Source organism: Ursus arctos, unplaced genomic scaffold (assembly GCF_023065955.2).
Source record: "Ursus arctos isolate Adak ecotype North America unplaced genomic scaffold, UrsArc2.0 scaffold_21, whole genome shotgun sequence".
Classification (NCBI taxonomy): domain Eukaryota; kingdom Metazoa; phylum Chordata; class Mammalia; order Carnivora; family Ursidae; genus Ursus; species Ursus arctos.
Window position 1 is genome coordinate 37580620 of NW_026622886.1, and position 67806 is coordinate 37648425.

General features: G+C 36.5%; 1 protein-coding gene across 1 annotated transcript; it reads right to left on the minus strand.

The window, feature by feature from the left end:
* Positions 1 to 20386: 20386 nt before the first annotated feature.
* RAB21 (RAB21, member RAS oncogene family) lies at positions 20387 to 57151 on the minus strand. Its single transcript, XM_026500018.4, has 7 exons — positions 56725 to 57151; positions 45328 to 45387; positions 44457 to 44564; positions 41211 to 41274; positions 35064 to 35118; positions 34489 to 34577; positions 20387 to 23612 (listed from the first exon to the last, which is right to left on the minus strand). Exons 1-7 carry the CDS (start codon positions 56869 to 56871, stop codon positions 23470 to 23472), a joined length of 666 nt encoding a protein of 221 aa, XP_026355803.1. The 5' UTR covers positions 56872 to 57151; the 3' UTR covers positions 20387 to 23469.
* Between the last annotated feature and the right edge of the window lie 10655 nt (positions 57152 to 67806).

Below are 67806 nucleotides of genomic sequence, written 5' to 3' on the forward strand. Positions count from 1 at the left end.
AAAAGTACATTGATAGATAAAGGGATAAAGAATATGTGGCATATACATACAAGAATGCTATTCAGCCTTAAAAAGGAGGGAAATCTGAAATATGTGACAACATGGGTGACCCTTGAAGAAGAGAGAAATAAGTGAAGTGAAGCTAAGTGAAATAAGCCAGTCACAGAAAAGCAAATACTACATGATTCTACTTACATAAGCTATCTAAAATAGTCAAACTCATAGAATCAAAGAATAAAACAATGGTTACCAGGGAATGGGAGGAGGGGTAAACGGGGAGTTGCTAATCAACATACATAAAGTTTCAGCCAAACAAGATGAATGAACTCTAGAGATCTGGTTGTACAATATTGTACTTCTAATCAACAATTATGTGTACTTAAAAATTTGTCTTTGTCAAGGAGCAACTGGGTGGCACAGTCAGTTAAGCATCTGACTCTTGGCTTGGCTCAGGTAGTGATCTCAGGGTTGTGAGATCAAGCCTAAAGTCAGGCTCTGCGCTCAGTGCAGAGTGTGCTTAAGATTCTCTCTCCCTCTACTATGCAACTGATCAATCACTAAATTCTACCCCTGAAACTGATAATACACTACATATTAAGTAAATTGAATTTAAATTTTAAAAATTTTTAAAGAGAGAAGGAAAAAAAAAAAAGATTCTCTCTCCCTCTCCCCCAAATGCTCTCTCTCAAATAAATAAATCTTTAAAAACAATTGTCGGGGCGCCTGGGTGGCACAGCAGTTAAGCGTCTGCTTTCGGCTCAGGGCGTGATCCCGGTGTTAGGGGATCGAGCCCCACATCAGGCTCCTCTGCTATGAGCCTGCTTCTTCCTCTCCCACTCCCCCTGCTTGTGTTCCCTCTCTCGCTGGCTGTCTCTGTCTCTGTCGAATAAATAAATAAAATCTTTAAAAAAAAATAAAAATAAAAATAAATAAAAACAATTTTCAAGAGGGTATATCTCATGTTAAGTGTTCTTATCAGAATTTTTTAAAGATTTTATGTATGTATGTATGTTAGAGAGAGAGAGAGCATGACTGGGGGAAGGGGCAGAGGGAGAGGGAGAGAGAGAATCTCAAACAGACTCCCCACTGAGCATGGAGTCTGACAAGGGGCTTAATCTCATGACCCTGAGATTATGACATTTGCTGAAATCAAGAGTTGAACGCTTAACCAACTGAACTACCCAGGCACCCCTTACCAGATTTTTTAAAAAGTGAAATAGAAGATAGGCATACTCTGCAACCCAGAGATCCCACTACTAAACATATTCCCTAGTGAATCTTCCCCATGTTATGAAGAGTCATATGTAAGAATGTTCACTGCAGCATTATTTGTAATAGTAAAAACAATGTGAATGATCACCAAGGAAAGAATGTTGTATAAGCTATGGAATACTATACACAAATTCAAATCAATAAATGAGAGCAATTTATATTAGTATGGGTAGATTTCTAAAATTTTTTAAAATATTTTTGTAATATTTTGTTTAAAAATGTTTTTCAAAAAATCTATGGCTCACTTATTTTTATGCACTGCTAGAAAATTGAAGTCTTTTTGTGTCTTTTTCATCCTTAAATGAATTCTCTTTACTGTCTTACCATCTCCTCTTTTCATTTGTTAAGAAATAATTTTCTAGCTGTTATAATAGGAAGAACAATACTTGTTTCCTAGCTTGTTATAAGATTGTGTTTCCATTTGCAAATTCGTCATGGTATATTAAAACACAAATGAGGTAGCTATAATCAATGGCAGTGGAACTCTAAAATACAATTACAGTGCTTCAGAATTTGACTGGAAATGACAGACTGTAATTTGGATTACAGCGTATTAAAATTAATGCTAAATTGCCAATAGCGAATACATTTAACCCCCCTTCACACTTGTAATCAGTCAAGCATGAGATAAAGCATATGAGAGAACACAAATCACTACAGAATAAAAAGTACTGGCACTTGCGGAAGAAATAATGCAATATCCATTTCTGTTAAAGTCAACTTTTGCTTAATGCTTTTGTTTTGGAATTTAAAAGGCAATTCTCGTGGTAAACCATTCCATCAGATTTACTCACAAGAACCTGTTAATGGGAAAGGAAAAAAAGTCCAATGTATTTCATGAAAATATTCTTTACAAAGAACTGGATTATAACACGTCTTTCTTTACATGGAGAGTTCTTCTATTGTTGAAATGTATTTTCATAAAGAGGATAATAACAAAAACAAGGCACCTGTGACCAACATTATGTAACCTTTGATTAATAATACTTATCTGCTAATAAATCAAAATGTGGTTATTGGAAAGCCTCAGGTATTGTCAGTAGCATATGTTTATCCTGAGTCTACACTGAATCACAGAATATTGGAAATTTCCCTTGGGAATAATACTACTACACCATTAAACTCATATACCCTCTTTCTAAGATGCTAAATTTCACTTTATGAATTTGAAATTGCATTCCAAGAATGAATTTTTCTCTGTATTGGATTGTGCCTGTTATAATGTTATCATTCTACATGCAATTATCCAGAATTGTTCAATATGCAAGCTCAAACCAAGGACTGAGTTAGCCTCTTCATGGTGACAAATGAACAACAGAGTACCATTTAATAAGAAGAATTAATCTATGGTAGTACCACAATCTCCTAATAGAATTCATGCTCCTCTTTCTAATTCACTCTCAGAAAGTAATTTAAGGGTTGAAAGAACTGGTTGATAATTAACCTTTTAGAAAGCTTCAAGGAAGAAGGATGGCTTTTTTGATTTTTTTTAGTTATTAGTGTCCCATAAAGTAACCATTAAGTACTTACTTGGTTTTGCTCTTATGTCTCTTCGAGTGTCTGGATCCAATTACTAGTCATGCCTATAAAATACCAGTAACGGGACTGTCGATGGCCCAGTATTACTAAAGAGGACTTCAAGTAACCACTAGGGACATTTTGCCTCTCTCAACAGACTAGCCTTCATCTTCCCTTGTAGCCTTGCCCCATTTCTAAAGGATGACCTATTCCAGTGGTTCTCAATGCTGGCTGTTAATTAGAATCACCTGAAGAGGGGCGCCTGGGTGGCACAGCGGTTGGGCGTCTGCCTTCGGCTCAGGGCATGATCCCAGCGTTATGGGATCGAGCCCCACATCGGGCTCCTCCACTATGGGCCTGCTTCTTCCTCTCCCACTCCCCCTGCTTGTGTTCCCTCTCTCGCTGGCTGTCTCTATCTCTGTCAAATAAATAAATAAAATATTAAAAAAAAAAAAAAAAAAGAATCACCTGAAGAATTTTAAAACTGTCTATGCGTAATTCTCAGCCCTGACTAACATTTGTGGAAATGGGGCCCAGGTATCAGTATGGAAATGCCCCAAGTGATCCGAATGTGCACGCAGTGTTCTATGTCCTCTGTTCTTTGTACTGCTTTCCCTCTTCTGTCTTTTTTTTTTTTTAGAGAGAGGGAGAGAGAGAGTGCATGGGGGTAGGGGCAGAGGGAGAGGTAGAGAGGTAGAGAGAATCCAACTTATCCATCTTATGACCCTGAGATCGTGACCCAAGCGGAAATGAGGAGTCAAACGCCCAATCAACTGAGCCACCCAGGTGCCCCTCCTTCCTCTCTCTTTGGCTTAAACTTATCGTTTTCAAACTTATTTTAGCAGGAGAACTATTTTTTATTAAGCTTTTAATTCCAGTATAGTTAATACACAATGTTATATTAGTTTCAGATATACAGTGTAGTGATTCAACAGTTCCATATAATACTTGGTACTTATCATAGTTAGTGCACTCTTAATCCCTTCATCTATTTCACCCATTCCTCCCACCAACCTCTCCTCTGGTAACCATCTGTTTGTTCTCTATAGCATCTGGTTTTTGGTTTGTCTCCTCCAGATTGTGAGACTTCTCAGCTTCTATAATCACATGAGGCAATTCCTCTTGATAAATCTCCAGATAGATGATAGATAGAGATAGAGATAGATGATTGATTGATTGATAGATAGATAGATAGATAGATAGATAATCTCCTATTGGTCCTGTTTTTCTAGAGACCACTAACTAATACAGTTTCTTTAGGCAACTTAAATCTCCATTGTTTGCAAAATCTTCATACTAGCTCACTGGAGCTCTAGGATTGCAGAATAGAATTTAAAAACCACTTTCTCAGACTTTGGAGTATCCTCCAGAAGCATTTACCGAAAATACTGCAACCACAGTGTCTCCCCATGAACCTGTCATATTCACACTCCCATTTGGGCCAGGCTCTGAGCTAATAGGGCTAGTAAAGAGTAAACAGTTCCAGTCTTCAAAGTAGCTCCTGGTCTAAAGCAGAAGACAGAAAAACAAATAATTACAATTCAGTGTTCATTCATTCAATGAATATTTAGTGAGTGCCTATGATGTTTCAACATTATTTTAGGTAATGGGAATGTAGCAATAAACAAAGGAGACAAAATTCCTGTTCTCTCTGATTTTACATTCTAACCAGGGAAAACAGATAAAAACAAAATAAATAAGTAAAAATTATACTACGTTAGAGGGGATATGAAGTGTTGAAAAAGTTGTAATTTTAAGGTAGTCAGGAGGCCTTGGGATACAACAGAAAAACATAGGAGAGGCATCTTGAAAATAGTTGTACTTGAACTTGGTAAAAGTATTTTGTGACATGATGGGGTCAAGTAGAAGACTGCAGTAGTTTGAGGAAGGAAGGGAAAATAGAAGAACATGGAGGTTCCAGTGTGGACTTTTAATAAATTTGATTATAAAATAAGAAAGAAAAAGAGGGGCACCTGGGTGGCTCAGTCGGTTAAGCATCTGCCTTCAGCTCAGGTCATGATCCCAGCGTCCTGGGATCGAGTCCTGCATGGGACGCTCTGCTCAGCGGGGAGACTGCTTCTCCCTCTTCTGCTGCTGCTCCCTCTGCTTGTGTGGGCTCACTCTCTCTGTCAAATAAATCAATAAATCTTAAAAAAAAAAAAGATTGCTTCATCAGAATAACGTGGCTGATGGACCCCGAAAACGTGGTATTTCAGGGCGCCTGGGTGGCACAGCAGTTAAGCATCTGCCTTCGGCTCAGGGCGTGATCCCGGCGTTCTGGGTTCGAGCCCCACATCAGGCTCCTCCGCTATGAGCCTGCTTCTTCCTCTCCCACTCCCCGTGCTTGTGTTCCCTCTCTCGCTGGCTGTCTCTATCTCTGTCGAATAAATAAATAAAATCTTAAAAAAAAAAAGAAAGAAAAACAGATGGTCACAATAAGGATAGACTTTAAGTGTGAGGTTCTTGATCATGTTTATAATTCTAGAAGAGAGAATATTGTTCAATATGTTGTGAGAAAAATGAGATCATCTATTCAAAGATCACCAGGTGGGAGGAAGTGGGATAGAGTTGGTGGGAAGTATTAGCCTTGGGTGAAATGACACAAGCAAAATCTTCTCCTAATAGTAACAACTGCTAATATTTATTAAGAATTTGCCATCGTGGGGGTGTTCTAAGCACTTTCTATGTGATGACTCATTTCATATTCTCAGCAACCTTACGAGGTACATACTATTATTATCTCTATTTTATAAATGAAGAAGCTGGGCAAAGAAAGTTAAGCAAATTGCCCAAGTCTCACTGGGACATGCAACATAAAATTTCAAACCCAGGCATCCGGCCTCAGTCTTCAGTTTCAATCCTTATCCTCTACTGGTGAGTATGAAAAGAAAGGAGAAGGGAGGGTCAAGCAGTTTGAGTAATGACTTGAATTTTTACAGAGATGGAAATATCTGAGGATGGACAAAGGGTTAGGGGTGTTCAGGGAGTGTCAGACTAAATACATAGCCAGAATTTTGAAACAAAGGGGACCAAGGAGGTTGCTCGCTCTGTTGAGGCCCAGAGGCGCCCACTAGACTAAGAGCTCTATCAGAACAGGGATCATGTCCATGCAACACCTAGCACTGGACCCAGTGAATAGCAGGCACTTACTAAAAATATGTTTGCTGAATTGAAGTTAAATATGTGCTTTGGTTAGGTTGGTATTGGGTTGAATGTTATAAAATTACCATTTATATTAGTCTTAATTCTTCTGCAAAGTGCTTACCTTTTCCTTCTTATTTCTTCTACCAGGCCCAGGGCCCCACCACCACCCCAGTCAAGTCAATTTGCTTGCTAAAATTTGCCACTTCCCATTTTCATGCCATTGCATATATCTTCCTCTTAAAGTGTCTACTTCGCCCTCCATTCATGTCTCTCTTTCAAAGTCTACTGTAAATATTATCTACTCTCAAGTATTCTTAAATGATTAAATCCACCTTTGTTAATTTTTAACTTTGTGATCTCTTGTGTCACATTCTTAAGATGTTTCTTTGCAAAAATATTCAGTTTCTTAGCAAATTCTGTTTATACACCTAATTTTTCTTTCTTAAGCTTTATTTATTTTCTGGAAGAGGCAACATTTTTGCATGGCTCCTACTTAAAAAAACACACAAAAAGTATCCAGTGAGAAGTATGCTTCTCAGGGGTGCCTAGGTGGCTCAGTCAGTTAAGTGTCTACCTTCAACTCAGGTCATGATCCCAGGTTCTTGAGGAGGGAGCCCCGCATCAGGCTCCCTGCTCACTGCTCTTAACAAAAAAAAAAAGGGGGAAGTATGCTTCTCATCCCTTTTCCAATCCAACCCAATTTCTCTCTTCAGAGGCAACCAACGTTATCAGTTTCTTATGTATCTTTTTGGAGCTATTCAAGGTCTATGGAGACAAAAGTGTTTATGGTTACTCTTTTTTTCTTTATCTTTTTTTTTTTTTTTTTACAGATTTTTTAAAAAGATTCATTTATTTGACAGAGAGAGAGAGAGCACAAGCAGGGGGAGCAGAAGAAGCAAACTCCCTGCTGAGCAGGAAGCCTGATGCAGGGCTCAATCCCAGGACCTCAGGATCATGACCTGAGCCGAAGGCAGACGCTTAACCGACTGAGCCACCCATTTGCCCCTCTTTTTTTCTTTTTCAACAACAAAAAAGATCAGGAATAAGGCAAGGATGTCAATTCTAACCACTATTATTCGACATTGTACTGGGGGTTATAGCCAGTGCAAGAAGGCAAAAAAATAAGTAAAAACACATCCAAATTAGAAAGAAAGAAATCTCTTTGACTTCACTGACTGATGACATAATATGTAAAAAAAAAAAATGTAATCTACAAAGAAGTTATTAGAACTGATAAGCGAGTTCAGCAGAGTTATAGAATGCAAGATAAGAGACAGAAACAATTTGTTTCTATATGCTAGCAATAAAAAATTAGGAATTGAAATTTAAGATACCATTTACAATAATATCAAAACATGAAATACTTAGAAAAATATCTGGCAAAAGACCTGTACACTAAACATTGTAAAACACTGCTGAAAGAAATAAAGAAGACCTAAGTAAACGGACAGTTATACTATCTTTATTGGTTGAAAGATTCAGTAGTTTGGTCAACTCTTCCCAAACTGATCTGTAGATTCAATGCAATTGCAATCAACATTCTAGCAAGGTTTTTAAAAATTATTTTTATAGACATTAACAAGCTTATTCTAAAATTCATATACAAATGAGCCTCAAATAGCCAAAAACAATTTTGGGGAAAAAACAGAGGTAAAAGACCAACACACATCAAGACCAACTACGAAATTGCACTAGTCATTACAGTGTGGTATTGGCATCAAGATAGATAAATCAATGGAATAGAATGGTGTTCAGAAATAGAACCACTCATCTGTGTTCAAATGATTTTCAACAAAGAAGCAAACACTAAGCAATAAAGAAAGGATAGTCTTTTCAACAAATGGTGCTGCAGCAAAAAACAAAACAAAACAAAAACAAAAAACCCACTTCAATATTTACCTTCTATCATATTTTAAAAAAACACTCCAAATTAGTCATGGACCTAAAACTATAAAATTTTAGTAGAATACATAGGAGAAAATTGTTGTGACCATGAACTAAGCAAAGAGTTCTTAGAAACAACATCAAAACACAATCCATGAAGGAAAAGTCAGATTTCAGAGGAAATACTTCCAAATTGTGTATCTGATAAAGAACCTGTATCCAAAATATATAAAGAAGTCTCAAAACTAAATAATAAGGGGCACCTGGGTGGTTCAGTCATTAAGCGTCTGCCTTTGGCTCACGGCGTGATCCCAAAGTCATGGGGATCGAGGCCCGCATCGGGCTCCTCCGCTAGAAGCCTGCTTCTTCCTCTCCCACTCCCCCTGCTTGTGTTCCCTCTCTTGCTGGCTCTCTCTATCTCTGTCAAATAAATAAATAAAATCTTAAAAAAAAAGCCTAAACAATAAAAAAATCAACAAATATGGGCAAATGATTTGAACAGGTATGTCACTAAGAAGATATACAGAAATCAAATAAGCACATGAAAAAATGTTCAACATCATTTGTCAGTAGGAAAATACAAATTAAAACCACAATGATATATACATCTATTAGAATGGTTATAACTTTAAAAAATGCCCATATCAAGTGTTGGCCAGAACGTGGAGGAACTGAAACTCTCATACTACTGATGGGAATATAAAATGGCACAACTAGTTTGGAAAACACCTTGGCAGTTTCTTGAAAAGTTAAACATACACCTACCAAATAATCCAACCATTTTACTCCTAGGTAGTTACCCAATGGAAGAGAAATAAAAGCATCTGTCTTTACAAAGACTTGTATATAAATGTTTACAAAAGCTTTATTTCTTTCTTGTTTTTAAAGATTCTATTTTTAAGTAATCTCCGCACCCAACACGAGGCTCAAACTCACAAGCCCAAGATCAAGAGTCTCACTCTCCACCTACTGAGTCAGCCAGCCACCCTCACCTAAGCTTTATTTGTAATAGCCACAAATGGAAAACAACCCAAATGTCTGCCAACAAGTAAATGAATAAACAAAAAGAAGTATATCCATACAAAGGGATAGCAATAAAAAGGAACGAACTATAAATAAATACAACAACATGGATGAATCTTAACATAATTACATAAAGTAAAAGAAGTCAGACTCAAAAGTATACACACTGTCTGATTCCATTTATATAAAATTCTAGAAAATTCAAACTATTGTAAAAGAAAGGGGATGGGAGGAAGGGATTATAAAGAAGCATAAGAAGACTTTTTGGGGTGATAGATATATTCATTATTTTGACTGTGATGATGGTTTCATGCATCACGTTTGTCAAACGGCACACTTTAAATATGTGTGCTTTATTTTATGTCTATTATACTTCAACAAAGTTAATTAATTTCTTTTAAAGCAGTATACACAGTTCTGCTCCCTGGACTTTTTTTTTTTTAAACTTGATATGCCTTGTTAATTTTTTCTTTTCTCATTCTTTTTTACCTACCTAGGATTCTATTATATACATGCAGTATAATTATTTTATGATTCCCCTACAGATGTCAGTTTACAAACAATGCATTGAAAAACCTTGGACAAACTCATTACTTTCAGATAGAGAATATCTATAGAATATATTCCTAGAAGTAAAACTGCGAGGTCAAAAGGAAATACATTTACAGTTGTGATTGCTATTGCCAAATGGATCAGTCAGTTTTCAATGCAGGAAACAGAAGCCATTCTAGAAATTTTAAACAGGAAGGCACTTGTTATAGGGACTTTGGTACTTAAAAGGTTATTGGAAGGGCTGAAAGAGCAGGGCTTAGGAATACAGGTTGAGCTTCCCAGAATGAATCCCACCATGATACAGAATTTACTGGGGTCTACTACCTCTGCAGTCGTCTACTACCTCAGGCTGGAAGCCAGAGACCACCACCATCTGCTCTCACTCCTGGGAACCTGGAGAAAGAAGATCTAATACCACAGTCTAGAGATTAAAATGTAATTTTAAAAAGCTGCTACCACCATCACTACTTCTCCATATCTAGGAAGTTGGAGGATAGACCTTTGATCACTGCTGCATGGAAACATGTTTCCCACAATCTTGCAACATTCAGGAACCTCAAAAAAATGGCCTCTGCCTCACTTCTCTTTTCAAATCATGCGGGAAACAAACAATTGGACAGTAGCTGCACAGACAAATCTGGGAAATGTATGTATTTTCCAACCTCTCTGACTAGGAAGGAAAATTGGTGGTTGAATGAATAAATCTAGAATAGATAGCACACCATTTTTAGTGGTTGTTCTAATTTACACCTCTACAAGCAAAAATACTTGCTCCCCAATTCTTATCAGTAATATCTAAGATGTAACACAATGTTTTATAAAATTAAAAAAAATTCTTGATCAAATAGGTTAAAAACTTGTATTCAGTATAGTTTTTATTTTGTACTTCTCTTAACAGTGAAGTTGAACTTTTATTTTCAATTTGTGTCATTGATATCCTTTTCTGTGAAAACGGTTTATAGTTTTGGATCTTTTCCCTTTTGGATTGTTGAATTTTTTCTTATTAAATTCTAGGACTTCTTTATATATTAAGCAATGCATGATATGATTTGCAAATATTTTTTCCAAACCTATAATATGTGGTTTGGTGGTTTTTGAGATGAAGATTTTATTTATATCTATCTATCTATCTATCTATCTATCTATACATATATATATACACACACACATATATATACACATACATAATATTACATTATCATTATTATATATTATACAAATTATATATTATACATTATTATAAATTAATACTCAATACCTTTGTTTATTTTTTCTGGACTTTATACCAAATTTAGAAAAGACTTCACCACACTAAAATCTTTTAAGATTCTCCTATGATTTCTTCAAGTACTTTAAACATTTCAGTTTTCACATTTAAACTGGATTTTATTTTGGTATGAGGTATGAATCCAACTTTTATTTTTTCCTGCAAATTGCTACCCAGGTGTCTTAGCACCTTTTAATGAACAAGCCATATTTTCCTCACTGAATTAAATGTCATCTTTATCTTGTGCTAAATTCCCACATCTGACTCTGTTTTAGACCTATTTTATTCTAATGATCTGTCTAGTCATATGCCAGTACCAAACTGTTTTAATTACTGCAGTTTTCTGTTTTTAATATTTTGTAAGACTAGTCTGTCCTCACTGCTTTTTTCAGAGCTTTCCTAGCTAGTCTTATTTCTTTTTCAAAGGAACTTTGGAATCAGCTTTCTAGTTTTAGAAAATTCTGATATTTTTATTGAGATTGCATTAAATTTATACATTAACTTACAACGAACTGGTAAGTTTTCCTATCCAAGAATGATATGTCTCTCCATGTGTTTGTGCTTTCTTTTCAGGAGAAACGAAGTTTTCCTTTTGTGGTCTTGCACACTGTTTATTCCTAGGTATTCTTTTCTCCTTTGTTCTTTATTTTTTTAAAAGGTCTTTTTATTTATTTGAGAGAGAGAAAGGAGAGAGAGTAACCAGGTGGAGGGGCAGAGGGAGAGAGAATCTCAAAAGGACACTGCACGGAGCACGGAGCCCCATCCTGGGCTTGATCTCATGACCCTGAGATCACCACCTGAGCCGAAACCAAGAGTGGGACTCTTAACCACCTGAGCCACTCAGGTGCCCCTCCTTTATTCTTAATTTATTATTTTTCTAAAAGATTTTATTTAGTTAGTTGTTAGAGAGAGTGAGTGAGCACAAGCAGGGGGAATGGCAGAGGGAGAAGCAGGCTCCCTGTGGAACTTGATCCCAGAACCCTGGGATCATGACCTGAGCCGAAAGCAGACTCTTAACTGACAGCTACCCAGGCATCCCCTTTGTTCTTACTTCAAAAGGAGCTTTTTCTTCCTTATATCTTCTAATTGGATGTTGTTTGTATAAATAAAAGCTTTTAATTTCTATGACTAACTTTATACCCAGTGACTTTATTAATTTTAAGATACTTTCAGTTGACTCTTAAGCTTTGCACTATCTTTTGCAAGTACTAATTTTACTTCCTCCATCTTTAATGTCTCTACAGTCTCTCGCATGTTAGATAATTCTTCCCTAGGTTTTTAAGTTCCTTGAGAACATGAATTATAGTAGTACATTTTGTTTATCTTTCAGAGCACCAGTAAAATGTTCTACATAGAATATTAGGAAAACAGAAACACAAAGTGCCTGCTAAATTCTCTATCTGCTTATTTATTCATATCCTTTCATCAGGTCCCCACTCACAAATGAATCCAAAACTGAAAAACTTTTGAAGTGTCACATATATATTTTGCAACAAAGTAGGCCTTTTAGCAACAAGTTTTTTTCTTGGATTTACATATGAAATTGCAGGCAAAATCTAAAATTTTTAGTCTCAGTTTTACTTAAACATTATTGGTGAAATTCATACATTGTCTATAGCAGGTTTCCTAAAGCCGTGTATAATTTCATTTAAAAACTACATATATTAGGGGCACTTGGGTGGCTCAGTTGGTTTAGCACCCCACTCTTTGTTTCGACTCAGATCATCATCTCAGGGTGGTGGGATGCTCAGTGGGAGTCTGAGCTTTTATCCCTCTTCCTCTCCCTCCTTCCTGCCCTACCCCCTGGTTCCACTCTCTCTCTCTCAAATTAATAAATAAATAGAATCCTTTTTTTAAAAAAAAAAACTACATATATTAGGTGAATTGTGAGGGGGGTGTAGAATGGCCATTAAGGCTTAAAATCAAATGCATGAAACAGAAGACTGAGTTCTATTCACCACACAAGAAAATCAGTCTTCGGGTGGCTCAGTCGGTAAAACAGCTGACTCTTGGCTCAGGGTCAGGTCATGATCTCGGATTCCTGGGATTGAGCACTGCGTTGGGCTCCGCACTCAGTACAGAGCCTGCTTGTCCATCTTCCTCTGTCCTCCCCGCGGTCTCTCTCTCTCTTGAATAAATAATCTAAAAAAAAAAAAAAAAGAAAGAAAATCAGTCTTCTTACTTCATAGGTAGGAATCTCATGTTAAAATATTTCCAAACTATACCAGGTACATACATAGAAAGGATAATTCAGTCATATGTGCATCTTAAAAATATTACATCAGAAGTTCCTGAGGCTCCTGGGTGGCTCAGTTGGTTAGGCATCTGACTCTTGATTTTGGCTCAGGTTGTGATCTCAGGGTCGTGAGATGGAGCCCTGCAATGGACTCTGACCTCAGCGTGGAGTCTGCTCGTCCCTCTCCCTTTGCTCCTCACTCTTTCTCTCAAATAAATAAATAAATAAAATCTTAAGGAAAAAAAAAAAAGGAACAGAAATTCCACTTGATAAAGCAAATGTTTATTCCCCAGGCCATTTCCAAGTGTGGTAAAAATTCTAAGTTCTAAATTAAACTTTTATAAGGTGCAGAAAACAACTGTGTGATACAGTGAAATAAGATGAAAATTCAGGAAAGTACAGATAAATAGCAGCTCTTAAAACTGCCCAGCAAAATGGATGAATATTTGCAGATTTCCCTCACAGGGCCATCAGACACTCTCCCCCAGCCTAACTCCAAGGCTTTTCTTAAACATGATGAAGTTCTTTCTCTAATAACTAAATCGTCCTTGTGCCATATATTGGATCTTATGTCCCTTGGATCTTACATTGACTGTATATGCCACACCCCAGTTTTCAAAAACTGAGGCATAAATTTTCAAATGTGCTAGTTTTTAAAACATTACCATCAAAGACCATCAAAAGCAGATACAGAGATTAAAGATCTAACCACTGACTTTGTAACACCAGCACGTGAATCCTGACCACAATACTTAAGTAAGTGCAATCAGTTTCAATTATTTATTATTCAGATAAATAAATGTCTACCTACAAGGCTAATCAGTGTAAGTAACCACCTGAGATCATGACTCAAGGTTGTTTCACTGTCTCTTCTCCTGTCCATTCACTGTTTAGTTCTCAGCTCGAGTGCCCCATTAAGCACATGCAGAGGCTCCTTTCAGCGTTTCTTGGTGAGTATGTACCTAAAGATGGCATAAAAATTCATGTGATTTAATAAGGTAAGTGTAATGATTTGCTTTGAATAGCCCATCAGATGTATTGAATTAATAAGTAACTGGCACATGCAATTTTTAATTGCAAAGGAGCCAGAAAACAAAAACAGCAAAAATCATCTTGAAAAACTGAAGCTAAAAACTTAATACAAATTTTTAAAAAGTTTCTCTTAGAGATTAAAAATTTGGGGACACTGATATTGTTTTCAACACTAAGGCAAAAAGGGTGGTGAATAGCTCAAGTTTTCTAGTTCAAGTTTTTCCAAAAGAGAACAGGCAGCCCCCAAGTCAGTTTCAAAAAAACAGAGCAAGATGGTAAGGGAATTTAAGACCAGCTTTAGCAAAAATTGTGGCATCTGAAAAATTTAGAATTCATCATGCAAATGCCAAGTATCTGGAAGATTCTGTGTAATTTACTGATCACATAGAAAGGCAGAATTTAGGGTGAGGGCTACTGACTAAAAAAGGTATTAGTTAACCTTAGTGAATAAAGGTTTTAGAACCTATCTCAATCTTCCCTCGTGATTTAAAACTGACCTTAAATACTAATATTGTATGTCAAGTACACTGAATTAAAAATAAATGAATTTTTAAAACCCTGATTTAAAATAATGTCAGCATAAGTCATTATTAGGCCAGGGATATCCCCAAATTTCTCTATAATCATTAAATACAGCATTTTTTTAAAGCAGTACTTAGCTTAAAACTTCTCTTTTTCTTTTTCCTTCCTTTCCTCCTTCCTCCCTTCCTTCCTTCTTCTTTTTAAGCACCACTACAAATACTGTGATCCTTTGACAATATATATTTTCTAGAGTGTCTTTTTAAAAGATTTATTTATTTGAGAGATGGGAGCAGGCAGAGGGATAGGGAAAGAGAGAGTCTCATGCAGACTCCATGCTGAGTGAGGAGCCCAACACATCCTTGGTCCCGTTCTCTAAGATCATGACCTGAGCCAAAATCAAGAGTCAGATACTCAACTGACTGAGCCACCCAGGCACCCCGACAATATGTATATATATATGTATATATATATACACACACACATATATATATATATTTTTTTTTAAGATTTTATCCATTCACTTGTGAGAGAGAGAGAGAGTGTGTACAAGCAGGGGGAGCAGCAGGCAGAGGGAGAAGCAGGCTCCCTACTAAGCAAGGAGCCCAATGGGGAACTTGAACCCAGGACCCTGGGATCATGACCTGACCGAAGGCAAATGCTTAACCGACTGAGCCACCCAGACGTCCCCCGACAATATATTTTTAAAAGGCTGTTTTTGGATTCTTGGCTTTTAATATTCTGATTCACAAATCTTGCCCATTTTTCTTTCTCTAATTAAAGCCACCCATATTCCTATGATTCACTGTCAATAAAAAGAAACGAATAAGTCACTTACCAGATTGAATGAAGAAGCTCTCAATCAACACCACTCTTAAGCTTTAGCTCTTCATTCTGCCATTTAAGGAAATTCCTAATTTTTTAGAATCATATTCTTGTCAAACATTGCACAGATGAGAATTTCTTATACATGGTGATTATTTTGCAAATCCAGTTAATATATATAATATATTAATATTAATATATAATATATATTAAAATATATAATAATATATCCAGTTAATAATCTTTTAAATGTTTGATTGGAAGAGGCAGCAGCACAGCTTTAGTTCTGGCAAAGCAGTGGACTAATTGTTGGGGAATTAGGGCTGCCAAATGTCAGTCTCAAAGCAACACAAAGATAAATAATCAGTGACTTAACAGTGCCCTATCTGACCATCTTCAGTAAGATTCCTCCAAAATTACATCCTTCATAAATTCCCTGTGCCACTACTTTTGGCTTTAAAATCTTTGAAGGGGAGAAACTACCCATGCCACTTCTTCAGTTAAACAGTTTCAGATTTTAAAATACTAATATGGGATTCAGTTGTGGCGTGGGAGCTACCATTGGATAGCTTTGGACAAGATGAATAATTTTGTCACCCAGGAAACAACAAAAAGTCCTAAAGTATCTTGTCCTTGCTATATAGTTTTTCTTTCATGGGGCATTACATTTTGAAGAACTGTCACTAGATCATTAAAATTATTCACCTTTTGGGGCACCTGGATGCCTCAGTTGGTTAAGTGTCTGCCTTCAGTTCAGGTCATGATCCCAGGGTCCTGGAATTGACTCCTGCATTGGAATCCTTGCTCAGCGGGGAGCCTGCTTCTCCCTCTGCCTGCCACTCCCCCTGCTTGTGGCGACAAATGAGTAAATAAAGTCTTAAGAAATAATAATTCACCTTTTGTGAATCAGTGTAGACGAATTAATACAGATGAATGTTACTAGTTTTTTTATTTATTTGAGAGAGAGAGAGAGAGAGAATGAGAGGGAGAAGCAGACACCCCGCTAAGCAGGGAGCCTGATGTGGGACTCGATCCTGGGACTCCGGGATCATGAACTGAGCTGAAGGCAGTAGCTTAACCAACTGAGCCACCCAGGCACCCCCTGAATGTTACTTCTTGATAACTGGCTTATGAAATATTTAAAAACTGATTTCACCCTATTTTCTCCCAAAAAGGGCCAAGAAAGGACTGTGATAATTTGAGTTAACTCTAACAATAAACTGTAATATAAAAAATATCCTCAAAGCATCTTATCCAAAAATATCCATTGAAAAGAATATTGGAAAATTCAGACATTCATTAAGCTTTCTGGTTCAATCTTTCTGGTCTATGTCTTCAATTTCAGGTAGGAAAAAGGGGACTTACTTCCTATTTGAAAAGTGTATTTAGAAATACACAAATTAGGGGCCCTGGCTGGCCCAGTCAGTAGAGCATGTGACTCTAGATCTCCAGGTTGAGTTCAACTCCCATGTAGAGCCTACTTAAAAAAAAGAAAGAAAGAAAGAAAGAAATACACAAATTATACTATGATACACTCTCCAAATGGGCCTACTACGACTTAGGGATGGATTGTGTCCTGGGTTAGTGTTTGGTGACAAGACAACATCTGTCAAAAACAAAGAAAATAACACCATTGCTTTTTAAAATGCATTTTTTTTCTAGGTTAAAAAAAAAAGCAGCTGTCTAAATAAGCAAAAAGCATCTGTTTCTTCACTGCTATTACAAAATCTGGAAAAGCAATTTGGGCTTAAGGATCACTTAATTGTCCCCTTGAAGCTAGAAAACAAGTTATTCTATTTTAATTTGGCTTGAAAATGTATTATTTGCAAGACTCAAAATCATTCTGTCCAGCTTTACCTCAAATTCACGATCAGCTCCAACTACTGTCATTCTAATTACCTCAAAAACTGACGTGTATATATCTGATCAAATACAGAATGTGAACACGTGTGCTCAGTAACCTCATATATACAGATAAGCTGCTTATATCCTGGACTATAGGAAATGGTCATCTGCTCCCCATCTGTGAGCTCTCACTACAAAGGAAGCTGGTTCGCCTGCTGTATGTGCACTGGACACAGAGCAGGTACTCAATAAATGACTGAAACTGATAAATAGTCATGATGAGCAGAATGTGCTTTAAATTTTTAAAAGACCATCCAGGAACAATTAACAAAATCATGTAAACTTGTGCTTAATTTCCCGTCTGAATTATTCTCATTAAAAATCAAATATGAATAAATTTGTTGTTCTGGGGCATGTGCAGCTAACTTTGTGTCAAGGCACTCACATGCTAAGCTATAACCTTAACAGTGAGAAATACCTATAAAGTAATTGTGGGGGACAACTGCAAGGCTTAAGTAAGAGAATATGCCAAGAATGAGCCCAATTCAGAATTACACAGGTACCAGCACGCTCCTCTTTCCCTACCCTATTTCCACAGGATATAGAAACCAATGATTTGACTTTCCCAGAATGCTAGTTACTCTTTAAGCTTAATTTATGATAAACATAAAACATACTAAGAATCAAGTAGTTAACTTCCAATGCAAGAACTGTCACCACTGATTTAACTTTCTTTAAAGAAGTATGATTCTGGTTTGTTCTTGGTAAATTGGTCAGTTGAATAAAGATGGAATTTGACATAAGGTAGATTTCAGGGAACTGAAAATTCATAAAGGCCAAATATAAATAAAAACATTTATATATGAGAGATATAGACACACACCATTAACAATGGTTATCTCTTAAGAGGGATAGGGATGTGGGATGTTGGGGGAAGGGAAATCTGAAAAGGGACTTTTCATTTTTTCATTAAAGGCACTGACCAACCAGAAGTTTTAATTTTCGGCAGCATGAAGTCCTGTGTGATGTAACTACTCGGGAGTTGTATAAAGACTTTACTCTGTATTTTCCCTATAAGCTATTCCTACCCCCCTTTTCCTTCTTCCCTCCAATAAAAACCTATTCTGAATAAAGAATCTGCTAAATTCTTGAATTGTATATATTAATCAGTTAACAGTAGGCCAAAAGTAATGTACTTCAAATCAATTATAAACAGATGTCTTTCTAATATTCTGATTCACATGCTTAAGGGAGACACTGATTCTGTCTAAGCACTGGCTTGCACTTAAATTCTATGATTCTAGTGAAATCCACCTAATTGACAAGATTCCTTTTGGGAAGGTTTCATGGAGAGTCAGAAGTTATTTTGAAAGGCAAACACCCCAAAGAGAGGTGGGAGAAAACAAAAAAGTCTGCATAACTGACATAACAACTCCTAAACATGATGGTAAGAGAAAAAAGCAAGTTGCAAAACATATGCATAATAAGAGAGAATTTATGTAAAAATTTAAAACCTATGAAACTATGTATTTCTATAGGTAAATATATACGTATATAAATGCACAGAGAAAAGGTAATTGAAGAGTATATACTACAGAGCAATATTTTCCATCTGGGAGGGGAGTACTTTTTATTCTTTTTCCTAGAATATATTCTCAGATAATTAAATACAAAATGAAGAACTTTTACATATCTAGGAAGTACTACATATGATGGTTTCCTTAAAATAGTCTGCTACCAAAGACACAGTTTAGCAAATACCACTGTTGTCTATATTTCAACATTACCAAACTTTATCCTTGCTGTCCCTCACCTTTCTCTCATTGCTCTACACAAGCTCAAATTTAAGGAAGTCATTTTAGCTTTTTCTTGAGTATTTGATAATGAAGAGCTGATACAGTTGTTGGGAAGTATCAAAATCAAGGTGAGAACTGATACAATGAGAATAAAGGTAGGCAGCTTCATCTTTTGGTTTTAATGTGATGCATTTGGAAGTATGAGCAGGCCTCTGAAGACAAGATGCTTTAAGAGTAAGATTCTTACTGGGTGTGCCATGTAACATCAACTTGCCATGTTCATTTACCTACTGCAGAGGAAAAGTTGTAGTAGCAAGGTTAACACTTAAAAGCACACTTGGCTGCTCAGAAGAGAGATGATATATAAATCCCAGAGAGCACAAGCAGTGCTATAAGTCTACCAAATTAAAGTGACATTTGTTTAGAAGCAAAGCATCGTTGCTTGAAATCAGAAATTCTTGAAGAGTATTTGTGATTTTTTTTCATTACATATGATTAATACTAAAATACTTGCATTTAGGAAAATTTGCTCAGAATTCTAATTTGTTTCCTTTGAAAGGGGAAAAGCCATCAAAGTCAGACATATGTGTAACATGAATTTTGGTCCACAACACCAAATATATTATTGTTTTTGTTAACTGAAAACTACAGAACAGCAACATACTAGAATCAATGCCTATTATGAAATTAAATAAATGTATGTATTCAATGAATCCCAGTTTTTAGTTATTAAAATCTAGGTAATACCTTTTGTAATTTAGAAAAGAAAGAAGATCTACTTAGTCGCTATATCTCCAGACATTATTGTAAGGCTGCTACTGGCTGCAACCATCTATACCCTTTTCTGGGAGAGCTCAATATCTTCAATAGTCACAGAGTATGTATTCCCTCTCTGCCACACTGCATCTATAAAGAAAACTATAATGGCAAACAGAAGTCAAAAGATGAATTTCAAAAGTTAAAGGCACAGATCAAACCACTTCTGGAGATAATATAAGTAATAATTAGAAGGGTAAATTCTATTACTTGGCGATAACATCAATGACCTAGACTCCTTGTAGCATTTATAATATAGAAAATTGCAAATTATATTAAAAGACATAGTATCACAATTCATTTTTTATATGTTCTAAATATTTGGCATAATGCATAACTCACCTTATTTAGAAATGACCTGATAATGTATTTTCAAAGCGATTATAAAAATGTCAGGTTGTAGAGTTTCACATCTACCTGACTTCCATTCTCCTCACTATCCTCCTTTCGTATTTCCCAAATTTTATCTTTTCATACTGAGAACCTGTATCATTCTTTCTTACTTTAATGCCAAATAAAAAGTAATCACTAATAATATATGGCTAATACTAACAACAATAACAAGAACAAAAAAGACATCAATTTAGCTGTAACAGCCATAGCTTTAGGGTATTTTCTGGAGATATCCCCAGAACAAAACAAATTCGAACACTCATATTTCATACAATAATGTGATGCTTTTTTTTTCAGATTGCTGTTTACCCCAAAACTGTTGCAATATACATTTTTAAAAACAATATTTTCCTCTATAATCACAAAGCAAAACAAGATGCAGAATACCCATCATTACAGAAACAATGATTGTATACTTTTAACATAATATTCAGGTATTTTTAATGACTATCTTATACCAATTTTTAAATATATATACTAAATGTATACACTTACTAGTTGAAAAATATATTGGTTCTACCTACCTACTACTTTTAATACACAATACAGTTACTTGTGTCTTCTTCCTAATAGCACAATTTATAAGGACAGGAACACAAAAGATATGTTAAAGAGGTGAAGAAACTATCAGAGAAATTTCCTCAGCCTTAGCTTACCATCTCTTTACCTCTCCTTTATGCACATACTGCAATTGGCTGGTCCTCTTTTATTTCTCTTTCATCCTATTCCTACCTAATGACCTCTCAGGCCTCAGGGTAAAGACAAGTATTCCATATTATTTATTGTTGCTAATGAATTAGCTTAAATTACAAGTCAAAAAAAGAAGAAAGAAACACTTGAGGTGAAGAAAGATACACAGAAACCAAAGGAGAGTAAAGGAAAAAAAATATGGAGAGTGGTTTTACCCCATCAATAATTATCTGGCAACTCTGGAGCAGAGGTTCCTATCTGGACTTAATATCATTAGTATTGGGTCAAAAATCGAGAGTTCAACTCTCCAATTATCAGGCTTTATGACTTTACTTTTTGGAATAAAGCTCAATATCATCTCTAATTAGTGTAAAAAAATTTCACTCCAGGGGCGCCTGGGTGGCACAGCGGTTAAGCGTCTGCCTTCGGCTCAGGGCGTGATCCCGGCATTCTGGGATCGAGCCCCCCATCAGGCTCCTCCGCTATGAGCCTGCTTCTTCCTCTCCCGCTCTTCCTGCTTGTGTTCCCTCTCTCGCTGGCTGTCTCTATCTCTGTCAAATAAATAAATAAAATCTTTAAAAAAAAAAAAAAAATTTCACTCCAAAGGAGAAGAGTTTATTTCCCATCTGCATGTATACTAGTAGAAACGGCAAGGCTTTCTTTACTATCTGTGGAAGAACCAGGGGGACAAAAACAATTTTTCCTGTATTTGTACTCATGATTCTCCTTGTCTCTCCTGTTGCCCTGCATAAACACAAACTTCACAGGACACTGAGAGATTATACAGAGTACAATCATCTGATTTAAAAAAAAAAAAAAAATTTTAGCTTATCTCCGACTCTTCCCACCCCACCCTCCCAAACACACACAACAGAAATCAAATCAGTGTGTTGAGTTTAGCAAGGAGAGTAACTAAAGAAGGTAAAGGGAGGGCTCACAGAACACTTAATAAATACTAAGCTAAAATTCTAACATCATAACATCAAGGTGTCAATTCAACTTTAAACCCATTTGGGAAAGTTTAAGCTATTAACTTAAAAATACGGTAGTACTTCTATAGTAACTGTAACCTCTTTATATCCTCTTAATTGCTCATGCTAACAACTTTATTGCATACTATTGCTTCTTATAAGAAGTAAATCCAGGGACCATTCCATTTTATCTTAGACATAACATTTACTAGTTTTCCAAGCATGACAGAAATGGAAAAATATATATATTAGAACAAGAACAACTTATGTTAATCTCCATAATTTGTGATCCTTCTGTGAGCAGTGTCTGATTCCATTAAAATGAACAAATTTAAGTTCAGTCCTATGCTTAAGAAAAAAAAAAAAAAACCCTAATGAGACTAATTTACAAAGTATACAAGAATATAATTTCATAATAAATCTTTCCAGTGTTTGCTATAACCACATTACATGAAATGTTTCCCTTCACAGAAACTCAGAAGGACAACTCTTATAAAATGGAACAAACTTTTCTGTGTTCATCTCTGGCAAGCAATGAACAAATACAATTTGCTCACAAAGGGTTTAAAAGTGCTGCCCCAGGAGAATAAACCACCCACTAACATGCTGTATGAATGAGTCTTGGTGAGTGGCAACTCTCTGGGACCTCTTCCTCTCTTCTCACACCAGTGAACCCATCTCACATAAAGTCTAAGAGAAAACTAAAGCCATTGCAGAAGTGAAACTCAGCATGCTCCACTCAAATACTTCTAAGGTAACCACTCTAAAGCAAAATCAGCAGAATTCATCTCTTTATCCAAAAAAATCCCCCCCAAAACAACAACAAAAAAAACCAAAAAACCTCAACAAACCGAAAGGCAAATGCTGTTGTTCAATCATCAGAAAGACTTACAGAGGCAAAAAATATGACAACAGCAATAATTCAAGTAAAGTATATATGAAAATTGAAACACGCCACTTTCAAGTTAAGACAAAAGTGAAGGGGAGCTATGATCTTTATATCAGAGTCAAAAAGCTTAGGCATTATCACCAAATGTTAATTCACTTTACAGTCATCAATGAGACTATTGTATATATTTTTGCACCTTGCGCTTGTAAAGCAGATAAAATATTTAATATGTAATTTTACAATGTATTTTACCAGCTCAGCATACAGGTTGTATATAGATTATATCAAAGTAGTAGACAGTTAAGGGGCCTGTGCAAACCCTGCAAAAATAGTACTTCAGGTATCTGCTAATTAAAAAAAAAAAAAAAAGAAAACAAAAACAGTTTGCCGTTTAGAAGTGATACAATTCAAACTACCACAAAATACAAAGGGCTGCAAAAATGTATACCATTCCAACAACATATATAAGTTATTAAATAAAGATTTGATTTAAAAGAATATAAATGAAGCCTTTAAGTAGGTCTTTTCTACATGCATATTATTCCTTATTAAAGAAAAAAATATGTAAAAAGGCCATTGGTAATTGCTTTGTTAACATTTGTAGAAAAATGCCAATTCTCTGGTCACAAACTCCACTAAGTTTAGCACTTAAGGTCTCTGCAGTGTTATAAACGTAATTTAAAATACTGTTAATTCTATAATTCCATTGGTAAAATAATGTGACTTGGAATATGGCAGTCTTCATGTTGAGGGCAATGATCCACAGTTTGTTTGTTTAATTTCTTAAGTGTGAACAGTTATCCAGAAGAACAGCACCCTCCACCACTGCTCTGAGCTTGAGGTTCATCATCAATAATCTGTACACCTCGCCTTGCAGATCCTGGCTGACTGGAGCCATTGCCTTTCGCTCTCTCATCCACTTGTGCTGTTTCTATCATCCCTAAGAGAGGGAGGAAACAAATTATTTAGGACCACAACCTATGAGTTTTCTCTTTCTTATAAGTTTTTTTTCAGTGTACCACGATAGCCATTTCTGACTTTCAACCAACAAGGAAACTAAATATAATACACATTTTGTCAGCTCACTAAATAGCTTTTCCTGCAAATTATAAATAGTTAATAGCAAGTGATCAATAGAAAAACTTTTGCTTTGAACAAATGACTGTATACAAGTATAATCCTTAAGATTTTCCAAATATTCTTAGCAACATGTCAAAGAAGTTCAAATTATTCCAAGTGCAACTAATATTTAGGGAATAAGATTTATTCTTCAACTAGTAAAGTAATACTTTTAAGCAAATAATATTTGAAAGAATTAAAGAGTTTTAGATGAGGGAGGAAAAACAAAGCCAGAGGACTCATGCTATTTGACTTAAAGATATATCAGAAAGTTACTCCAATAAAGAGTGAGATATTGGTGAAAGGAGAGCTCTAAAGATCAATGAAACTAATAATACACTATATATTAACTGAACTTAAATAAACAAACAAACAAACAGAGATCAATGGAACAGAGTCCAGTCACTTGATTTTTTATGTATATGCGAAGATTATTCAATGAAGAAAGAATCTTTTCAGAAACAGTATTAGAACCGGACATTTACATGTAAAAAATAAACCTTGATCTATCTATATCCCTTGCCATATATAAAAATAAAAAAATGAATTATGGACCTAACCAAAAATTTCTAGAAGAAAACATAGGAGGAAATCTCTGTTGGAAAAAAATCTTTGTGACTCTGAATTAGGCAAAGATTTCTTATATAGGACACACAAAAAATGAATCATAAAGAAAAACTGACAAATCAGACCTTATTAAAATTTAGAACTTCTACTCCAAAAGACACAGTTAAAAAATGAAAATATAAGACACAGACGAGGAGTAAATACTCACAAAATACATATCTGAAAAAATGAAGAAAGAAAAGAGGGAGTCCTTAGAACAATAATTCTTAAACTAGGGTCCAGAGACTGCTCTTAAACAATGGTTTCCAAATTTAGATGTACGGGAAAATCCAGTAAGATGAAATAAGAAAACATGACAAATTCTAATTTCTACTTATTATTCCCAAACCTTTCAAATTTTCTATTTTTTTTTGTGTTTTATAAAAATGTACAACATATAGTATTTGTATATGTTCTCTAATTTTTAAATAAAAATGGGAAATACTCAAATTTTTTTCTATAAAGATGTGAGATTTAGGGGCATCTGGGTGGCTCAGTCGGTTAAGTGTCCCCTTCTTGATTTTGGCTCAGGTCATGATCTCAGGGTTGTAAGACTGAGCCCTGTATCAGGCTCCATGCTCAGTGCAGAGTCTGCTTGGGATTCTCTCTCCCTCTCCCTCCACCCCTCCCCCCACTCCTGCATTCATGAACACTCTCTTTGCTCTCTCTCAAAAAATAAATAAATAAAATCTTAAAAAAAGAAATGTGAGATTTATAACATTTCTAAGCTACAGATCTAGAACCTTGGTACTCAAGTACCCATCATCACATGGGTGCCTGTTAGAAATGAAAAGCTGAGGCCCACACCAGACCCATTCTAATCAAATATGCATTTTAATAAGATCTCCAAGTGATTGATAGGTATGTATAAAAGCAGTGAAAATAGAAAGAAATTCTCAAATTTCAGCGTGCATCACAATCACATGGAAGGATTGTTAAAACACAGATTCTAGGCACCACCTCCAGAGGTTCTGATTGACTTGGTTTGGGTAGGGCACAAGAATCTGCATTTCTAACACACTCTCAAGTGATGCTGATGCTGCTGATCAGGGGACCTAACTTAGAGAATTAAAGCTCTACAAAAACTTTGAATGATCTTCCAAGTTTTCATAAAACTGAAATCTACTCCAAAGTTTGCGTATATGTACATTTTCCTAGAGACAAAAACCACAGTTTCATCAAATTCTCAGAAGACTGTGAGGTCCATAAATTCAAGGAATATAATCTGACAAAATCATTTCAATCTATTATTCCATAGACGAGGGTTTTCCTAAGTATGGCACAATTCTATTGGTGATAAACAGTTTCCTCTCTTTTAAAAAAAACTTTGTACTATGAAAAACTTCAAATACATATAAAAGTAGAAAAAAATGGCATAATGAAAATCCATTATGTTCATCACGCAATTTCATCTATACTCAGCAAGGAACCCTACTATTATTTTGATCCAAATTCTAGACACATAATTTTATTCATAATTTTAATATGCTCTCTAAATATAAGGACTCTTTTTTATTTTTTTATTTTATTTTATTTTATTTAAGATTTTATTTATTTATGCGACAGAGAGACAGCCAGCGAGAGAGGGAACACAGCAGGGGAGTGGGAGAGGAAGAAGCAGGCTCCCAGCGGAGGAGCCCGATGTGGGATTCGATCCCTGAACGCCGGAATCACGTCCTGAGCCGAAGGCAGACGCTTAACGACTGCGCTACCCAGGAGCCCCTAAGGACTCTTTTTTTTAAAAACAAGAACTTTTAAAAAATATATATAACCATAACACCATAATCATAACTAAAAAATTTACAATAATTTTTAAAATAAAGAATAATTCAATTTATTTAAACTAAAAACAAACAAAACATTTCAGCCATTTCTCCCACCCCCAAACCGTCTCTGGCAACCACCAATCTGTTCTCTGTACCTACGAGATTGGTTTTATTTATTCATTTTTAGATTCTACATATAAGAGGGATCATATACTATTTATCTTTCTCTGACTTATTTCACTTAGGATAATGCCCTCAAGGTAATATTCCACTGTGTATATAATACACCACATTTTTTTTATTCAGCCATTGACGGACACTTAGGGTTGTTTCCAGTGGTTGGCTATTGTAAATAATGCTGCAATGAATAAGGTTTATCTTTCCAAGCTAGTGTTTCTGTTTTCTTCAGCTAAATATCCAGAAATAGAACTGCTGAATCATATTATAGTTCTATTCTAAATTTTTTAAAGAACCTCCCTCCATACTGTTTTCCATCGTGGCTGGACAAATTTACATTCTCACCAACAGTGCACAAGGGTTCCCTTTCTTCATAACCTCACCAACACTCGTTTCTTGCCTGATACTAGCCATTCTAACAGACATGAAGTACTATCTTATTTCATTGCAGTTTTGATTTGTATTTCCCTGATAATGATGTAGAACATCTCTTCATGTTCTTATTGGTCACCTCTTTGTCTTCTTTGAAAAAATGTTCAGATCTTTGACCGATTTTTTAATTGGATTAAATGTGGGGTTTTTTTCTATTGAGTTGTAGGCGTTTTTTAAAATATATTTTGGATATTAGCCCCTTATCAGACATAGGATTTGAAAATATTTTCTCCCACTTAAGTTGCCTTTTCATCTCGCAGACAGTTTTCTTTGCTGGACAGAAGCTTTTTAGTTTGATATAGTCCACTTGTTTATTTTTGCTTTTGTTGCTTTCACTGTCAGATTAAAAAAATCACTGCTAAGACCTATGTCAAGGAGCTTACTGGCTATATTTTCTTTTAGGAGTTTTATGGTTTCAGGTCTTAGGTTCAAGTTTTAAATCCTTTTAAGTTAATTTTTGAGTATGGTATAAGTTAGTGGTCCAGGTTCATTCTTTTGCATGTGGCTGTCCAATTTCCCCAACACCACTTATCGAAGAGACTGTCCTTTCCCCGTTGTACATTCTTGACTTCTTTGTCATAAGTTAATTGACCATATATGCATGGGTTTATTTCTGGGCTCTGCATTCCGTTCCATTGATCTGTGTGTCTGTTTTTATGCCAATACCACACTGTTTTACTGTAGCTCTGTAATATAGTTTGAAATCAGGGAGCATGATGCCTCTAGCTTTGTTCTTCATTTCAAGATTGCTAAGGCTACTCAGGGTCTTTTCTGGTTCCATACAAATTTTAGGATTGTGTTCTCTTTCTGTGAAAAAATGCTACTGGAATTTTGATAAGGACAACGCTCAATCTGCTTTGGGTAGTATGAACACTTTAACAATACTAATTCTTCCAATATATGACCATGGAGTGTCTTTCCATTTACTTGTGTCTTCTTCAGTTTCTTTCTTTAATGTCTTATAGTTTCCAATATACAGGTCTTTCACCTCTTTTTCATGAAACTTTTTCATAGGTATTTTACCATTTTTTTATGTTAACTGTAAATGGGATTTTTTTTCATAGGTATTTTACCATTTTTTTATGTTAACTGTAAATGGGATTGTTTTCCTAATTTATCTTTCATTATTAGTGCATGATTTTTGCATGTTGATTTCCTATATCCTTCAATGAACCAATTTTATTTATTAGTTCTAACAGGTTTTCGATGGGAGTCTTCAGGGTTTTCTTTGGGGTTTTGACATATAATGTCACCTGCAAGTACTGACAGTTTTACTTCTTCCTTTCCAATTTGTATGCCTTTTGTTTCTTTTTCTTGCCTAATTGCTCTGACTAGGACTTCCAATACTATGTTGAATAAAAGTGGTGAGAATGAGCCTCGTCTTATTCCTGATATTAAAGGAAAAGCTTTCAGCTTTTCTCCATTGAGTATGATGCTAGCTGTGGGCTTTTTGTATATGCTTTATTATGTTAAGGTGTATTCCCTCTATATCCACTTTGTTGAAGAGCTTTTATCATAAATGGATGTTGAATTTTGTCAACTGCTTTTTCAGCATCTACTGAGATGATCATATGATTTTATCCTTCATTTTGTTAAGATGTTATATCACAATGATGAAGTTGTAGATGTTGAACCATCCTTGCATCCCTGGAATAAATCCCACTTGATCATGGTGTATGGTCTTTCTGATGTATTCTTGAGTTCAGTTTGCTAATATTTTGCTGAGGGTTTTTGCATCTATGTTCATCAAGGATACCAGCCTGTAATTTACTTTTCTTATGGTGTCCTTGTCTGGCATTGGTATCAGCATAATGCTAGCCTTGTAAAATGAGTCTGGAAGAGTTCCCTCTTCTACTTTTTGGAAGAGTTTGAGAAGGACTGGTATTAATTCTTCTTTGAATGTTTAGCAGAATTCACCAGTGAAGCCATCTGGTCCTGGATTTCTGTTTCCTGGGAAGTTTCTGATTACTGATTCAATCACCTTACTAGTAATCAGTCTGTTCACAGTTTACATTTCATTATGATTTAGTATTAGTAGGTTATATGTTTCTAGGAATTTATCCATTTCTTCTAGGTTGTCTAATTGGTTGGTATATAACTGTTCACAGTGGTGTCTTATGATCCTTTGTATTTCTGTGCTATCAGTTGTAAAGTCTCTGTTTCCATTTCTGATTTTATTTATTTGACTCCTCTCTTTTTCTTGGTGAGTCTAAAGTTTTTTCAATTTTATCTTTCTAAAGAACCAGCTAGTTTCACCGATCTTTTCTATTGTGTTTTCAGTATTTATTTCATTTATTTCTGCTCTAATCTTTGTTGTTCCCTTCCTTCTCCTTTGTTCTTTTTCTAGTTTCTTGAGGTATAAAGTTACGTTGAGACTTTTTTTTTTAAAGTTTTATTTACTCTTTTTAGTAATCTCTACACCAAGCGTGGGGCTTGAATTCACAACCCAGAGATCAAGAGTTGCATGTTCTTCCAACTTAGCCAGCTAGGTGCCTCTATTTGAGACTCTGTTTGATTCCTGAGTTAGGTATCGCTATGAACTCCTCCCCCCCACCTTTTTAAAAGATTTTACTAAGTAACCTCTACACCCAACATGGGGCTCGAACTCACAACCCTGACATCAAGAGTCTCACACTTCACAGACTGAGCCAGCCAGGCGCCCCTGAACTTCCCTCTTAATACTACTTTTGCTGCATCCCATAAATGTTGGCAAATGTGTTTACCTTTTTGTTTGTTTCAAGGTATATTTTGATTTCTCTTCTGATTTCTTCTTTGACTTACTAGGTTGTTCAGTAGCATGTTGTTTAATCCCCACATACTTGTGAAATTTTCAGTTTTCTTTATGTAATTAATTTCTAGTTTTATGCCATTGTGGTTGGAAAGGATGCTTGATATGATTTCAATCCTCTTGAATTTATTTAGACTTGTTTTGTGGCTTAACATACAGTCTTGGAAAATGTTCCATGTGCAGTTGGGAAAAATGTGTATTCTGTTGTTTTTGGATAGAAATGTTCTGTAAATATCTGTTAAGTCCACCTGATTTAACATGTCATTTAAGGCCAATGTTTCCTTACTGATTTTCTGTCTGCGTAATCTATCCATTAATGTAAGTAAGGTATTAAAGTCCCCTACCATTATTCGTATTGCTGTCTATTTCTTCCTTTAGGTCTGTTAATATTTGCTTCGTATCTTTAGGTGCTCCTGTGTTGGATGCACAAATATTACAAATGTCATAACTTCTGGGGCACCTGGGTGGCTCAGTCATTAAGCGTCTGCCTTCGGCTCGGGTCATGGTCTCGGGGTCCTGGGATGGAGCCCCGCATCGGGCTCCCTGCTCAGCGGGAAGCCTGCTTCTCCCTCTCCCACTTCCCCTGCTTGTGTTCCCTCTCTTGCTATCTCTCTCTGTCAAAAAAAAAAAAAGTCATAACTTTTTGTTGGCTCGACCCCTTTATCATTATGTAATGCAGTTCTTTATCTGCTATTGCAGTCGATGTTTTAAAGTCCATTTTGGCACTGGAGGAGATAATGCTAAGTGAAATAAGTCAAGCAGAGAAAGACAATTATCATATGATTTCTCTCATCTATGGAACATAAGAACTAGGAAGATCGGTAGGGGAAGAAAGGGATAAAGAAAGGGGGGTAATCAGAAGGGGGAATGAAGCATGAGAGACTATGGACTATGAGAAACAAACTGAGGGCCTCAGAGGGGAGGGGGGTGGGGGAATGGGATAGACTGGTGATGGGTAGTAAGGAGGGCACATATTGCATGGTGCACTGGGTGTTATACACAACTAATGAATCATCGAACTTTATATCGGAAACCGGGGATGTACTGTATGGTGACTAACATAATACAATAAAAAAACATTAAAAAAAAAAACCAAAGTCCATTTTGTCTGATATAAGAATAGCTATTCCAACTTTCTTTTGGTTTCCATTTGCATGGAGTATCCTCTTCCATCCCTTCACTTTCAGTCTGTGTGTGTCCTTACATCTAACCTAAGTCTCGTATAGATAGCATATAAACAGGTCTTGTTTTTTTTATCCGTTCACTGTCTTTTGATAGGAGAATTTAGTTCACTTATATTTAAAGTAATTATAGGTATGTGTTTACTGCCATTTTGTTTTCTAGCTGTTTTTGTAATTCATTTCTGTTCTTTTCTTCTTCTCTTGCTATTTTCCTTGGAAGTTTGATGACTTACTTCAGTTGTATGCTTATATTCCTTTCTCTTTATCTTTGGCATATTTACTACAGGTTTTTACTTTGTAGTTACAATGAAGCTTACATATATCAGCTTATACCAATATATTTTAAGTTGATAACATCTTAAGCTTGATTCCATTGTAAAGCTCAACGTTATTACTCCCCCACCGATGTTTTACTTTTTTGATGTCACATTTTATAACTTTTCATCTTATGCATCCCCCTCAACTAATTATTGTAATTATGGTTATTTTTACTATTTTCATCTTCTAACCTTCATACTAGCTTTATAATCAATAATATATTATCTTTACTAAATATTTACTTTCCAGTGAGATTTCTTCTCTCAAGTGTGTTCTTGTTACTAATTAGCACCCTTTCTTTTCAGGTAAAAGAAGTCCCTTTAACATATCTTTAGGGCAAGTCTGGTGATGATGAACTTTAGCTTTTGCTTGTCTGGAAAATTCCTTGTTTTTCCTTCCCTTTTGAATGATAATTTTGCCAAGTAGAGAATTCTTAGTTGGAAGTTTATTTCTTTCAGCACTTTGAACATATCATGCCATTTCCTCTGGCCTGCAAAACGGCTGCTGAAAGATCTGCTGATAATCTTATTGGGGGGGGTATGTAATGAGTTGTTTTTTGCTTGCTGCTTTTAATATTCCCTCCTTCTCTTTTACTTCTGACATTGTACTTATAATGTATCTTTGGTATGGATCTCTTTAGGTTCCTCTTATTTGGAACTCTCTGGGCTTCCTGGACTTGGATGTCTGTTTCCTTACCCAGGCTGGGGAAGTTTTTGGCCATTATTTCTTCAAATAAGATTTCTGCCTCTTTATCTCTTCTCCTTCTGGAATCCCTCGGATGCAAACGTTAGGGTGTCTGATGCTGTCAAGTCCCTTAAACTATCTTCAATTTTTTCATTTTTTTCTTTTTGCTTTATCCCTTTCATTTTTTTTCTTTTTCCTGCTCTGATTGGGTGAGTGCCACTGCCTTGTCTTTGAGTTAACTGATCATTTCTTCTAATTCACCTAGTCTGATGTTGAACATCTCCAGTGTATTTTTCAGTTCATTTATTGTATTCTTCAGCTCTTCTATCCAGTACTTTCTTATATTTTCCATCTCCAGTTGAAGTTCTCACTGTGTTCATCCATTCTTCTCCCCAATTCAGTGATCATTTTTATACCATTACCTTGAACTCCATATCAGGTAAATTACTTATCTGTTTCATTAAGGTTTTTTCCCCGAGGTTTTATCTCGTTCTTTCATTTGGAACATACTCCTCTGTTTCTTCATTTTGTGCGACTCTCCACGTTGCTTTCTATACAGTAAATGGAACAAGCTGCTTGTCCAACCAGCCTATTATATTTTTAATAGCTCCCAGTAATGGAGGATGTCCCAAGACCTGTCAGTGTCCCAAAGGGGAGGATCTCAGCACCTAGATTCAGTGTGACTGGAAGTCAAATCTTTAGGCATCAGCTTTCGAAAGTATGCAAATATAGGGACACCTGGGTGGCTTAGTTGGTTGAGCCTCTGACTCCTGGTTTCAGCTCAGGTCGTGATCTCAGGGTTATGAGATTGAGTCCTGTGTGGGGCTCTGTGCTTGGGGTGGAGCCTGCTTGGGTTTCTCTCTCTTCTCCCTCTGCCCCTCCCCCCGCTCATGCTCTCCCTTTCAAATCTTTAAAAAAAAAAAAAAAACCAAAAGTATGCAAATATATAGTCCTATAGGACTGCAATCATAAGCCCCACTGGCCACCAGGGCCAGGTGATCTGGAGGTATCCCCTGAACAGCAGTCACAAAAATTAGGGCTCCAGACAAATGGATAAGCTCTTTCTAGGTGATAAAAGCAAGCTAGAACAAGGTAGAAGAAGAGCACCAAAATGGTGCTCACGGCCTACTGTCCTTGAAAGCAGCTCCATAGGCCACTAAGTGTCCCAAACCTGAAACTTGCCCCTCAGGCCACAGTCATGATGACTAACAGTCCTCCTTCACAGAAAAACTAAGCTTGTGGGTCTGTTGTCTCTTGCTGTGCCCTGTGGGTGGTAGCTGTTTAAGAAGTCTTTCTCTGTTGGTTACAGTCCCATGGGACCCATGACCATAAGCCCCACTGGCCACCAAAGCCAGGTAATATAGAGGTGTCCCCTGGAAGCAGTCACAAAAATTGGGGTACCAGACAGGGATATGAGCTCCTTTCTGAGTAACATCAATTACTTTAGTCCAATGGGACCAAGAATATAAGCTCCCCTGGCCTCCAGGCCAGGTGATCAAGATTTATTTCCTAGGTAGCAGCTGCAAATATTGGGGCATCAGATGTTTGTAAAAGCACCTCTCTGGGAGATAATGGTGCTCTGGATCACAGCAAAGGAGGAATACAGCAAAGGTAGACCACGAAGATGGTGCTTACCAGTCTCTACCCTTGGAGAGTATTCCATCATCAGACTCCTAGATGTGTGTGTTAAATTACATGCCTTTAATATAAGCAGGTGAGCCTCCCTCACTTTAAGTTGGTAAGATCAGTTGCCTCTGAGCTGGGACTTGAGATAGGTGAGTCCAAGTGCAAGCCCTTTAAGAGCAGTTTTTCAGACTGCTTCAGTCTTGTAGGTCTTGGGATGTGAGCCATGCTGGTTTTCAAAGTTAGATGGGAAAATCATCTTTCATTTATGTCTTAAAAGTTGAGATGCCCACTGTGGGGTTCAAACTCAACTCCTTAGGGAGAAGTTATGAGTTTTGAGTTCCCTTTTGGTTGTGGGTAACCACACCAGGGATGGGGTTTATGGCAAGATTGTGTACCCTCTTAGATGTGGTTTTCTTCTTGTTTGTCCAAAGTACAGCTGTCATTCAACCAGCCTTTAGGTTTTAAGAGGAAGTTGTTCCATATATAGCTTTAGACTCAGTGTGTCTATGGGAGAAGATGTGACTACCTTGAACCAGAACCTCAATAATATTTTTTTAAAGATTCACTTTACTGTTTTTATTTATTTTATTTATGTTTTCTTTAGGTAAATTCTACACTCAATGTGGGGCTTGAACTCAGGACCCTGAGATCAAGAGTCACATGCTCTACTGACTGAGCTAGCCAGGTGCCCCTCAATAATTTCTTAATATCATCAAATATCCAGTGAGTATTCAGTCCCCACTGTCTGACAAATTTTTTTACTACATTGTCAAATCAGGATCCAAATAAGATCCATCTACTTCAGCAGGTTGTTACATCTCTTAAATCTGTGTATTCTCCTGTTTTGACAGTTATGCATTTATTTTCATGTGTATTTAGTACATACCATATCCAACGATTTCATGATTTCACGTCCATTAACTACTTCTTGAAATGGGGCTAAAGTAGGTATTTAAGCTTTAATAAATGGTTTAAGAAAAAATATTAAGTAAATAATAGTACTGGTAGATGTGAGAAATCATCAATGTGGTCATTGAGACTATAAAACATTACTTAAAAAATATTACCAATATTTTTAAAAGAACAATTTCTAAATATACAAAATCTGAGTATACCTACTTTTACAAAGGTCAAGAAAGAGTTCCTCAATTCCTTTGTTCTGTTTGGCTGAAGTATGATAATGTTTTGCTCCCACAGATTCTGCATACCTTAAAAAACAAGTAACATCAGTGATTGATACAAGAAAAGTTTTCATACTTTGTCATTAACTGCTATTTGAATTTTTGAAGTAGCAATTTTAGTGACTTATTACTAATTAACCCACATTTAGTGAAATTAAGATACACTGAACCAAATTTTAAATTAGAACATAAGAATAACAAGACTTGACATTTTTAAGTTAATTGGGAACCCAAATACTTTAATAAAAGCTTTTGTGACTCACTATTTGATTAGGATAGGGTTTTTTTGGGCATCACTCTTTACATTTTTTTACTGAAATCAAAAAGAGAAGTGAGAATGGAATATTTTTAGATGTTGTCAAATGTCCAGAAATTACCAATGCTTCACTGAATCCAACAGCTCATTTTATATTAAAAGGTTTGAGTAATACCTAAATGGTAAAGCACATTGTGCAAAGAGAAAGACTGCTACTAGGGAGTGACTAGAGGGAGGGGGGAAGGGAGAACACTTACGATTCTGCTTCTTGAATGGAAACGTGTCTCTCCTTTTCCAGGTCTATTTTATTACCTAGTTTGAAAAAGTAGAAATGCCATTTCTTAATATTGATTCATTTTTATAACAAAACAAAGCCAATTCTAAATACACAACTGCCATTTTAATCACCTGGAAAAATAATACAAATCCCCATCAGACTTCTACATGTCCTAAAACTACAAAGTTAAAGCCTATGATAGGAGGGTTGATCATGACTGTCAAGGTAAACGCCTCAACCTCCCTCAAATGGCTCAATGCATATCCCTCCTGAAGCCGCAGCCTCTGTCAGAGAAAACAACTTTTCCAAAGAGACAGGCACTATTCTTTGATTTAGGATATAACGGAGACTAAGAGTCACTTGGGAACCTAGGGATAAACTATGATTCTTAGCCAAATGTAAATGGTCCCCAATCAACATACAGCCAGTCAATAATTAAGCAAGGCTACCTTACTATTGATGAAATGTATTAGGCCAGCCTCTTGGACCCTAAGGGTATTTTGGTTTACTAACTGATAATGAACTGGTTAGAGAAAGCATTTCACTACCACAGAAGAGGAAACTGTACTGTTTGACAACATGTGAGAACTTAATACATGCACATCATGCAAATTTAAAATTACTGAAAATAAGGTTAGCTCTTCTTAAACAATGGGACAAAACTGAGATTATGCTAAAAAGCCACCAGAATAAAAGTGAGGAAACTGCAAAATGCAGATTCCTTATTAAATACAGGGTAGAGGTTAAAGTGAGTTGGCTGGACACAGAATACTAAAGGTAATAGAAATAACAGAAAAAGGGGGAAACACCCTAAGAAAGGATATTTCAGACAAATATTTTCATTTCTATTATGACTTATAAGGGGGGGAAAAGGAAACCTTTGTAAATAAGGTCATCTTTTCTAGGAACATTAGAGAATCTAGAAGATAATTTCAGATAAGGACTGAAGTAAGCACCCAATGAAAGATCTGATGCTTACAATTGAGAAGTACAAGCCCAGAGAGTCTGTATATAGAGGACCTCAAATAATCTGAGCACCCAATTATGGGCAGCTGCAAGTAACTATCTGACACCATAGCCAAAGCATGACAAGGAAACAGAGTATATACTAAAGCTCAGTGATTACCAACAAATTCAGTAATGAACTGTTCCTTCTTTGAACAGTTCTGTTTAACTCAGCAAGAAGAACATATTCGGATTTCCTACATTATATTTGTCAATAAAATTTTAAATCTGCTAAATATTACAATGTATCTGACAGTCACCTGAAGAAAAACAAGTTGTTTTATGCTATGAAGAATGCAAAAAGCACCACCTAGTGGCCAGTGGTTCCAACAAACAGAAGCACAGTATTCTGCCACTCGTAAAACGGGAGACTTTTGTTACAATTAACTAAAACCCTATGAGTTGTTTTTCTCAATATATAATGCCTCTGTTTTCAAATTCTACCAGAATTATCAACATCCATTTTTTAAAAAAATAAGGATAGAGAGAGATAATTTGAGTAATGCCTCAAACGAAATTTGGGGAAAATTATTCAGACACTGCTTTCTTACCTAATTACATTCTAAATTTACCTAACTTTAATAAATCTAGTTATTATTAAAATAACTCTTTTAGCAAGCTAATTATTAAACAAAAAAATTTTGTTTACCACTATTTCTTTCAACAATCAGTGTCCATAAAGGTATTGATTACACAGATTAAGTCATAAAAAACTGCATTTTGGTGACTGACATCTTTCCAAACTCAAAACCTTTTTAGTGCCTATAGTTCTTTTAAAAGCAAGACATGTAAAGGATTAAGGCTTTGAGGCTCATCTATTTCAATGCTACTATGCAGCTATATAGGGAACTTTCTAATAGTTTTGAAACACCTGAAAAAAGGATTACCACCAACTAAGTATAGTACTATAAAGATTAGGGGGGAAAATTGGCTGAAGCAGGTGGAAAAGCCACCCTGCTAAGAATAGTAAAAACTTTATTTTCTTTATAAATACACATTTGAATTAAGAACATGAAAGGGATATACCCATTGGTAGGGGCAGATGGCCTAATGGCAATAAAGAGCTAGAACCCTATTTTGCTTAGATTGTATGGTGGTTTGTGGGCTAGTCAAAATAAGTTTTCAAAGGCTTTAAACCTGATAAAGCTTGTTTTTGTCCTAGATCACTTCATAACTATATAATTTGGGGGAAAATTACTAATCTTAGTATCACTCTATACAAATGTAGCTAACAAACAGCATGGTTGATATGAAAATATGATAATGTAAAAGATCTAGCATTTGGTACATACTCAATAAAAGCAGTTATTAATATCAGCTTATATTCATCACAGTGAATGATCAAATGGAAAATCAATATTATTATGAGAAAATTAAAGCCCATGATAGGCAACACACTTTTTATTACCACCCTACTAGTTTCATCTAGCTAATTTAGTTAATCCAACACTCTGGGAAGTCTTCCTTTAACTTCCCTCCCCTCCAAATTTAGTTAGGTTTGCTTTAATGCTATCACAGCACTCTGTACTTCCCCCTTCATAGCATTTATTGTAATATAGAACAATAGCTTGTTCTTCTCCCTCTCTCTACAATAAGCTCTGGGAAGACAAGGACCATCTGTATTTGTTCACTTATTCTTATACTAGAATACTCCCAAAACTGGTATATAGTATATGTAGTAAGCAATATATAGTGCTGGTTAAGAATATGGGCTCGATATAGCAGACAGACCTAAGTTAAAATCCCAGGTCTACCTCTAACTAGCTATGTACTTTGGGAAATACCGAGCTCTCAGCCCACTTCTCATGTGTGAAATGGAAATGGCAACAATACCTTCTTGTAGTGCTGTCCGAAGACTGAATGAATGCATAAATGTATAGTTCTTAGAACAGTACCTAGGACTCAATAAATGGTAACTACTACTAAAAATAACTACTTGTTTAACAAACATACAAATGTTAAGGACAGACTAGAAGCAAAATATTATCAAATAGAGCAACCACAGCTAAGAGTGCTAATCAGTGGACTAACTAAAACAGAGAGGGAAAAATCTCTGCTAGCAAGGTATGGGGTTCTCCATCACTGGTTAACACACTGTAAGTGGTTTAGGTAAGGACGTAGAAGGTTAAGTATTTAATTTACATGAAAAAGCCAGTAGACGATATCATCAAACGTAAAGATTCAGAAACATGAGTTGAAATTCCTACACTTAAGTTTAAATAACTTAATTATATAAGAAAAAGATGGGAAAAGCTTGACAGAAGAGCAATACTTATAAAAAAGTGATTCGGAGTTTTGTTAACTACAATCTACATAACAGAGACACTGTGACATGGATAGTAAAAAATGTATGCAATCTTGGGACAGTGTTGGTAGAACGGTAATGGGAGAATTTTAAAAAGAGAGCCATTTAAGTATACATTGGCTCAACAATATTTGGATTCTAGTGTTCTAGTGAAATAAGCCTAGAAAAAAAATAATCAGGATGATAAGAATGTCCATAAGTTATACCAAATGAAAAGCAACTGAAGACTAGAGACTATAAGATTTCAGGTAAACCATCCACATGTTTGAAAGATTGTCTTATTTAGAGGAAAAGGAACAAATATTTGTCAAAGGCCTTCTCTATGCCAAGGGTTTTCCAAATTACTGTTTAATTTTCATTAAATTACATTGAATCCTGGGAAGTAGTGTTATTATTTTGAATTTAGAACTAAAACAGAAAAACAAATAAACACTGAACTACTCTAAAAAACAGAATGAAAATCAGTATGTAGAAAAAATAATGTAAATGCCTATCAATAACAAAAGGATAAATTGTGGAGTATTTATAGAATAAAGTATTAGAGAACAAAGAGAATAAAATGAACTACAACTATATACAAAAACAACGAATCCTGCAAACATAATGTAAAGCCAAAAAATCAGATACAAGAGTTCATACTATATAATTTCATTTATATAAAATTCAAAACAAAACTAGTCCATGCAGTAAAAAGTCAAGACAGTGTCTGGAGGTGGGCAATGGTGAGGGGAAGGCAGCTGGGACAGTGTTGGGATGAAAAAGAAACACAGGTGAGACCTCTAAGTTACTGGTTACACAGATATAGTAACTTTGTGAAACTTTCCTTTTGTGGTAAATGGGCTCTCAAAATTCTTTCAACAATGAATTACAACTAAAATTCCATGTCACACTAGAAACAGAAAAGGAGTGAGAACTTTTTAGGCTTTATACCAATCATTAATAGACATTATGTAACATTAAATGAGAATTATCTGTCCCTACTTGGGGCAGTAAGCTACCATCAATATTCCTAAACCTTCTTATAATATGAACATGAAAAATATACAGTCCAAATTAATTATTCATAAGCTTTATTTATCCAGCTATTTTTTTAATGTTACTTTGTAACGTGGGTCAAGTAACAAACTCTTGACGCTTCTTTGACTTCAAGTATATGTTAGTCATTTCTTTCCCTCTTCTGAGAGATAACCAGAATCCCAAATAATCATATCTTTAGTCATTCGCCTAATGTGGCCACTTCCACTCCCATTAAGTCCCAGATACCAGACAAAGCCAGGTGAACTCACTAATGACTAGATATAGCTTTGGCCCAAAGTCCCATGCAGTCTACTACTTTAGAGTTCCATTCTGAAATACTCCTGCCATTAGCCTAACATCTAGCATCTAGACTTAAAAAGTAGGCCAAATCATCTCCTTGGCCTCTTCCCCCAGATATGTACCCTGATCTGGAACTGCAGTTTGCCAATCTAATGGTAAGACAATGTAAAAAATGTAAAATTTAAAAAAAAAAAAATTCTTGCGATGTCTCGGTGGCTCAGAAGGTTAAGCTTCTGCCTCAGGCTCAGGTCATGATCCCAGGGTTCTGGGATCGAATCCTGCACTGGGCTCCTGGCTCAGTGGGGAGCCTGCTACTCCCTCTGCCTGCCGCTCCCTCTGCTTGTGCTCTCTCTCTCTCTCAAATAAATAAATAAAATTAAAAAAATAAATTAAATAAGTAAAAATTTTGAAAAGTCAAATGTGCCCACATTGACCATTCCATTCTAGGTCCTCCACTAAAATTACCCTGGTTTCTTCTAGACCATTGTTATTCTAGCAGTCATGCAGAAAGAAAGAAAACAGCATGAGTCTATTCATCATAAGGATTAATAACAAAGTATAGGAATCAGAATGACTTCAATTCATATCCCATCTCCATAGCTGCTTGATATTGCACAAGTTATCCAGTATCTCCAGGACTCAGCTTCCTCTATAAAGCCCTCATAAAATTAAGAGGATTACATGAGATAATGTCTACTAAGAACACAGCATAGTGTCTGGTATACTTTATTGCTCAATAATTAGTTATATTATTGAAATAATAATCTAAAGAAAAAGGGAACCAAAGAGAAATTTCAGAAGTCCAAGAGTGAGTTCTACAGTTCCTTTATTTTACCCATTCAGAATATTCCTCCACCCTACTATCATGATTTGGTCATATACTTGGGAGTCAAATTTGTCCTTAACTCAAAAATGTGTATAGTTAAACATATAAAACAAGAATACTAGCCTAAGTCATTAGTTTTAATTTTATTTTAAAGTAGTTCCTAAACTATTTTTTTCTACAGAAAATCTTATGAGGAAAAACTAAAGATCAAATTGAAGCAAGGCCGGGAGTTGGAAGTTTACATGGTTAATTTCCCACTTGTGGGCGCCTGGGTGGCTCAGTTGTTAAGCGTCTGCCTTCGGCTCAGGTCATGATCTCAGGGTCCCTGCTCAGCAGGAAGCCTGCTTCTCCCTCTCCCACTCCCCCTGCTTGTGTTCCCTCTCTCGCTGCGTCTCTCTCTCTGTCAAATAAATAAAATTTAAAAAAAAAAAATTTTTTTTCCCACTTGCTCCCCAAGGTCTTCCCTGAAGTCTGAATCTCCTGAAAGATCACTTCCAAATCATAAGTTATTCTAAAATATTAAATATTAAAATATCATTCTTCTTTCTTTCTCATAACTTTAAAAATGAGAATGACTTATTTGCTATTCTCTAATAAAACATTAAGGAAGCAGAGCACTTTTTTTTTTTTTGAAACAGAGGACATTTTAAATTTAAAAAAGTAATGATGCTTACCAACTATACATAAACAGATTTCATTTCCCAACATTTTCCGTAATTCTTTGACCCAGTTTTTTACCTGTGTATACAAAAGAGTAAATATTAAGTTCTGTTGCAACGACTATCATTACAACACCCCGAACTCCACATTGTCAAAATACCTCAGAATTTGTCTAACAGTCCATACATTTAGTTACTAGAAATGATTAACTGTAGGATCAGTTATTGACAAATTATATTGCAAACCACAATATACAAACATCCAATGGAGTGAGAAGTCATTCCACCTCTAATTATAAATTTTCATAAATATTCCACAGACCTAAGCAAAACTATTCGCTAGAGCAAAAGCACATCAACTCCAGCCTATGCTTGTAGAGTCACTTTGGACTTAAAAACATCTTAAAATTGAGTCTTTTGTATTCCAATTGGTTCCAAATTAGAGGGCAAAGAAGCTTCTGTGCCACACACTTAAAAGGGGGAAAAATGTATATGGGAACCCAAAAGAGTACCAAAATAAATTTTCAACCTTTAGTGGATGACAGGTTTTTTTTCAACTTCAGCACTACTGATATTTGGCTCAGATTAACTCTGTTGTGAGGGACTGCCCTGTGCAATGTATGAAATTGAGCAGCATCCCCAGCCTCCTACCACTAGAGATTAGCACCACCCTCTAGCTGTGATAACCAAAGATGTCTCCAAACATTGCTACTGCCTGGTGGAGAACCACTGGAATACAATGACTCTAGTAACAGATTTTTCACCATGGATGAAGCACAGCAGTAGGTACAGTTGGGTACATTCAAATTAAGTAAATTCATCTTTTGAACTCATGATTTTAAATATGCTGATTACAATAAAATAGGATAAAGAACAAACTTGAATACCTCCTTCATTTTTTGTAATGGAATTTAATTTCCATGTAATGAAATCACACAGAACTTATATCTTCTTCAAAAAAATGCACACACATCTTTAAACTACAAAACTTACATTAAATACGTGGTAAGTAAGCATTTACTGTACATCTGGTCCTACGGTACAAATGTAACAGTTCCACATTCCTGTTTTCTACAAGAATACAGAGGAACTGTCTTTAATAAACCCCAAACCTTTATAAAAGGAAAGGTAATCAATATCACCACCTTATCTTAGAGCACTGAACCATAGTTTTCTCAGTACAGCCCCATCTTTTTGTTTCATTCACATGTATGTAGAAAGTTTTTAGAGAAGCACTAAACTTCCATCCCTAGTTGATGTCACATAAGAAAAATGAGACAATTTGGTATAAAATGTACATCCTCATCATTTCAAAGGAAACATGCCAGAATCCAATTACAAATTACTCTACTCCCTATATACATAGTATCATAACCTACTAAATCTAACCAACTTTTTTAAAAAAATGTGTTATTCATCTGCAAATTAGATACCCTTCTGCAGGCATCCTACTCATCACCCCCATACATTCTGTGGTGAGTTAAGAGATGGCTACAAATTTTTTTACTAATCCTCTCATCAAGAAGTAGAGTCTGGGCAGGGAGCCTGCCTCTCCCTCTTCCCCTGCTTGTGTACTCTCTCTCTCTCTCGCTATCTCGCTCTCTCTCAAATAAATAATTAAAACCTTAAAAAAAAAAAAAAAAAGAGGTAGAATCTATTTCCCTTCCCTTTGAAGTTGGGCTAGCCTTCTAACTTGCTTTGACCAAGAGAATGTGGCAGAAGTAATGCTATGCCAGCTCCAGACTTAAGCTTTAAGAAGGCCTGGCAGCTACTCTTGGGATCCAGTTGTCATGTAAACAGTTTAGGCCAGAATATGGAATAATGAGGGAGCATGCGGAGACAGCACCAGAGGATGACACACCAGATGGAGTGAGAGACCATAAGGAGGAGAACAAACCTTCCTAGATGGTCCTGGCCCCACCAAACTCAAAGTTCAGTGCAGCTGTTTGAGTGACTCTTATAACACCACATAACCTGCCCAGTCAACCCACAAAATCATGAGAAACAATACAACATTGTTTTAAGCCACCAAATTTTGGGGGTTTTGTTATACAGCAAGAGATAAATGGTCACTTTTCAACCTAAAAGACTCAACCTTCTCTTAATCAATAAAACACTCAAACCATTTCCATTTATGTCAAAAGGCAGGAATGGACAACAAACAGCAGCTCCCAAATAAATTTTTCAAGTATCATTAAACCTGCAAGTTACTTTATCATTCCCTTTTTCTACTCCTTGGACTAAATTTTTCCACATGTAATAATCCAAGGACTAACTTGCACAGTTGCTTCATCAGTTAAACACTGAAAAATAAATGGAAAAAAAAAACCCCACCTAAAACTGAAACTAAAAAGGCAAGCAATTTCAACAGGAACAAGCCTGTAACTCAAGGCGAGTACACTTTCTGCTGTGGAAATTACCCCTTTTAGTTACATACCCTTGACAAATTTATTCCAAGAGGGGCTTTCAGAGGAAGGGTGAAATAAGTAATTAATCACCATCCTGACTGTGACGAGAATTCACAGGTAAGTTTAATGATAACTTATTTTTGGTTCCAAACAACTTTAAAAGCTCTACATTTGTGGTGTATGTTTAAAAGAGGGGTGAAAGGTGCCTGGATGGCTGTTAAGGGTCTGCCTTCAGCTCAGGTCATAATCTCAGGGTCCCGGGATGGAGCCCCATTTCAGGCTCCATGCTCAGCAGCAAGTCGGCTTCTTCCTCTGCCCCTCCCCCTGCTCATGCTAATAAATAAAATCTTAAAAAAAATTTTTAAAAAAAGGGGTGAAAAATAATGAAGAAGGTTTAAAATAAATACTAACTAGACTGTCGTTTAAAATTTATATTATATCCTCCAGGACATTTAGTGAGAAGAAAGGGCTTAAAATTGATTTAGTTCTTCTTTTTCCTCTTTACAACTAGGGAGCCCATGCAGCCATACCAAGTATTCACATGCCTAGTGTATACGGAATCAAGAAATACATGTGATATTTTTTTAATAGGGAGAAAAAAAGCTCCTTGATTTTTATAAAGTTTTATTTCAAATTAGCTAGGTAATAAACTTATTAATAACTGTTATTCAAAATGTAACCATGAATTAAATATCGCATTAACAAATATGAGCAGTAACCATTTATATACAAGTTTATTTTACTTTTAAAACCAAGACTAATTACATTAGTAAACAAAGGCATGCGAATGGAGACTTGAAAAATTAGTGTTGTTATTCTATTTAAGTCATCTACCCATAAGTAAATAGAATACCTTCTGAAAGGAATCTTCATCTGTTATATCATAAACTAAAATAGCTCCATTTGAATCTCTGTAGTAAATTGGACCCAAAGCGTGGAATCTCTCTTGACCTGCTGTATCCTAAATAAAGCAACAAACACTTATTAGATCAGAAGAAAAAAATTACATCTGCTATTGCAACTACAGTAAACTTTGGATTAATTGGGGGACATGAAGTTACAGATAACCTCAAAACACTGTTAAGAGAAAAAAACAGGTTACAAAAAATTTTTAGACATTACAAACAATATTTAATGTTTTACCGTTATATGAAAGTTACTTCTCCCCTCCCAACCCTCTTACTCCTCAGCAAATTTCCCACCCCCACTAAAAAAAGAGTTAAGAATGCCCAAGATGCATTATAAGCCAGGAATAGGCCTTGCCCTAAATTTAGGTTCCCCACAGAGGGAGAAGACAAGGAAAGAAAGCATGCACCAGGACTACTGGCCAAAAGGTATTCTGATGCATTACCCTTGCCCTATTCTCTACTGGCACTGCTTTGGAAAGTGGGAACATAGAAACACAGAGGGGAAAAAGGCCAGACAGGCTGTCCACCCACCCTGTTCTTTCTCTGACATGGGATCCCTCTGAGTTTACCCTTCCCCCAGCTCAAATGTTATGATAAGCAATATTCATGTATACAACTGTGTAATTCTTAGCCTGATGTTAGAAAAAATGTTTATTAAAAAACAACTTTGACTAAACTTAACTTAAAAAAAAAATCCAGAAATTCAAATTCCTATTCCTTGAGCCAATTATTCAAATTCCTATTCCTTGAGCCAATTAATTAGAGTACAAAGAATAGGAGAAGCCTCCATTCACTCAATTGAAAAGGTTAACTTACCCATATAGCTAGGTTTACTCTTTTCCCACCAATATTTAACTTCTTCGTTAAGAATGATGCCTAAGAAAAGAGATATACGTTAAACAGTATTTCATATAAAGTAATGTTTCTTATCCCAAGAACTATAGATGGAAAAATAATCTCAATGTGAAACTCAAGTTATCTGGGAGAAAAAGTAATCACTGAGTTCTTATTAATTACCAAACATTATTTTCACTGAAGACAGAACATTATTTATATTGTAATCTAAAAAAATGGTATTTTGCTTTATGAAATTATGAAAAACAGAAAGAAAAACATGGCTCCTGGCTGGCTCAGTTGGTAGAGCATGTGACTTTTGATCTCAGGGCCACGAGTTTGAGCTCCATGTTGGGCATGGAGACTACTTAAAATAAAAACAAATAAAAAGATCTAAAAAAAAGAATGAAAAACTGATAATTAAGTATTTTCTTAGATTTTCCCCATAAAAATTTTTCTTAGAGCATTTAATTTGATGTCACCCTACTGACTCATTATAGAAAGAGCTAAGAGATTTCTAAATGAGATAAAAGATATATATTTACTGGTAGTTTACTTAACTGTATGAATACCAATATAATTTGAAATATTCCTGCAATTATTTTATACTTCAATTATTTATTTATATCTAATAATTATCCCAGGTACTAATGTTACAGAAATGAAAGGAAATGGTTCTAGCCTTCAAGGAGTTTATAGTCTACAGCAGAAATGAACATGTAAAGAACAGTACAATATCATGTGACAACTGTTAAAATGGGAGGGTCTTGCCAAGTAGACTCTAAAGAGAGTGCTGAGAAATGAAGTGTAAAGCCTCCTTGGATGAGTTAAAGCCGGCTTCAGAAGAGAAGGTGATGATCTCCCCCGTTTAGGAGTAATAGGGGCTTTTCCAACATATGGGTAAAGCCACTGAAGCTGAAACACATAACTCCCTCCCCATGGAGAACTCCAACAAGTTAGTATGGTCAGTGCCAGAGATGAGACCAGAAAGATAGGCAAAGATAGACATCAATGTCTAGATGTATGGACTCTACTTTGTGGGTCTTAATAAAACCTGTTTCAAGACACATGTATTTTTAAAAAAATGTATAAATGTATACTACAGTCAGATGTATTAGGGAAGCACAGCATATTGCTCTGTATTCCCTTTGAACATTCATAATACACATTAGCACACTAAGACTTGGCCAAAAGAAAAGCTAACTGCATCTATACGACCATTTCCCAAACTCATTTGACCTCTTTTTTTTTTTTAGAGAAATGCCTAATTCATCTTAAGGAGTAAGTGTTAAGAAGAATAATACTGTTGATGATGGAGAATCACTGAAGGATTTTAAAGCAGTGGGGAGGTATAAGATCTATATTTTAAGAGAATGACTCTGGGATAGGAAGGGAGGTTAGACTGGAAAGGACAGGACTAGACCTGGAGACAGAAGGCTATTACAAAGTTGGAGAGAAAAACAAAAAGGGCTTGAACCAAGCCCACAAAGATAGAAAAAAGAGAATCCACAGTAATTGAAGAGGAAATATAATCAGAATCCAGAGTCAGCTGACATATTTTAAAAATATAAATAATAATAAATATATAAATAATTAAAAAGTATGTATTAAAAAAAGGAATAGAGAGCCAAGTCCAAAGCTATGCAGAGACAGTCACAGTTAGGTGTACCTACAGAAAAGAAAGTACAGAGAAGTAAGGTAAAACAGATAAAAGGCCAGGATGGTGAATTATTACTGAAGGAGAAGGAGCCCAGATTTCAGGAAGGACTTTCTGCTGTATGCACGCCAAAGAATTTTAGAATTAAGAAAAAGCCAATGAATTTAGTAATTAACTAAGGAATCCACAGATCGATACAAATGGCAGAGCTGAGATCAAATCCAGGAATGTCTTCCTTTAAAACTCAAACTACACTAAAGATCGTTTATCAAATGAAACAAAGATTACATAGAAAAGGGTATAAAATAAATAGCAAAATAACAAAAGAAAACTTGGAAAATGAGAAGACCAAATACATGTCTTGACAATAAATGTGACCAAAGGACTTCTCCCACTCATTATACCACAAGAGCTAAGAATATGAACTTCGAGGGGCGCCTAGTGGCTCAGTCTGTTGGGTGTCTGACTCTTGATTTCAGCTCAGGTCATGATCTCAGGGTTGTGAGGCGGCTTTGGCGCCTAGCGTGGAGCCTGCTTAAGATTCTCTCTCTCCCCTTTCCCCCTCCCCACCCTCCACCCTGCTCTTGCACACACTCTCTCTCTCAAAAAAAAAAAAAAAAAATGTGAATCAGAACTTTGGAATTGAATCTCAGCTTTGCCCCTTATTAGTTGTATAATTTACTTGAACTCAACCATTTTCATGGTTTCAATATCAATGCTATATAAAGAAACTCAAAATCTGAATCCTATCCAAATATTTAATAGGTAGGTCAACTTAAATGCCTCTCTTCTCTCAAATACCTTTAAAATTAAACTGATCTTCCTTCCGAAATTGGCCTTCCATTCCAACATTAGTATTTTGATTACATTCCCCAAGTCACTGAAGTTTAGAATCTTAGAAATATCATCATTGAACATTCTTCCTCCCGTGACATTCTATATTCCAAAAAAATCCTACGAAGACTTGGCTTCATATTTACTCTGGATTTCTCGGATGACCAATCTCATATTATTATAATATCTTTGGTCTCACCTCACACTCTAGTTGACATGCCAAATTATCTTCCTAAAGCCTCCATGATTAAAAAAAAAAAAAAATCTTACCATAACTCACTGAAGGATTCTAGTAAGATACCATTTCTAGAAAGTTTACTTGAACTACATCCCTGCTGGTAGCTAATATCTAAATAACCTTTTTGTCATGAGATTTGTGGGGACTTCTCAGTAGAGAGGAATGAATTAGAGCTGATAAAGCTTCATCATTTCCTTTTCCTCCATCATCTCCTTGGAAACTTAATACCACCTTCCCATGATGAGTTTAAGGGACAGTGTTAAGTCTCTCCAACGGAACAATGGATATACAGTTTTATGGAAAGATGCTCATCAGTGTCAATTATAAAAGAAAAAAGAAATAACCTAAGTGTCCCTCAATAGGCAATTTTTAAAACATACACAGATAGCCCATCCATACAGTGAAATCACATCCATAGAGTGAAACTCTATACTTTCATTTCTACTACTATTGTTATGCTAGCTAACAGTTACCTGAAGGCTTACCTTCCACCAAGTACCGTGCTGAGCACTTTTTATAGTATCATTCACAAGCTTCTCCTTTATAAAAGTTAGGGAGCCCTAATCCACAAGCAAAAATCTGTTATCTTTGTATTCAAGGACCTAAACAATTGTCCACATCTATCTTCCTAAGATAGCTTCCAGTATTTCTCCACTTACTCTCCAACTTACATGGTTTACATACATACCTCCAATTCTGCTTATTCATAAAATTCCTAATCTGATGTATTCTCTTTTCTCTATTTGAATCTCATGTATCCAAGTTCAGTTCATGACCCATACTCTTCTTTCTTGAATTTTTAAGCTTTCTCATACCACCCATACAACCCACACTGACTTTCTCTAACCTGAAGAATTACAGGGAACCTAACCTTTAATATACAGCATATACTGCCTTGCTTATATCCTAAGTTATCTTTTTGTGAGTATAAGTCTTCTGTCAACTAGATTACATATTTTTATTTAACATGTTCATGATGCTTACAATGAAATGGGCAGTATCCTAAAAGCTTTTCAGTATTAACTCATTTGATTGTCATAGTACCCTGAGTAAGATATAATTATCTAAATATTACAGATGTGGAAACTTAGACACTGGAAAGGTATCCTGCCCAGGGTCACACAGTAAGTGACATAGTGGGATTTGAAATCCAAGCAGTCTGGCTCCAGACACGACTCATAACCACTATGCTATGGTATCTCCCACACTGAGATCTGAAATAATACTTCTCTTGTGGAGAAAGCAGGAAGAACCAGTGTTGACACACAAATATTGTTATTGTAGATGAACATATCTACAATGTGCCTAGGTAAATCGGTGCAGGTAAAACTCAATATATGTAAGAGATGTGCTCCTAAAAGTCTCCTTATAAACCAAATTATTTTAACTCAAATATCTGATATATTATGCAAGGATCCCCACTACATCTTTTTTTTTCTCCTTCATAATGAAATACTTAAGAAGCACTATATGGAAAGATTCCTAGTATAATATAAATTGTCCCATTTTATATATATTCTTAGTCTTTAATATGTTACAGATATTTTCTTAAAGAACAAATATCATGTTTAAAAAACAAATACAATTATATGTGAGACTAAAGCTGAAAGATTTTATGTAAGATCAAGATAGTAGTAATCAATCAAAAGGCTGGCATTTGTCTCATCTTTTTTAACCACCTCTATGAGGCATACTTAATTTGGATAGACTACTGAGATACCACTTGTAGTTATACTTAATCTGGGGCACGGGCTCTTGTTACATGGGAGTGACAGTGAGAAGGAGGAGTGATCATTGACTTCTTTGAGAATCTGATGAGAGCCATGAACGGATTTACTCCCAAGAACACTACTCATATGCACATACCAAAAACAATTTCACACACTTACCCAGTGAAGAATTCCCAGTCTAGAAAGGGGAGGGAAAGTGGCATTACAGTATCAATTTAAAAGGTTCTAGAAATATAGGAAGAAAAAAAATAGTACATGCTGTGGGCCAAACACTGTGCTGGACTTAGAACATTTAATCTTTGTAACAAAGCTGAGAAGTAGCTAATTAGCTCAGTTTTACAGTTGTGAACCTGAGATTTAAAGAAATACAGTGACTCACTCAAGGCCAGACAAGTCAGTTGGGTGCTGCAGTTGGCAGAAGACTGTTTGACTCCACAGTGCTTTTTCCATTGCACAAAGCTGTTTATTCTAGAACACATTCTTAACCTGGCACTCCTCCACATGAATGCTAAGTGTTCCTGGATACCAACTCAACTCCCAAAAATACATTCTCAGGGTAGGCACAAAGTAATGAAGATCAAAACAATGGTAGATCTCCCACCTTATTCCTCTGAACCCTGAGTTACAGCACCACTACTTATAATTCCAATGACTTCATCTTCCAAACTTTAGGGGTATTAACAAATCAATAATCACATTACCTGAGGCCAACATCTGTCATTTGCATGTGATGCTTATTTACCCAACATCGTATCCAAAAGCATAGTGGATACTTTTTAAAAACCTCTATTAAAAAAAAGAATTATAGGAAATAATAAGAAAAAATACATCTGCCAAATGAAAGTCTTTTCATAACTTGTTTAATCAATTTTTTTTTTTTGTATTTGTTGTTGTTATTAGCCAGATCCACTTGCTGTGCTTGCAACCCCCTGGCAAAGCAATATACCTAAAGCAGCAAAGTAAATGAATTATAGATAAAGACTTTTCTGTTTTTATCTAATATCTTTTAAGTCCAACAGACTTTCATTATTGTGTGTGTCTGGGTGTATACATAAAAACTAAACACTGACATTATTTTTGCTATAATCACTAACACTGTTCCAGACTTAAGTATTTAAAGTATCTATTACTACTTCATTAAGACATGAAAGGAGTTAGGTAATTTATAAATTAGTCCTCTCTAGCAAGGCAATAAAAATTAGCTATTGGAGAACTAAACTGGATTGCTACAATGGCAATCTTATCACAATATACAAATGTAACAAATTTACATATTATAAACCTTAAATTTACACATTGTTGTGTGTCAAATATATTTCAATTAAAAAAAAAGAAAACTGAGTGCTTGAATACTTCAACATTTCTTGTCCTTAGTTTCCATAAAGTACAAGGATTATAATCAGTTTAGAGTTCAAACAAATACTTTGAAAGTAAGAGTCAAAAAGTTACTTCTGAGGAGCAGCTCAAAACCCAAAGCAGAAAATGGCAATCAGACATGGAATAATTATATACTAGGAATTTAAAACAATTCAGAAAAACTCTTTTCTCTAAAAAAAAAAAAAAAATCACCCATTCTTCCATAGCACATATGTATCTAGTAAAATACCAAGGAGGGGGGGTGTGGAAATTTCAACTATTATATTTTATAAAGATGATGTGAATGAATTGACTGTTCAACACTGATGGAACTTCCAGAAATACTTGGAAGATATTTCAGACATTCAAAACACTAATCTTACCAATAAGGAAACCAAGATTCCTAGACCAGAGATTATGATGCCAAGCATAAAAGCGACTGCTAGAACCTGAATGCCAAATGTTGCTCAGAAGGTTAAGGTGCATGCGGGGAAAAAGTAGTAGACTTAGCATAAGAAAAAATGGTACACCATTACTACTTGTGGGACCCTAAAATTTAAAACAAATCTTGGTTTCCTCATTTGCCAAACTATCAGGATACTATCTGTGCAGCCAATCTTAGAGGACTGCTTTGCTCATCAAATGACAGCCACCTACCCCAGACTACAGAAGGCAGATAGGTGGAATTCCAGTTAAGAGTCCTAAAAGGGAAAATGACTGATGGTTCTGATTATAAACAATGTTACTTTTATATAGAGACTAGTGGAAAGTGATAGAAAGCACTTAAATTAGAGTGCATGATCTTAGAACACCTTCATATAAGGGGGAAAAATGGCATACAACTAAAGAAAATGAAATGATCACCCAAGAGCACAGACATAAAGAGACATACCATAGATAAAAGATGGTTACAATCAAAATGGCTCAAACATTTCGGAATAAAATCAAGAAAGCTAATTGATGGTTAAAGTACCTTAATCATTTTTATATTCCCCAACTACCATAATGTTTGATATTCAACAGTTATGAAATATACAATCATTGAATTTAATTGCTTAGGTAACCACATAAGAGACTGTGGGAACTTAGATCAAGTTTCCTGGGCTAGGTAAAGGATCTTGAGTTAGAGAGCTCACCTACAAGATTCCTTCATAATTATTAGTAACCTAGGAGAAGGTCTGCGTAAAAGGAGCAGTACTAAAAGGCAGTGATCCTTCAGAGACAGCATGGATTCTCAAAATAATAATATTAATAATTATTCATGTGAAATTAATCCCATTACCCTTTTGACTGAATTACCATGAAGGAAACCAATGCAGACGAAGTAAACATTTCTTAAACAAATATGTGCCAGGCACTGTGATAGGAAGTTTACCTATGATGGCTCTCTATTTAACCAACATAAAAATCCAGTAAGTGAAGGGGTACCTCACTGGTTCATTCAATAAGCATGCAATTCTTGATCCCGGGGGGTTCTAAGTTTGAGCCACATGTTGGGTGTAGAGATTACTTAAAAATAAAATCTTAAACAAAAAAATCCTATAAGTAAGGTCCTCTCATTTTATAGATCAAGAGTCAGCTTACAGGGGCGCCTGGGTGGCACAGCGGTTAAGCGTCTGCCTTCTGCTCAGGGCGTGATCCTGGCGTTATGGGATCGAGCCCCACATCAGGCTCCTCCGCTGTGAGCCTGCTTCTTCCTCTCCCACTCCCCCTGCTTGTGTTCCCTCTCTCGCTGGCTGTCTCTATCTGTCAAATAAATAAATAAAATCTTAAAAAAAAAAAAGAGTCGGCTTACAAACATTAGAATAACCTGCCAAGATCATGATGGCTATGAAGCAGGAGCCAACATGCAAAACCAAGTCTATCAAAGTCCTGTCTCTTTTTACCACATCATATGGCCTCCTAATGCAAAAACACAGTGTATCTTGTCTTTGCAAGCATTTGACAAAGCATCTCATGATATCCCCTGTGGGCAAGACTGATGTAGCTAAGGCAAAAAAGCTAGATTTATAATGCTGGAATAACCATTTTCATTAAAGGCTCTGTGTTCACTAGTTAGGAGCCCATAGCAATCAATCTTAAACTGTTTTCTGTTTTCATTATCATTAATATGTACAACACTCCATTGTTTCTCACTCAAGAAGACAGACTATGGCCCATGCATAGTCTGAAAAAGCCCCACCCTAAAATTCTGCACATCTAAAGAAAAATACACCTTGGGTCATGCATCACTGGACAATAATGAGACCTGCTGCAGAGCTTTGTACTTGGCCCTCTGTCTCCCTTTTTCAGTCTTTATTAATGCCTCAGGAGAACAATGAAGACATTCTTAGCAAATTTTCAGGTGACTAAGTTAAAATGAGTTGTTAATCTGGACAGTAAGGAACATACGTTCTTCTTTGCATGCCCAGAACCCAAACAAGTGCCTGACCCACAGGTCATGTTTCTTGAATTATAAAATCAAACTTAAAAGGACATCAACAGGCTTTAACCACTGGAGTAAATCTATCAAAGCCAATTTTAATGGGTCAAATATTCTAGGGACAAAAAACTTAACTATAAAATTAAAGGAAAAAGAATCGGAGGGATGTAATGTCCTTTTTTGGAAGCAAGACTAAGACAGCAAGCTCAATACTAATCAATGTAACAGCTGTCCACAAGCTCATAGAATCTTTTCTATTTCAGTGTTGGAAAAGGATTCTCAATAGGGAAGGTGATACCCTGTGCTTTGCTCAGCTCAAACCACACTTGGAATCATTTCTATAGCTCAAAGAATCACATTTTAAGGAAAGAAGACAATGATTAAATAACAAGTGTCTAGAAAAGATGTCAAAATAATGAAATGACTTAGAATGATGTCATTGGAGATTCCTTTAGAGGAACCAGAGCTGTTTACCCAATAGACAGACCAAGGGGTGTGATAGCTATCTTCAACTATCAGAAGGGATGTCCTGTGTGACCAAGATTCAGAGGACAGAACTGGAACTGGAAACTACAAAGAAACAGATTTTGGCTTTATATACGGAAAAACTTACTGGAAACTAAAACTGAGCAAAATGAAGTGGGCCATCTCAGGACACTGTGAGTTTTCCACTTTCTATACCAGTTCATCTACCTCTAAGAGGAGATAAGACAAAAGTGGACAATCACTTGACTGAAATATTACACAAAAGACTGAAACAGTGAACGATAAAATACTTCAGGTTCCTCTCGGTCTTATAACTCTTTGAAATAAGATTGCAAGAGAGTGTACTTTGCACAACACAAAGTATGTTACAAAGATAGGTTATAGGTAGTTTTGTTGACAAAAAAGAGGGACTCTTCACGTCTTCTGATCTTCTGATCCATGATCTCCTCTCCACTTGGAAATTAAAAGCATACCCGGTTATGTTTTATGGGTCACAATTCTCTAAAAAAATTAAAACGAGATAAACATATATAAGAGAGAGTAGACACAATGCTGCTTCCATACATTGGTATGCAACAAAACCCTCAATTCTGTAATATAATCCAGACACTGTTTGTGATGACAGTCACGTAAATATTAATATCAGGACTGCTATGTTTTTGATACTGAAAATCTACCATAACTTCATCCTTTCCAGCGAAGGGTGCAGTAGTTTCTCTCTAATATTTAAAAATCTTTAGCCTGCTTTTAGCTTCAAGGATGTCTTTGAAATGTACAATGGAAGTGTAATTTTTAGGTTAAAGGACTAAATTATCTTAAAAGGGGGGAAGGCTCCATTACAATGATTTTCTCTTTTATCTTAGATCTGTAGCACAAAGGTAACAACTAAAGGGGTGGTTTACCAATATCCAGAGGCAGTGGGATTTACTTGCTCAAAAACTTAAGTAAGATCTGTGCTCAAATATCAGCTTGGGCATCATGCATGACTTGTGGAAATATGACTGCCAGTAAATTACTCAACTTAACCAAGCCTGTTTCCTTGCTTGCAAAATGGGACCAATAAAACTACTTCATAGGCTGTTATAAGAATTAAATGACAGAAGAAAAATAAAGTATTCAGCACAGTAAGAACTCACTAAATGTTAGCTATTATTACTTTACCTAAATGAAGTTCTAAATTCCAAATAATCATAGGTATTTATGCTACAAACTTCCTTGATTTCACTAGCAACACTCAACAATAACAACTATTAAAATTGTGTAAGTGCTCTTGTTCAAGGATGTAAGAAAAAAAGAAGTTTCCTCACATTCATTTTTTCAGATATTATGCTTTACTTAAGAGAAGTAAAAACAGGAATAAAAATAGAACATGGAATCAGAGCATCTTTGTGAATTCTAGACTCAGTAGTTTAATAATAGCATCAAATATCAAATGTCACAACAATTAGAGGAGATTATGCATTCTATTAAATAGTGTCAATGTTCTTACCCACTACACAGTCACTAAGATCTATTGTGCAATTTGGGCCATTAATAAAGATGGAGAGCTTCCAATAAACCAGGTCCTAAGTGATTTTATGTATACTTGTCCTGACAACCCTATGAGCTAGATATAGATACTATCATTATGGCCATTTTAGCACATAAAGAAACCTAGGCACAGACAGGTTAATTAACTTGCCCAAGATCACACAGCTAGTTAAATAGATGGAGATGGGATATGAACCTCAAAAATCAGGCTCAAAAGTCCACTCGATTTTACTACCTGTAACTAAATTGATCAAGTCAGATTAGTTCGAAATTTTTCTTCCAACACGTGCAAACTAATTTCTTTGGGAGAGGGAGGAGCCTACATCTCCCTCAAAGGACTGACTTCACCCCCAATCAATGATTACACTTTAACACTTTTCCAGCTAACTATAAGATAACTGCAGAAGAAAGCCGGCCCGAACCTACAAGCAAAGAAAATAAGTAGCAGCAGCAGCGACTAAACTGTTAGTTTGGGGGACCAACTGTTGGCTAGTAGTCACATGACGTTTCCATGTGCATGTGGATCGACCGACCTCACAGAATGACTGCCCCATAAGTCAGACCCACGCAGGCAGCAATGCAACTGCATAACCCATAACCGGCAAGCGGTCATTTCAAAAACCCTCCACAAATGACTGTTTTGCCAATCAGCACGTTACTCGAAGACAGGACAAAATGGAACTTGCGTAAACACTTAGTCATCAGTAAGCGCTGAAGTTACAAATCACCTAGTTCGCAAAATCAAATCCGCAGCTAAGTTCCTAATTCCGAAAGAAAGAAAAAGGGCTGACAGTCGGTAACTGTAGGGTGAAGGCACCTAGGGCCCGAGCGGAAGTGAATCAAAGGCGAAAACTAGCCAAGCGATATGGGGGACTCCACGATATGCGCAGCCACACGGGGGACTTTTGAGGGACCTTCCACTCCCTTCCCAAAAGCCTGTCCAAATGTCTACAGGATGCCCCGACCCCGCGTGCCCCTAGGGCGAATTCAGAAAGGCATTCGAAGACAGAGGTGACAGGCCTGAGATTTGTGAGCCCAGATCCAGAGAACCATGGTAGTAAAGTCCTCACAGCCCCGGAGGGGTAGGGGCCCCAAGGCTCCACCTTCCGCTCCCTGGGGCCCGCACCTGCAGAGTGGTGATGTGCTTGTCGTTGAACTTGTTCTCGCAGTAGCGCAGCACCAGCGACGTCTTCCCCACGCAGCCTTCTCCCAGCAGTACCACCTTGAATGAGTAGGCTCTGCCCGCCGCCGCCCCGCCGCCGGCCGCAGCCATCCCGTTTCCCGGCCGCCCGAGCCCTAAAGCTGCGCGGAGCACCCCACAGCCGCCGCAGCGCCTTCAGAGTCGCGGCCGGCGCAGGCCCCTCCGCACCGACCAGCCAACCCCAGGCGCTGTCTCTACTCCCTCCTCAGGGCGAAGCCTGGAAGGGCAGAGGGAAGTCCGAGAATGAAGGACCCCGCCACCACGTCAGGCACCCGAGAAAAGGCGAAGAGCACTCCCTCTCCGCCTCCCTCTAATGGCGTCTCCTTCCTCCTACGTCACACTTCGGGTCACGTGACCGCCGCGGTCGCGGACGGCCCCTGGGACTCGGCCTAGGAGAACGTGCCTGGACGTGGGTGGGGCTTCTGGCCTCTTCCCAGGGTGGAGTTGGCTGCGAGTGGAGCTCCTCCGCGCAGTCTCCCGCAGACTGGCTGTCTGCTGGTCACCGCCGCTCTGCAGTTGGTGGAAACCTGCGGGATTAAGGAATGGATAATTTGAGGTAAACCCAGTTCTGGTGGAATGTGGAAGGGCAGAACGTTACGCTTGCCCAGGGAATGTTCAGCAGGCTAATGACCTGGGTCACTGTAAGGCAAATCTGCCAAGGTGCCCTTCAGTCTCTTGCCATTCTCTGTGGGATCCCAAATCATAGCTATTGAACTTCATTCAGTTCCCCAGACCGTCAGATCTCCTCCTCATCTTGCAGGTCTCAGCTTAAACCAGAAAGCCTTGCCTGACCACCAATCCATCTTCTTTCTCTTTGTCCTTCCCTCTTTCCCCCTATCCCTCAAGTTAAGTATTTCGTGACACTGGTATACATACCTTCCTTAGCAGCACTTCATGGAAATTACTACGCTGAATACAGTCTCTCAGCACGCTACAGATTTAAGGACAAGAACTGTGTAAGACTTGCTCACCTTTGAATTTCTAAATCCCAAGTTCCAAGCACGTAATAGGTATTCTATAAATATTTGGAAATGAATGAATGAACGGTACATCTTAAGCCATTATGTCTTGGTTCCCCTGTTTTTCTGTCTTCCATGAAGCTTCTGACATTCCTTGTTGATTCCACCTTGAGAGACCTGGCTTGTTTGATGATTGTTTATCTTTCCTGACCTGCCTCTCCTTCCTTTATGAAATACACTCTTCCAAGAAACCATAGGGGTGTTTCTGAAATTTTACAACTAGAAATCTGGTGTCAGTCAAGCAAAGATATTCTTTTTCATCAGACTCCTTTTCCACTTCAAACCAGATAGTTCATTCATTCATTCAACAAATATTTGAAAGTGCCCACCACCTGCCAGGCACCGTGCTTAACAACATACAATGTCTCTGTCATCAAGAGCTTACACTTTAGGGCCACCTGGCTGGCGCAGTTGGTAGAGATGTAAATCTTTGATCTTGGGGTTGTGGGCCCATGTTGGGTGTAGAGATTGCTTAAAAATAAAATCTTAATAAAAAAAAAAAGCTTACATTTTAGCAGGGGAAGACAGAAACAGTCAATTACACAATGAATGCTTTCATCTTGATAAAGCAGTTCAGAGTATTTTGCAAAGGTATATCGGGACCCAACTGGTTTTGCACGCCAGAGAAGCTGTCCCAGAGATTGTTGTCTTTGGAAGGAATAACCTAGGCCAGAAGGGAGGCGAGCTTTGCAAGTAGAGAGAACAGTATGTCCAACAGCCTTGATGTAGGAAGGAGCATCTAAGGTTGAGCAACTGAAAGTGTGATAAGAATGCAAAGAGGAAAAGAGCTCTGAATGAGACTGGCAAGGAAGCCCTTCTGAAACGGCCTTTCAGCAAATGAAGCATTTTAATCAAGAGACTGACATAATCAGATTTAACTTTTAAAGAAAACTACTTTGCCTATAATTTGAAAAATGGATTGGAGGAGGATAACACCGTAATCTGATGTGCTGTCCTCTGGGGGCTAGAACTGTGTCTGTCACATTGTTCTAAATCTCTAGACCTTGGAATGTAATGCCTAACTAACATTTATTAATCACACAAGTAAACAAATAAAGCTAAGCCTGTAAAATACTGAGGTTTGAGAAATGCTCTTGGATATATGGGGCTTTGTTAAATAGAATTATCAAAGCATTTTCCATTTTAAGCATCTAATAAGAGTAATTAAAAAATAGTTAACATCTGTGAGCTTGCTATAAACTAAGCCCATTTGTAGGTGCCTGGATGACTCATTCGGTTAAGCGTGGAACTCTTGATTTGGGTTCAGATTATGATCTAAGAGTGGTGAGATTAAGCCCCCTATTGGGCTCCACACCCAGTGGGGTGTCTGCTTGAGATTCTCTCCCTCTCCCTCTAACCCTCCCCCCCTTGCGCTCTTACAAATAAATAAACAAATAATACACACACACACACACACACACGCACACACACACACACACTAAACCCATTTGTCCCTTTATTTGCTCATTCAGCAGCCTTTGTGGAATGCCAGGCAAGATGTCTCTGCCTTCTTGGGGCTTGTATTTTAATGTGGGAGGCAACACAGAAAAAATTACAATAATGTGTAGTGGCCATGTTTGATGCCAATCTGGCATCCACACTTCCTTCTGCTTTCTATCAGAATCTGGTCCTTGCTCAGGTATCCACTGCTCCTGTGCAGTCCGTGTGCCCCTAGTTTCTAGTTGGTTCTTTCTCTGTGGTTCTTTCCAGCTTTTAGAGGCAACCATTCACACATCTGAAGCAACAGTTCAGATGCTTCCGGCTGGCAAACAATACTGAGCTGTAATAGTAAGCACCGGCCACAAAGGGGCACAAGCAGCTCATTGAAATTTACCAGGTTGGCCCGCATACGCTCAACACTGTAACTCCTAAGTGCCTCCTCATGAAAAAGAAGGAAACCATTGGAAGATTTTCTTCGGAGTTATAGAAAACAAGAATATTCCGAGAGATATATGGTCTAAGGGAAGGGAGGAAGGATAGATTCCAACCTATTTATCCCTAAGATGACAATATTAATTAAAAGTGTCTCCAAAAAAATAGTGTCTCAAGAAACTTAACATTTTTGTCAAAGAAGGAATTTAAGCCAAACTTGGAGATTCTCAGAACTTACCAACTTCTACTAAAAATATACAATCTCAACAGTTAAGAAGTGAGGACAAGAAGGCACTTTGTTTATTTGTGATGTGTATTTATATTTACATTTATAAATTGTATTTTGAAATAACCAGAACATGAATTTGTATCAGATGAAGTGTATATTTGACATGATTGGCAATAGAATTGTGTACCAGCAGTTTCTAAATTACGAAAAGGTTCAGTTCAGAGTGTTAGCAGTCTCATTGAGTCAAGCCAGTATGCTTGCTTCTTAAAACTAGATGTCAGTAGTTATATGGAGCTGGAAATTTTAGAGACCTGTCCACTTAAACTAGGCCTGAATGACTATACTTTTCCATTTTCTTGAGAAATAAGTCAGTATAGTGATGGAAAGGCCTCTTAACAGAGAAATTTTGTTCTGGTGAAATAATTTGGTTGAGAACTCTTATGGGACATAAGATTTCTGATTTTGATGAGCTTCTCGACAGCTGTGGATGCTCCAATGGGAAGTTTGTAAGGACATATATACTGAGAATTATAGCATTCAGTACCACTTGCTTGAGTGTTTTCTCGTATTGGCCACTCACTCCTGCGTGGTAAGGTGTCATTTTAAATCTTACCATTCCTCTATACAACTTTCTAAGTACTTCCTACATGTATCATTAAATATTACAATTACATATTTATCAGTATTAAAGCTGTCAGCCCTAGGATAGTAAAGATCTGTCTGCCTTGCTCACCATTCATTATATCCTGTGTTCAGAATAATGCCTAGAACGTGTTAGATATAAAATAAATGACCAGCCCTCCAAATACCAGCTCTCTGATGCCTTCATTTTCAATAAACCTTTTTTTTTCTTTTGTACAAACCTCCAATTCTTTGAACCTCCATCTGCTGCTAACTCCCCAACCCCATTTGCATAAGTGTCCCTCCCTTGAATCATCTAGACTAAATTTCAATCTTGTGTGTAAAAGGTGAAACTCCCATGAAGCTGGACAAAGAACAGCTGCTGAGGAAAGAACATTTACAGAGGAGCTGAATGCAGAAAATTCACCCCCGTCTTGAGTCCATCTATCAGCCCTCTCTTGGTCTCCCCATCCACCCTGTTTCTAGCTCCCTCATACCCCTACCTTCCATCATCACCAGCTTTGGACTCCATATTGAGCATCTAAACTCTTCTTTTACCAGCATCCATTATTGTCTTATATCCTTATATTTCCACAGCATCATCACAGAACACCAACCTTCAAGTAAAGTTCTGGAAAAATTCTCTGAGCCACCTAAATTTTGTGCAAATTCGTAGTCACCAACTTCATTCTCAGGACCACCTGTCATTTCCTTTTCTTTTCTAGCTTCGGCTTCCTTCCATACCTTTTTATCACTATTAACAAACTTTCCTCAGTCTACTTCTGGTTTCTAGTTTGAGTTGTTCATAGTATTTCCTTATTAGTCTTCAATGTGTGTAGATCTGTACTGATCTTCCTCTTATTCCTGATATTGGTTATTATGTATTCTCTTTTTCTCTTGGTCAGTCTCAATTTTATTATTTTATTATTTTATTTTTTTATTTATCAATTTTATTTATATTTTTTCTAAGAATGAGCTTTGGTTGATTTTTCTCAATTATTTTTCAGGTCTCAATTTCATTCTCATTTTCATTTTCATTATATATATGGATCTATCTATCATCTATCTCTCTATCTCTATATATATTTATATATATAGAGAGAGATTTTTTTTTTCTCCTTGAAACTTCTTCTTCTTTGACCCAACGATTATTGTGGAAGGCAGGATAATGTCCCTCTACTTCCCCTTCTGGCCTCTCATTACTGGAAACTGTGAAGGTGTTAGATTATATGACAAAGGGGAACTAAGGTTGCAGATGGCACTGAAGTTGCTAATCATCTCACCTTAAAATAGTGAGATTATGCTGGATTATCCAGGTGGGCCCAGTGTAATCACAATGATCCTTAAAAGTGGGAGCCAGAAGAGGAGAGGAGATGTGATAACAAAAACAAGGTGAGAGTGATGTGCTCCAGCATTGCCAGTTTTAAAGATATAGGAAGGGACTCATGAACTAAGGTGGGCAGGTGACCTCTGGGAGCTGGAAAAGGCAAGTGTTATATGTCTTACCCATGGAACTGTAAGATAATAAATGTATTTTGTTTTAAGCCATTAAAATTTTGGCAACTTGTTATAGCAGTAATGTAAAACTAAGTTACTTATAAATGTGTCATATGATTTCCAAATATTTGAGGATTTGCCATATGTCTTTCTGCTTTGGATTTATAATTTGTTATAGCTTGTATGATGTTTATTTAAATTTGTTTTAAATTGTCTAGTGGTCAAGAATCTGGCCTTAGTGAACATTCTATGTGTATTTGAAAGGAATGGGATAAGTTTTTTTTATAAGTGTCAGTTAGGTCAAGTGAATTCATAGTGTTATTAAGATCTTCTCTATATTGATTTTCTATCTAATACTTCTGTGGTGAAGTCTCCAACTCCAATTGTGGATTTGTTTATTTCTCTTTCCAGCTCTATCAGTTTTTTTGTTTCATCTATTTTTAAGCTCTGTTGTTAGGTGCATATACATTGACTACTGTTACATCTTCTTGGAGAATTGATCCTTTATTATTATGTAATACCCCTCATTATTCCTGATATTCCTTGTTTTGAAGTTTACTGTGTCTGATATTAATATAGCTATTGCAGGGTTGCCTGGCTGGCTCAGTTGGTGGAGCGTGCAACTCTTGTTCTGGGGTTTTGAGTTCAAGCCCCACATTGGGTATAGAGAATAATTAAAAATAAAACATTAAATATATATATGTACATATATATGTTTTAACACTTTTAACACTCTTGATTATTGTTTGCGTGGTATATCTTTTTCTTTCTACTTTTATTTTTTTTTTAAAGATTTTATTTATTTATTTGACAGAAAGAGAGAGAGCACAAGCAGGGGAGTGGCAAGCAGAGGGAGAGGAAGAAGCAGGCTCCCCAATGAGCAGAGAGCTCCATCCCAGGACCCTAGATCACGACCTGAGCCAAAGGCAGATACTTAACAGACTGAGCCACCCAGATGTCTTATGTTTCCACTTTTAATCTATGTTTATGGGTTTCTTATAAATGGTATAAAGTTGAATTTTGTTTTGTTTTGTTTTAAATCTAGTCTGACAACCTCTGGCTTTTAATTGGTATTCCTGGTCTAAATTAAATCCACAACAGGTACTCTCATTAAATGACTCTGCTGAGATCACTAAAAACTAGGTCAACAGGTATATCCTTGCTCAACTTCCAACTCTCTTACCTAATAATAAAAGGAGTAGCGACAATTATTCAGTCTTTTTCATGTACCACACTTCTATTTACATGTATTTACTAATTTAATTCCAATAACAATGCTATGAGGTGGGTACTATTAGTTTCATCCCCAGTTTACAGAGAAGAAAAACTAAGGTACAGAGAGATTAAGTAACTTGACTAAATCACATTAGGAAACATTAGATCCAACTTCCAAATGCAAACAGTATGGATCCAGATATTAATCTCACATTGTATGACACATCTTTATTTTTTTTAAAGGATTTTATTTATTTATTTGGCGCAGAGAGAGAGAGAGAAAGCACGAGAAGGGGGAGGGGCAGAGGGAGAGGGATAAGCAGAATCCCCGCTGAGCAGGGAGTCCAACACAGGGCTCCATTCCAGGACCTTGAGATCATGACCTGAGCCAAAGTCCTTAGACACTTAACTGACTGAGTCACGCAGGTGCCCCATGACCTCTCTATCTTTAAAGGAGTCTTCCATTTCAAATTCGTGTTTTAAGTAAGATGTGTTCATGCATTGTCTCCACTTTTTCAGTAAAAAAAACCCACTCCATCTGTTTCCATAGCACTCTTCAGGTATGATTAAAAATTATCTTTATCTTGCAAATTCCAGTAGACATGTCTTAATTATCTGTCTGGCTCCTTCTACTGCATTTGCCTTTATTAACCACTCCTATCTAAACTGGATTAGGTATTTCTTTTCTGTGCTCCCATAATGGCCTATATATATATTCTTTTTCTTTTTTTTTAATTATTGATGACTTTTTCTTGTTGTTGTTAACATATAGTGTAATATTGGCTTCAGGAATAGAATTTAGTGATTCATCACTTACATATAATACCCAGTGCTCATCATAACAATTGCTCTCCTTAACACCCATCACCTATTTAGCCCACCCCCCCACCCATCTCCCTCTATCAACCCTCAGTTTCTTCTCTACTGTTAAGAGTCTCTTATGGTTTGGGGTGCCTGGGTGGCGCAGTCATTAAGCGTCTGCCTTCGGCTCAGGGCGTGATCCCGGCGTTCTGGGATCGAGCCCCACATCAGGCTCCTCTGCTGGGAACCTGCTTCTTTCTCTCCCACTTCCCCTGCTTGTGTTCCCTCTCTCGCTGGCTGTCTCTGTCAAATAAATAAATAAAATCTTAAAAAAAAAAAAAAAGAGTCTCTTATGGTTCAAAAAAAAAAGAGTCTCTTACGGTTTGCCTCCCCACTCTCCTCTCTCTCTCTCTTTTTTTTCCTTTCCCACATGTTCCTCTGTTTTGTTTCCTGAATTCCACGTATAGGTGAAATCATATGGTGTTTGTCTTTCTCTGACTGACTTATTTTGCTTAGCATGATACTCTCTAGCTCCATCCATGTCGTTGCAAATGGCAGGATTTCATTCTTTTTTACAGCTGAGTAATACTTCAGTGTGTACACATAACACATCCTCCTCATCTATTCATCAGTTGATGTACACTGGGGTTCTTTCCATAGTTTGGCTATTGTTGATAATTCTGCTATAAATATCGGGGATACATGTACCCCTTTGAGTCTGTAGTTTTGTATCCTTTGGGTAAACACCTAGTAGTGCAATTGCTGGATCATAGGGTAGTTGCAGTTTTATCTTTCTAAGGAACCTCCATACTGTTTTCCAGAGTGGCTGCACCAGTTTGCATTGCCACCAACAATGTAAGAGGGTTCCCCTTTCTCTTCATTCTAGCCAACATCTATTTTTTCCTGTGTTGTTAATTTTATCCATTCTGACAGGTGTAAGGTGGTATCTCATCATAGTTTTGATTTGTAATTCCATGATGATTAGTGATGTTAAGCATCTTTCCATGTGTCTGTTAACCATCTGTATGTCTTCTTTGGAAAAATGTCTATCATGTCTTTTGCCTTTTTCTTAACTAGATTGTTTATTTTTTTGGTGTTGAGTTGTATAAGTTCTTTATATATGTGGATATTAACCCTTTATCAGATATGTCATTTGCAAATACCTTCTCCCATTCTCTAGGCTGTCTTTTAGTTTTATTGATTGTTCCCTCACTGTCTGAAAGCTTCTTATCATGATGAAGTCCCAATAGTTCATTTTTGCATCTGTTTCCCTTGCCTCCAGTGATGTGTCTAGTAAGAAGTTCCTACAGCTGAGGTCAAAGAGGTTGCTGACTGTGTTCTCTAGGATTTTGATGGTTTCCTGTCTCACATTTTGGTCTTTCATCCATTTTGAATTAATTTTTGTGTATGGTGTAAGAAAGTGGTCCAGTTTCATTTGCATGTTGTAGTCCAGTTTTCCCAACACCATTTATTGAAGGCACTGTCTTTTTTCCCATTGGATATTCTTTCCTGCTTTGTCAAAGACTAGTTGACCATATAGTTGTGGGTCCATTTTTGGGTTTCCTATTCTGTTCCATTGATCTAAGTGTCTGTTTTTGTGCCAGTACCATATTATCTTGATGACTACAGCTTGAAGTCTGGATTCGTGATGCCTCCCACTCTGCATTTCTTTTTCAGGATTGCTTTGGCCATTCAGGGTCTTTTTTGGTTCCATACAAATTTTAGGATTGTTTATTCTAGCTCTGTGAAAAATGCTGATGGTATTTTGATAGGGATTGCATTAAATGTATAGATTGCTTTGGGTGGTATAGACATTTTAATAATGTTTGTTCTTCCAATCCATAAGCATGGAATTTTTTCACATTTCTTTGTGTCCTCTTCAATTTCTTTCATAAGTGTTCCATAGTTTTCAGAGTACAGATCTTTTATTTCTTTGATTAGGTTTATTCCTGGGTATCATATTGTTTTTGGTCCAATTACAAATGGGATCAGTTTCTTGATTTCTTTTTCTTTTTTTTTTTTGTTTTTGTTTTTAAAGATCTTCTTCACTTATTTGACAGAGAGAGACAGCCAGTGAGAGAGGGAACACAGGCAGGGGGAGTGGGAGAGGAAGAAGCAGGCTCCCAGCGGAGGAGCCCAATGTGGGGCTCTATCCCAGGACTCCGGGATCACGCCCTGAGCCGAATGCAGATGCCTAACGACTGAGCCACTGAGGCGCCCCCTTGATTTCTTTTTCTGCTGCTTCATTATTGGTGTATAGAAATGCAACAGATTTCTGTACATTGATTTTATATCCTGTGACTTTGCTAAATTCATGTCATGAGTTCTAGCAATTTTTGGTGGAGTCTTTTGGGTTTTCTACATAGAGTACCATGTTGTCTGCAAATAGTGAAACTTTGACTTTTTCCTTGTTGATTTGGATGCTTTTTATTTCTTTTTGTTGTCTGATTGCTGAGGCTAAGACTTCCAGTACTATGTTAAATAGTAATGGTGAGAGTGGACATCCCTAACTTGTTCCTGATTGTAGAAGAAAAGCTCTCAGTTTTTCCCCATTGAGAATGATATTAGCTGTGGATCCTTCATATATGGCTTTTATGATGTTGAAGTATGTTCCATCTATACCTACTTTGTTGAGGGTTTTTATCAAGAAAAGATGCTGTATTTTGTCAAATGCTTTTTCTGCATCTATCGAGAGGATCATATGGTTCTTATCCTTTCTTTTATTAATGTGATGTATTACGTTGATTGATATCACCTCTGCAGCCCAGGAATAAATCCCACTTGATCATGGTGAATAATTCTTTTGACGTACTGTTGGATTCATTTTGCTAGTCTCTTATTGAGAAATTTTTGCATCCATGTTCATCAGGGATGTTGGCCTGTAATTTTCCTTTTTAATGGGGTCTTTGGTTTTGGAATCAAGATAATGCTGGCATCATAGAATGAGTTTGGAAGTTTTTCTTCCATCTCTATTTTTTGGAACAGTTTGAGAAGAATAGGTATTAACACTTCTTTAAATATCTGGTAGAATTCCCCTGGGAAGCCATCTGGCCCTGGACTTTTGTTTGTTGGGAGATTTTTGATTACTAATTCAATTTCCTGGTTGTGGATCTGTTCAAATTTTCTATTTCTTCCTGTTTCAGTTTTGGTGGTTTGTATGTTTCTATGAATTTGTTCATTTCTTCCAGATTGCCCAGTTGGCATATAATTTTTCATAATATTCTCATAATTGTTTCTATTTCTGTGGTGTTGGTTGTGATCTTCCCTCTTTCATTCATGATTTTTTTTATTTGGGTCCTTTCTCTTTTCTTTTTGATATGTCTGTCTAGGGGTTTATTAATTTTATTAATTCTTTCAAAGAACTAGCTCTTAGTTCTGTTGATCTGTTCTACTGGGTTTTTTTGTTTATTTTTTCTATATCATTTATTTCTGTTCTAATCTTTATTATTTCCCTTTGTCTGCTGGCTTTAGGCATTATTTGGTCTTCTTTATCTAGCTCCTTTAGGTGTAAGGTTAGGTTGTGTATTTGAGAATTTGACTTCTTGAGGTAGGTCTGTATTGCTATGTATTTCCCTCTTATGATCACTTTTGTTGGATCCCAAAGGTTTTGGACTGTTGTGTTTTCATTTTCATTTCCTTCCATGTATTTTTTTATTTCTTCCTTAATTTTCTTTCCATTCATTCTTTAGTAGGATGTTCTTTAATCTCCATGTATTTGTGGTCTTTTCAAATTTTTTCTTATGGTTGACTTCG

Excerpts from the sequence above, each read along its gene's own strand:
- RAB21 (XM_026500018.4), bottom strand. The coding sequence starts at position 56,871 with ATGGCTGCGGCCGGCGGCGGGGCGGCGGCGGGCAGAGCCTACTCATTC. Across the intron at positions 34,578-35,063 it reads TCCATTCAAGAAGCAGAATC|GTATGCAGAATCTGTGGGAG; the intron begins GTAAGTGTTCTC and ends TTGTTTTTTAAG. Across the intron at positions 23,613-34,488 it reads CTTTCTTGACCTTTGTAAAA|GGATGATAGAAACAGCACAA; the intron begins GTAGGTATACTC and ends TCCCTCTCTTAG.